Here is a 72,089-nt window from a genome sequence, read left to right as displayed (position 1 = left end):
TTAGCGGCAAACAGCCGGCAGTCACTTAGCTGAACACGAAGTGACAGAATTCCCGAAGCAACCCCAGGCACCGAAGCCACTTAGAATCCACCATTCTCGGTGGCCCGGAGCATGCATTGCCTCACTGGCTGAGGAGTCCATTCTTGGCGGCCCCGGAATGTGCATTGCCGCACGGCTCAGGTGACGGTCCAGCCCCGAGTAGATGTAAGCTAGAGCTTTTCTGCTGCTGGTTTGGATGAAAATCAGGTGCCCTAATCAAGGAGCCCTGTAGAACACTGGGAAAAAGAAATTAATTGAAAAGAGAAGTCAAGGGATCGGACCGTGACAGCCACAGGCCTCAGCATTGGCTTCCGTGCAACCTTCCCATGACCCTCAAATCTTTGTCCATTCAAAAATTTATCTTTCACCGCTTTAAATACAGTAACTCCAGTATTTATGCTTCCAGTTAATTATTGCCTTTGCTATGTGTACTGAACTTGGCTTGTATGAATGAGTTGCTATGTTTTTCTACTTCAAGTGGTTGTATTAAATATTTAATTACAGTGAGGACATTCCAAGATGACAAACATATGTATGTTCATTTTATCTTCGCTCTCTTGCACCCTTCTTGATGAGAGGAAAGTCAAATATTCTTCCTTCTTTAACCACTGGAATTTTCAATTTCATCTCATCCACTACATCTCCGTGTAACATTTATAACTTCCAACTTTGTCTGAGGTGGAGGAGTGGGAAGATTCTTTACCTTGGGCCAAACTATCTGAGACCATAAGACCGTAAGACATAGGAGCAGAATTAGGCTATTCAGCCCATCAAGTCTGCTCTCATATTCTATTATAACCCACTTAATTTCTCTCTCAACCCCATTCTCCTGCCTTCTTCCCATATCCTTTAATGCCCTTACTAATCCAGAACCTATCAACCTCTGCTTTAAGTATACCCATGGACTTGGCCTTGACAGCAATTTGCGTCAATTAATTCCACAAATTCACCACCCTCTGGCCAAATAAATTCCTCACCTCTGTTCTAAGGGAGCATCCTTCTATACTGAAGCTGTGCCTTCTGGTCTCTCCTGCACCACTGAAACATAATTTCTATATCCAATCTATGTAGGCCTTTCAAAATTTAGTAGGTTCCAATGAGAACACCCCTTATTCTCCTAAACACCACTGAGCATAGGCTCAGAGCCTTCAAATGCTCCTCACACATTAACCCTTTCACTCCCAGGATTATTCTTGCGGACATCCTCTGAACCCTCTCCAATACCAGCACATCCTCTGGCCCAAAGCTGCCCACAATACTCCAAATGTGGTCTGACCAATGTCTTACACAGCCTCAGCATTACATCCTTTCTTTTATATTCTAGACCTTCTCAAAATGAACTCTAACATTGTTTTTGTCTTCCTTACTATCGGCTCAACCTGCAAGTTAACCCCTAGGGAATCCTGTACAAGGACTCCGAAGTTCCTTTGCACTTCTGATTGAAAAACATCAGTGTGGTGGAGGAATTTGGTGAGTTCACTTGCATTCAGTGGCCACTTTTTTCGGTACACCTGTACACCTGCTTATTAATGGCTAATCAACCAATCATGTGGCAGCAACTCAATGAAGAAAAACTTGCAGACATGGTCAAGTGGTTCAGTTGTTCAGACCAAACATCAAAATGGCGAAGAAATGTGATCTAAGTGACTTTGACCGTGGAATGACTGTTGCTGCCAGACGAGAAGTCTCCAGTGTTTATACAGAATGGCGCAATACTCAAAAATCACTAACTGAGCAGCAGTCCTGAGGTCAGAGGAGAATGGCCAGACTGGTTGAAAACTGACAGGAAGATGGCAGCAACTCAAATAACCACACATTTCAACAGTGGTGTGCAGAAGAACGTCTCTGAATGCCCAACAAATCAAAACATGAAGTGGATGGGCTACAGCAGCAGAAGACCACAAACATACACTCAGTGACCACTTTATTAGGTACAGGAGGTAACTAATAAAGTGGCCATTAAGCGGATATAAAGCAACCTCCCTATTACAGCCTCAGCAAACCTCTATCACACAGAGAGAGCCAAGAGCCCACTGGAATGAATTGCTCCAAGATTTTGGGTGTTTGGTTCTGAACTCCATCTGTCCCAAAGGATGGGAGTTGAGCTAATGATAGAACTACTAAAAATACAAACCGTTCTTCAGCTCCAGCTTTTGCAATGGATTTGCTTCACTTTTCTTTCAACTTTAATTAAAGCAGACACTGGCCATTAACACTCGCAAAGGGTCTCAAAGGAGTTAGAAAAGGGAGTGAATTACAGGGATGGAGAGACGCCAGGCAACAGTTTGATAAATAAATAAAGTGGCCTGCATTGTTTTTACAGTGAAGTTGTATCTGAGCCTCAACCCAGCGGGATAAAGGGACACTTGTGCAGTTAGTGTGTCCTTACCTGCTCCTATGTGGCTCGAGGACATTTGACGCATCAATACCTTGGATAAATAATGGTTTTTAAATTTGTGCATCTCTATGTAAGTGCATAGATGAGTATATATTTATGCATGCGTATGTCTATTTAAAGATCAGTGCATGGCAGTGAAGCAATAGTGACACAAAGAAGGCCTAGGTCACAAGTGAAGCAGTTCAAACACGTTACTATTTGATTCTAGCTCTCCAGTCCTTCCTTCCGTCTTTCTCTCCTTCTTTGCTTCTTTCTTTCCTACCTTCTTTCTCTCATCCACCTATCCCTTCTTCTGTTTTTCTTTATTCCTTCCTTTCTTTCCTTCTTTCTTTCTTTCAATTTTTCCCTTTCTTTCTTCGCTTTTCTTTCCTTCCTTTGTTCCTTTCTTTCTTTCATCCTTTCCTCTTTCATTTCTTTCTTTCCTTCTTTCCTTATATCTTTTCTTCTTTCCTTCCTTCATTGCTTTATATTTCATTCATTCTTCCCATCTTTCTTTCTTTCTCCTTTTGTTCTTTCTTCCTTCTTTTCTTTCTTTCCTTCTATCTTTCTATCTTTTCTTTTGTCTTTATTTATTTCATTCTTTCCTTTTTTCATTCATACTTCTATCTTCCTTTCATTCTTTCATCTTTCTTTCTTCCTTTCTTTCTTTTTCTTCCCTTCTTCCTTTCCTTCTTTCTTTCTTCTTTGTTTCTTCCTTTTTCCTTTCTTTCTCCTTTCCTTGTTTCTTTCTTTCTTCCTTTCTTTCTGTTTTACTTCCTTCCTTTCTTTTTTCCATCCTTTCATTCTTTCTTCCTTTCCTTCGTTCTTTGCTCTTTTCTTTTTTCTTCTTCCTTTCTTCCTTTCCTTCTTCATTTCTTTTTTTCTCTTCTTTCTTCCTTTCTTTCTTTCTTTATCTTTCTTTATCTTTCTTTCTTTCCCAGTCATCTGAAAGTACTAACTGCTGGAGAAATTCAGTGGGTCAGGCACCATCTGTGGAGGCAGAGGGATAAAGATAAAGAGTCTTATTTGTCCTATGTATATCAAAACATTGAAACGTACAGTGAAGTGAGTTGTCTATGTTGAGGGTGTGCTGGGGGAAGCCCACAAGTGCTGCCATATTTCCGGGCAATTGAGGAATGTATCCTCCAATCCATGATAAACTAAAGGTCCTCTTGGAGGAGTGTGATACAGCTGCAGAGAAACTTTAGAAAAATACAAACTCAGCTACACTACAATCACTGGGAATTCACTGGACAATTACACACATGTCAATGATTATATGAAATTATAAGCAAGTGTGGTAAAATTAAAGTACAAGAAAAATACAAGGAAAAAGGGGGTCAGATAGGTAATTTTGTGGACACAGTCCAGAGACCCGGATGGTAGTTTGCCTCACTGGTGCCAGGGTCCGGGATATTTCGGATCGTGTCCAAGATATCCTGAAGTGAGAGGGTGAGGAGCCAGAGGTCGTGGTACATATAGGTACCAATGACGTAGGTAGGAAAAGGGAAGAGGTCCTGAAAGGAGAATATAGGGAGTTAGGAAGAGAGTTGAGAAAAAGGACTGCAAAGGTAATAATCTCAGGATTACTGCCTGTGCCACGCGACGGTGAGAGTAGGAATGCAATGAGGTGGAGGATAAACGCGTGGCTGAGGGATTGGAGCAGGGGGCAGGGATTCAAGTTTTTGGATCATTGGGACCTCTTTTGCTGCAGGTGTGTCCTGTACAAAAAGGATGGGTTACACTTGAATACTAGGGGGACCAATATCCTGGCGGGGAGATTTGCGAGGGCTACTGAGGTGACTTTAAACTAGAATGGTTGGGGGGTGGGAATCAAATTAAAGAGACTAGGAGAGAAGAGGTTAGTTCACAACAGGGGGATGGGAAGAAGTGCAGAGAGACAGAGGGGTGTAAAATGAAGGTAGAAGCAAAAAGTAGTAAGGTGAAAAGTAAAACTGTCAAATCCAGGGCAAAAATCAAAAAGGGCCACATTTCAACATAATTGTATAAGGGCTAAGAGTGTTGTAAAAGCAAGCCTGAAGGCTTTGTGTGTCAATGCAAGGAGCATTCATAACAAGGTGGATGAATTAAAAGTGCAGATTGTTATTAATGAATATGATATAGTTGGGATCACAGAGACATGGTTCCAGGGTGACCAAGGATGGGAGCTCAACATTCAGGGATATTCAATATTCAGGAGGGAGAGACATGAAAGAAAAGGAGGTGGGGTAGCATTGCTGGTTAGAGAGGAGATTAACGCAATAGAAAGGAAGGATATTAGCCGGGAGGATGTGGAATCAATATGGATAGAGCTGCATAACCCTAAGGGGCAGAAAACGCTGGTGGGAGTTGTGTACAGGCCACCTAATGGTAGTAGTGAGGTTGGGGATGGAATTAAACAGGAAATTAGAAATGTGTGCAATAAAGGAACAGCAGTTATAATGGGTGACTTCAATCTACATATAGATTGGGTGAACCAAATTGGTAAGGGTGCTGAGGAAGAGGATTTCTTGGAATGTATGCGGGATGGTTTTTTGAACCAACGTGTCGAGGAACCAACTAAAGAGCAGGCTATTCTAGACTGGGTATTGAGCAATGAAGAAGGGTTAATTAGCAATCTTGTTGTGAGAGGCCCCTTGGGTAAGACTGATCATAATATGGTGGAATTCTTCATTAAGATGGATAGTGACATAGTTAATTCAGAAACAAAGTTTCTGAACTTAAAGAAGGGTAACTTTGAAGGTATGAGACATGAATTAGCTAAGTTAGAATGGCAAATGACACTTAAAGGGTTGACGTTGGATGTGCAATGACAAGCATTTGAAGATCGTATGGATGAACTACAACAATTGTTCATCCCAGTTTGGCAAAAGAATAAGTCAGGGAAGGTAGTGCACCCATGGCTGACAAGGGAAATTAGGGATAGTATCAATTCCAAAGAAGAAGCATACAAATTAGCCAGAAAAAGTAACCCACCTGAGGACTGGGAGAAATTCAGAGTCCAGCAGAGGAGGACAAAGGACTTAATTAGGAAAGGGAAAAAAGATTATGAGAGAAAACTGGCAGGGAACATAAAAACTGACTGTAAAAGCTTTTATAGATATGTGAAAAGAAAAAGATTGGTTAAGACAAATGTAGGGCCCCTACAGACAGAAACAGGTGAATTGATTATGGGGAACAAGGACATGGCAGACCAATTGAATAACTACTTTGGTTCTGTCTTCACTAAGCAGGACATAAATAATCTTCCAGAAATAGTAGGGGACAGAGGGTCTAGTGAGATGGAGGAACTGAGGGAAATACATGTAGGTAGGGAAGTGGTGTTAGGTAAATTAAAGGGATTAAAGGCAGATAAATCCCCACAGCCAGATGGTCTGCATCCCAGAGTGCTTAAAGAAGTAGTCCAAGAAATAGTGGATGCATTAGTGATAATTTTCCAAAACTCTTTAGATTCTGGACTAGTTCCTGAGGATTGGAGGGTGGCTAATGTAACCCCGCTTTTTAAAAAAGGAGGGAGAGAGAAACCAGGGAATTATAGACCGGTTACATCGGTAGTGGGGAAAATGCTAGAGTCAGTTATCAAAGATGTGATAACAGCACATTTGGAAAGCGGTGAAATCATCGGACAAAGTCAGCATGGATTTGTGAAAGGAAAATCATGTCTGACGAATCTCATAGAATTTTTTGAGGATCTAACTAGTAGAGTGGATAGGGGAGAACCAGTGGACATGGTATATTTGGATTTTCAAAAGGCTTTTGACAAGGTCCCACACAGGAGTGTGCAAACTTAAAGCACACGGTATTGGGGGTAAAGTATTGATGTGGATAGAGAATTGGTTGGCAGACAGGAAGCAAAGAGTGGGAATAAATGGAACCTTTTCAGAATGGCAGGCAGTGACTAGTGGGGTACTGGAAGGCTCAGTGCTCGGACCCCAGTTGTTTACTATATATATTAATGACTTAGATGAGGGAATTAAATGCAGCATCTCCAAGTTTGCGGATGACATGAAGCTGGGCGGAGGATGCTAAGAGGATGCAGGGTGACTTGGATAGGTTAGGTGAGTGGGCAAATTCATGGCAGATGCAATTTAATGTGGATAAATGTGAAGTTATCCACTTTGGTGGCAAAAACAAGAAAACAGATTATTATCTGAATGGTGGCCAATTAGGAAAAGGGGAGGTGCAATGAGACCTGGGTGTCATTATACACCAGTCATTGAAAGTGGGCATGCAGGTACAGCAGGCAGTGAAAAAGGTGAATGGTATGCTGGCATTCATAGCAAGAGGATTCGAGTACAGGAGCAGGGAGGTACTACTGCAGTTGTACAAGGCCTTGGTGAGACCACATCTGGAGTATTGTGTGCAGTTTTGGTCCCCTAATCTGAGGAAAGACATTCTTGCCATAGAGGGAGTACAAAGAAGGGTCACCAGATTGATTCCTGGGTTGTCAGGACTTTCATATGAGGAAAGACTGGATCGATTAGGCAAATACTCGTTGGAATTTAGAAGAATGAGGGGGGATCTTATTGAAACGTATAAAATCCTAAAGGGATTGGACAGGCTAGATGCAGGAAGATTGTTCCCGATGTTGGGGAAGTCCAGAACGAGGGGTCACAGTTTGAGGATAAAGGGGAAGCCTTTTAACACCGAGATTAGGAAAAACTTCACACAGAGGGTGGTGAATCCGTGGAATTCTCTGCCACAGGAAACAGTTGAGGCCAGTTCATTGGCTATATTTAAGAGGGAGTTAGATATGGTCCTTGTGGCTAAAGGGATCAGGGGGTATGGAGGGAAGGCAGGTACAGGTTTCTGAGTTGGATGATCAGCCATGATCATACTGAATGGCGGTGCAGGCTTGAAGGGCCGAATGGCCTATTCCTGCACCTATTTTCTATGTTTCTATGTTTCTAAGAAGATCCCTCCCCCTCCACTCTTCTATTCTCCACCCTGGCTTCTTAGTTCTTCTCACCTGCATATCTCCTCCCCCTGGGTACCGTCCTCCTTCCCTTTCTCCTATGGTCCACTCTCCTCTCCTATCAGACTCATTCCTCTCCAGCCCTTTATCTTTTGTACCTGCCTGGCTTCACCTATCACCTTCTAGCTATCCTCCTTTCCCTCACCCCCGCCCACAACTTTTTCTTCCTCCTTCCTTTCTAGTCCTGATGAAGGGCCTGAAGCTTCGACTATTTATTTATAAACATGACAAAGTCTGCAAATGTTGGAAATCCAAAGCAGCACACATAAAATGTTGGAAGAGCTCAGCAGGTCAGGCAACATGTATGGAAATGAACAAACAGTTGATGTTTCGAGCTGAGATATTTCTTCAGGAATGAGAAGGAAGGGGGAATATGCCAGAATGAAAAGACTCATATAGTGGGAACAGAATCTTTGGAACGTAGAGTGTGCAAGGAACATAAGGCACCAATTCACCCTAATCCTACTCTAAATGATTTTGTTCTCCCCACATTCCCGACAATTCTCCCAGATTCCAGCAGTCACTTATACCCTGGGCATAGTTGGAGGCCTCCACTCGTCAGGGACAATCATCAATACTGCATCTGAGCTGCCTAGCTATGCAAGCCAGGCCAGTACAATATGGAGAGGAAGCTGTTGCCCATGTAGCAAGGTCCACCTCTCCATATAACTGATGAATTCAAATAAATGACAGAGACCAGTACAATTTGCTACCAGCAATATCGCAGGAGTTGCCAGTCAGCATTGAACTCAACACAGGACAGCCTTAGAGACTGCAGCTCTGGATTTTTCCCTTGGGGTTCACTCCTGAAGCCTTCCCCATGAGTGGGTATACCCGCAAGGCAGCAGAGCTTCAGATTAGAGTTTTCCTTCTCCTGGGTGAGCAGCGAACCACGGCTGCCCAAAGCGACTGGTTTTTAGGCACCAATAATGCATGTTTGCCCTTTCTCTGTATTAAGAATTTGCTGTGGTGTGTTTTGTCAGGCCATGATATGCAATCAAAAACAGCAACATTTAATAATTATAAAAATAAAGAATTATATAAAAATGAATTTAGAAGTTAAACAATGGAATAAAAATGCAAAAATACATGAATACCATTGTGTAGTTACAAGGTAAAAGCTTTATAAAAAGTGGTTTGATGGGTTTTCAGTGCAGCACGCTGACTAAGATTATGGATGTGGAGATGGTGGCTAACTAGAGTGCTCCATCTCATAATTCCTCACAGGCTGGGCTCAAAAAACAGTGAAGGGATATTTGCAGGACTTTTTGACTGGAAAATGAAATAAATAAAATCAAGGTTCTTACAAAAATAATGGAATAAATTGAATCAATTGCAGGAAGTCTATTTGATACAAAGCACAGCTCACCAGATAGGCTGCAAGAGTTAAGATTTTGTCCTGATGAAGGATCTCAGCCCGAAACATCGAATATTTACTTTTTTCCATAAATGCTGCTTGACCTGCTGAGTTCCTCCAGCATTTTATGTGCGCTGTTTTGGATTGCAACATCTGCAGACTTTCTCATGTTTGAGATTCTGTGCTATTTAATCATCTCCAAACAACAGCTCAAGTTCACGTTTTTTTTTGTCATTGACATACATACACAGAGTCTAAATGGCATTTAGATTTTTTACAGCAACGTGCAGTATATGACAAACATAACCTACTCCTTACTAGCTCTTACTAGCTCTTCCTTCAGTAGTCCTGAAGAAGGGTCTCAGCACGAAACGTCGACTGTATCTCTTCCTAGAGATGCTGCCTGGCCTGCCGCGTTCACCAGCAACTTTGATGTATGTTGCTACTCCTTACTTACTGCCTGTTACTCCACTGGCATTTAGAACAGCAATGAAGGTCCTCCATCTCTGTCTGTCCATGACCATCTTCTCTATTGTGCTCCAGGTGTGGTTCAGAGTCCTCATTTCTGCCTCTATGGTATGGCGCCAAGTTGCCTTTGGTCTCCTATGTTTCCTCCACCATTCAGGGGTCCAGTGAAATGCCGTCTTGATGATGGAGTTGGCCTCACTTCTCATCACGTGCCCAATCTATCTCCAACGTTTCCTCATGATGATTGTGGCCATGTCCTCTTGATGACACGAAATGAGAATGGTGTGGTTGGAGATCCTTCTTGGCCAGAAGATAGAGAGGATCGTCCAGAGACTCAATGATGTGGAATGATGATTGCTTGGCAAGGTCACTCTCTGTCATGCACCAGCATTCTGACCTGTACAAGACAGTGGACAAAACTCACCTCTGGTACCTCTTAGTGTGGACACTGTACTTGATTGATCCCCATGTGCTGCACATTGATCTGAAGACATTTCTAGCTTTGCTGAGTCTCCACTGGATGTTGCCTTTGGTCCCATCATCCTGTCAAATGATACTGCCCTGGTAGGTGAATCTGCTGGTGCTGAGTAAGTTGACATCAATATGCCTTGACAGGAGGAAGAGACTACATTGAGGGTCATGCTCTCAGTCTTTCCCTGGCTGACTCTGAGTCCAATCGGTCCATCAAAGGTAAACAGGCAAGAGAAAATCTGCAGATTCTGGAAATCCAAGCAACACACACAAAATGCTGGAGGAGCTCAGCAGACCAGGCAGTCTCTAGGGAAAAGAGTACAGTCAACCTTTCGGACCGAGACCCTTCAGTAGGTCACAAAGTTACACAGGCGCAGAGTATTCTCTTGCATGAGCTGTTGTGTATGTGATAGAAATGCAAGGTCATTGATAAAGTCAGGATCTTCCAAAGTAGAGAATAGAGTCCACATAAGGCCTCTCTGCTTATGTTTTATTGTTTGCCTCATAACCCAGTCAATCACTAGATTAAACAATATTGTTGACATCACGCGGACTTGCCTGACTCCTGTTTGGTCTTCGAAACTCAAGCTGCTGTTCCCACAGAAATTCGGGATGAGCTGGACAATATTGGAAGGGATCCCATATGATCAGCGAATACGGCAGAGGCTCTCCCTGTGGATGTTATCAAAAGCCTTTTCAAAGTCCACGAAATTTACATACAGTTGTCTCTGCCACTCTTTGATGTTATGCAGTGTGAAGATCCAGTTGACACAGCCCCTTTTCTTCCTGAAGCCAGCTTGTTCCTTCCTCAAGCACACATCATCAGCATCTATAATCCGTTGGACATTGACTTTGGTGAGAATCTCGCTGGGCACTGACAAAAATGTGATGCCTCGCCAGTTGTTGCAATCGCTTAGTGCTCCTTTCTTGGAAATCCTAACAATGACTCCCTCTGTCTGGTCCTTGGATACTTGTTTCTGTTCCCATATTATAGTAAACAGTGTTCCAGGATGGCTGCTGCAAATTTTTGGTTCAGCTTTGAACAGTACGGCGTTCAAATTGACATGTCCTGGAGCTTTGCTGTTCTTTACTGATTTATTTGCAGCAATAATCTCTGCTTTCTTGGGTGGATCTGTGTTGATATTGAGATCCCCTGCTGCCTGTTGTATGTCAGAAGTTTCTTCCGGTGGTGATTTATTCAGAAATTCTCTGTCCATTGTGTTTCTTGCTCTTTCTCAATTGTCAAAAACAAATCATTCTTATGTCTTCCAGAACCACTGGAGATTTCTGCATACCAGTTTTGAAATCTTGTATATATTTTCCTGGTCACTGTGACTGGCTGCTTCTTCAGTCTGCACCGCAAAGTCTTCCGTGTAAACTTTGTTATCCTTTTTTACAAGGCTTTTCACTTTCTTGTTAGCTAGTTGAACTTACACCTTACGTTGTGTTGACTTTGCATCTAGCACTTCCTTCTTAGTTTTCCGTCTTTCTTCTAAGTCTGTCCATATTTCCTGCTGTATCTATTCTTTGTTTTTCATTCCAGCTCTGTATCTTAGACAAGCCTTACATGCTGCAAGGATCATCTCCACATACCATTGATCATCAAAAGGTCAGTCTTATTCTTGTTGTGTCCATTGAGTGGGCACCATGTCAGTTTGTGAATTTCAAGGTGTGGAAAGAGACCAGATTGTTCATGACACAGAATTCTACCAGTCTTTCACCCCTGTTATTCATCCATGCATGCCCATGACTCCAGTGTAGTGTGAGTTGTTATTTGCCATTTTAGTGTTTAGATCTCCCATGACGACGATTATGTCATGGCGTGGTGTTAACTCTGCCTCCGATAGCCGCTGTTCATCGAAGATGTCTTTTTCTTCAATGTCACTATCGTTAGTTGGAGCATAGCTCTGAGTCACAGTCATGTTCACTTGTTTCCCTTTCAGCCTGACCCTCATCAGTCTACTGTGGAATGGTTTCCGCTCCAACAAGCACTTTCAATGCCTTTCTTCAAAATGACTGCTACACCATCATGATGCTGACCATCCTCGCTTCCTGAGCGTAAAACTGTTTCACCTGATGCTGCTTGCAGTCTGCCAGACCCTGCCATCTGCTTTCACTGATACCCTGTAGACAGAGGTGGCAACGTATTTATGCAGTTATTTGTTCTGGCTTACCAGTGTTGTACATGGTTGGTACGTTTCAGAAACCAATTTATTTATGTATTTATTTATCTATTGAGATACAGTGCAGAACAGGCCCTTCTGGCCCTTTGAGCTGTGCCACCCAGCACACCCAGATTTAACCCTATCCTAACCACAGGATAACTTACAATGAACGAACCTACCAACTGGTACGTCTTTGGACTGTGGGAGGAAACAGGAGCACCTGGAGGAAACCCCACGGGGTGGGAATTGAACCCAGGTTGCTGGTGCTGTAAAGCACTGCGCTACTGCACCGGCCTCATTTTGGTCTTCGTCTTGGGGGTGTTCAGGGCTTCCTGCGTTGTGTCAAAAGTTTTCTTGTGGTTTTCACTATTGTTATCCATGCATTTTTAGTCTACTATCTACCCTTTGACCTGTTTAACATGGGCGACCCTACCAAGCATAAGGCCCTGACTCCAGCCAAGAGTGCTCTTCAAACCATGACAAGGTTGTGGTCCTCCCGAAGCTCATAACTTACACCTGCATAAAAATAAACAACAGAATAAACATAATGACACAAATACAAAACCGAGGGAGAGAACAAGAAACATAGCCTAAGGTTGCGTTATGGTCTCTGAGGTTGCTTTATGGCCGTGGGGAAGAAGCTCTTGTTGCACCTTGAGGTTTGGGTCTTCAGGCTCCTCACCTCCTTCCCAATTGTGCATGTTCTTGGTGGTGGGGGAGTCGTATCGGTGATGGACTTAGCTGAGTGAGTCTACCACTCTGTCACCTCTTATGTTCCTGTGCATTGGAGTTTCCGTACCAGGCTGTGACGCACCAAATCAGAATGCTCTCCACTGTACACTCATAGTCTTCCACCACATGCCAAATGTCCTTAAACGTCTAAGAAAGTCAGGACGCTGGCTAACTTCATATTGAAACCATGCTGACAATCGCATATCTCATTCCATTTTATAGCACACAGACCCTTCCACATTCTCCATTGATACCAGCAAGCAATAAAATGTCAGCCTGTAACACTGTCCTGACGGAGGACCTCGACCCGAAACGTCAACTGTACCTCTTCCTAGAGATACTGCTTGGCCTGCTGCGTGCACCATCAACTTTTATGTGTGTAGCCTGTAATACTAATTCTGTTTCTCCCTCCGCGGAGGCTGTATGATCAATCTGCTGAATGACCTGATGTGCTGAGTGCTTCATTTCAGATTTTCTGGAGTCCTTCAAATAACATAGAGTGGTCCTGATTTTAATATGCCTCATTTACTTCGTGTGTGTCTGCACGTGGCCAAGTGGTTAAGGCATTGGTCTAGTGATCTGAAGGTCGCTAGTTCGAGCCTCAGCTGAGGCAGCATGTTGTGTCCTTGAGCAAGGCACTTAACCACACATTGCTCTGCGATGACACCAGTGCCAAGCTGTATTGGCCCTAGTGCCCTTCCCTTGGACAACATCAGTGGTGTGGAGAGGGGAGACTTGCAGCATGGGCAACTGCTGGTCTTCCATAAAACCTTGCTCAGGCCTGCACCCTGGAAACCTTCCAAGGTGCAAATCCATGATTTCACAAGACTAACAGATGCCTATTCTATTCTATTACTTCTTGTCTACTGTTTTGTGAAATGTCCCAGCTTGCTTGTCTTGTTAAACCTAATACTAAGCCAAATGGTACAAGAGATTCCAGTACCCTTGGGCTAGGGAGGGAAAGCACTGGCTAGACTCCCATCCATGACTGATATCCAATGAGAATGGACTCCTGGGGAGAACAAGACAGGGTTTGGCTTGGCTGTGTTGTAATTCACAGTCTAGTAAACTTTTAATTATTTTCAGTAAAGCTCACAAGTGAAAAGTGGACCACACAGACGTCGTGTGCCTTGTACAATGGTTCCATCAAAAGAGAAACGAGAAATAAAAGATATCTGTGAGTTACGTACATGTCAAGCATGCTCTGAGCAGTCCATTTTGGAGAGCGCATGATGTAAAAGTTGCCCATCAGAAGCAAGTATTGCTAGATCGGCATTTAGTGCCTAATGTGAGTTGCAGTGCCATTCATAGAGCTGGGTCACTACAGAGAGTCAGAGAGAGTCAACTACATTTAAGGCTGCAATTATAGAGATGTTCAGCATAAAAACGTGCCCTTCACACAACCTCATCCATGCTGATGGTAATGCCTAACTACTCTAATCCCATTTGGCTGTATTAGGCCTGTGTCTCTCTCTACTCCTTTCCAATCCAATTACCTGTCCAAATCAGTCAAGTTTATTGTCATTTAACTATATACATGTATATATCATATATAACCATATAATGTATATAGAAATGAGAGAATGTTTCTTCAAACCAGGGTATTAAACAGTAGTACACATGACACACATAACACATGACAGTTTATTAGATTAGATTAGATTATGAGGACACGCAGTCCCCTTTTATTGTCATTTAGTAATGCATGCATTAAGAAATGATACAATGTTCCTCCAGAATGATATCACAGAAACACAAGACAAACCAAGATTAAAAAACACTGACAAAAACCACATAATTATAACATATAGTTACAACAGTGCAAAGCAATACCATAATTTGATAGAAGAACAGACCATGGGCACAGTAAAAAAAGTCTCAAAGTCTCTCGAAAGACCCATCATTTCACGCAGACAGTAGAAGGGAGAAACTCTCCCTGCCGTGAGCTTCCAGCGCTGCAAACTTGCCGATGCAGTACCCTGGAAACACCCGACCACAGCCGACTCTTGAGTCTGTCCAAAAACTGCGAGCCTCCGACCAGCTCTCCTACACCGAGCACCGAGCACCATCTCTGCTGAGCACTTCGACCCTGGCCCCGGCAACAGGCAATAGGCAAAGCTGAGGATTTGGGGCCTTCCCCTCCGGAGACTGTCGATCACACAGTAGCAGTGGCAGCAAAGCTGGCATTTCAGAAGTTTCTCCAGATGTTCCTCCGTGCTTCTCATGCCTGTCTCCATCAAATCAGGATTGTGCACGGCCCTTATTTAACAAATACGATATCATTTCAGAGCGGCCGCGAAATGTAAGTAAGGATAAAATCTACAGATGAATCACACATAAATAACCAACTAAAGTTCATTAATATTAAATATTGTGAGATATGGAACAGGTTAACCAATGTCACTTTGAATATGATATGGCAGGGAGTTCAGAGGCCTAATGACCATGGTCAAAAGCCAAAGAAAATGCTGGATGGATGGGTGGGATCTTTAATAATACGAAGGGCCCTGTGTGCACAATGCTCCTGATAAATGTCCCCAATGGATGATCATAGGGTCTCTATGATCCTTTCAGCTGTTCTTGTAGTTCTTTATAGGGACTTCTGGTCTGATGCTTAACTGCGACCATACCAGATGGAGATGCAATTTGTCAGGATGCTTGCAAAGGTGCTCCTGTAAAACACAGTGAAGATAGGGGGTGGGTGGGGGAGAGACTTGCTTGCCTTTTAAATAATAATTAAATGTACATACATCTAGACCATAGAACATAGAATGTTGCAGTAAAGTACAGGTCCTGACCTGTTAATCTACTCCAAGAGCATTCTAACCCTTCCCTTCTACAAAGCCCTCCATTTTTCTTTCATCTGTGTGCTAATCTATGAGTTTCCTAAACGCCTCTAATGTATCTGCTCTACCACCAGCTCTAGCAAGTTGTTCCACTCATTCACCACTCTCTGTGTAAAGAACTTATCTCTGACAGCTCCCCTATATTTTCCTGCAATCATTTATGCCCCCTTGTATTGGGCATGCCACAGTGGAAAAAAAAGGTTTCTGGCCATCCATTGTATGCCTCATATTAACCTATACAATTTATCAAGTCTCCTCTCATCCTCCTTTACTTCAAAGAGAAAAGCTGTAGCTCACTCAACCTATCTTCATAACACATGCCCATCAGGAGCGCTGCATACGCAGGGCCCTGAGTATCATTAAGGATCCCAGTCAACCCTCCAGCATCCTCTTTGACTTTCTACCAGGTGGGAGACTACGATGCATAAAAACAACAATGGTCAGGATGGGAAACAGTTTCTTACCCCACTCACAGTGGCATCCTGTTAAGTCTCTTCTCTACCTTCTTTAGAGTTTCCACGTTCTCCTAAAATGAGGTGACCAGAGCTGAACACAACATTCCAAGTAATTAATATTGTAATGTCTTTGTATCTGCTTCCATCATCTCCTCTGGAGCCTTGTTCTAGATTTTCTCCATCTTTCAGCTCACCTTTAAATTTCTCCTGACTCATCCTAAATTCATGTCCTCCAGTTCAAGACTCCCTGCCTTTGGGGAAAAAAAACATTCTATATCTATCCTATTTATGGCAGTCATAATTTTAGAAACCACTTTAAGTCACCCTTCACCCCTTCGAAAGAGAATAGGATCAGCCTCCTATAACTAAAGCTCTCCATTCCGAGTAACATATCGGTGAATTTCTTCTGCGCTGTCTCTATTGTTATCACATACTCCTCTGGTGTGTACGAAGTACGCTGAATATGCTAAATATGGTCTAAAAGGGGTTTTATACAACCACAACATGACACCCAGACTCATAATCTCCTTGGATACCTCTTCAAAAAACGTATTCATACAAACAGGCAGTTTGTGCGAGGCAGTCTAACTGTAAAGGGCAGAGCTGAGTATGATCATCTCTAATACCCAGTACTAGTTAGATGTACTAATGTAGAGTTTCAACCCAAACCGATGACAATTGGCTGCCAGTAATCTTTCTGCAAGGGTTGGTGTTGGGACTCCTTTTTTTTGTGTAATGATTTGGATGACTGAATTGACGGCTTTCTGGCCAAGTTTGCAGACAATACGAAGATAGCTGGAGGGGTAGGTAGTGTTGAGAAAGCAGGAAGTCTGCAGAAAGACTTAGAGAGATTAGGAGAATGAGCAAAGAAGTTGCTGATAGAATACAGTGTAGGGAAGTGTATGAACATGCACTTTGGTAGAAGGAATAAAGGCATAAACAAATTTCTAAATAGGGAACTAATTCAGAAATCAGTCCTGCAGAATCCCCTGAAGGTAAGCTTGCAGACTGAATCAGTAGCAAGGAAGGCAAATGCAATATTATTGACATTCAACTCTTGCTGCTGTCTGTAAGGTGACTATATTTTCTCTGTGATCACATGGGTTTCCTCTCAGTGCTCTAGTTTCCTCCCACAATCCAAAGGATTATTAAGGTTTGACATGCTATGTTGACTCCTGAAGCATGGCAACATTGACAATCTACCCCCAGCACATCCTTGACACAAGCAATGCATTTCACTGTGAGGTTCAGCGTATATGTGACAAATAAAGATAATTTAATAGAGTCACTGAGTAATAGAAAAGTACAGCACAGAAGCAAGCTCTTCAGCCCATCTAGTACATGCTGAACCATTTAAGCTGCCTAGTCCCATTGATTTGCATCCGAATCATAGCCTTTCATACCCCTCCCATCCATCAACTTCTCTTAAATGTTGAAACCAAGCTCTTGTGCATCACTTGCGTTGGCAGCTCGTTCCACATTCTCACAGCTCTCTGAATATAGACCTAAATATTCAATAATCTAATTACTTATCCTTCAGATCTGCCTTGAATTTCTCCCCTCTTATGTTAACCTGTGACCTCTAATGTTGTTGGCAAGAACAAAATTTTGTTCTAATCCCTGTCTCTAGCACTGGGTCACTTCTCAGGACCAAAACAGAATCAACTATGTTGCCAAGATTTTCGAGTTGAAGAAAGACTAGTCCAACAGTTATTCTTCTGTTAAGATTAATCATGAAACATTTTAGAAAGTAATTCCTTAGTTAATGAAGTGAATATTCCTATGGACTAAGTGGTTAAGGCATTGGACTAGCGATCTGAAGGTCGTGAGTTCGAGCCCCAGCCAAGGCAGTGTGTTGTGTCCTTGAGCAAGGCACTTAATCACACATTGCTCTGCGACGACACTGGTGCCAAGCTGTATGGGTCCTAATGCCCTTCCCTTGGACAACATTGGTGTCATGGAGAGGGGAGACTTGCAGCATGGGCAACTGCTGGTCTTCCATAAAACCTTGCCCAGGCCTGCACCCTGGAGAGTGAAGACTTTCCAGGCGCAGATCCATGGTCTCGCAAGTCTAACGGATGCCTAAAATAAATAAATAAATTCTTACAGAATTTGAAAATTTCTCTGTTTTAAAGATCCAGTCCACTTTTAATAACTTAAAGTTCAAAGTATATTTATTATCAAAATGCATACTGTATATGTCACCATATACTACCCTGAGATTAATTTTCTTGTGAGCATTGCAACAGAACTAAGAAATAAAATAGAATCAATTACCTTGGATGCTGTGAGAGTAGAGCTTGTATATTCTGTCTGTGACCATGTGAGTTTCCTTCAGTTGTGGGATAACAGGTTAATTGACTGCACCAAATTTCCTCTTGTGTGTAGGTTTGTGGCAGAATCTGTTGATCAGTATGCGGGGAGATGAAAAGGGGATTAGTATAAATGGGAGATAGATGGTCAGTTTGAATTCAGTGGGCCAAAGGGCCTGATTCTGAATCTGAATCTATAACTCTAACATTATGGGCTCATGTGATCTAAGCAACACACACAAAAAGTGCTGGTGAACGCAGCAGGCCAGGCAGCATCTCTAGGAAGAGGTACAGTCGACGTGTCGGGCCGAGACCCTTCGTCAGGACTAACTGAAGGAAGAGGTAGTAAGAGATTTGAAAGTGGGAGGGGGAGGGGGAGATCTGAAATGATAGGAGAAGACAGGAGGGGAGGGGTGGAACCAAGAGCTGGAGAAGGGAGAGGATCATGGGACGGGAAGCCTGGGGAGAAAGAGAAGTGGGGAGGGAAGCCCAGAGTGTGGAGAGCAGGCAAGGAGTTATAGTGAGAGGGACAGAGGGAGAAAAAAGAGAGAGAGAAAAAAAGGGGGAAAAATATATAAAATAAATAAATAAGGGATGGGGTGTGAAGGGGAGGAGGGCCATTAACGGAAGTTAGAGAAGTCAATATTCATGCCATCAGGTTGGACCTGCTGTGTTCACCAGCATTTTTTGTGTGTGTTGCTTGAATTTCCAGCATCTGCAGATTTCCTCATGTCATGTGATCTAAATTCAGATTCAGATTTCAAATTTATTTATCACATTGGAACATACAGTGAAATTCATGCAACGCACACAAAATTCTGAAGGAAAATACAGGCAACGGTTTGGGCCGAAACCCTTCAGCAGAGCTGGAGAGATAAAGCCGACGAGTAGATTTGAAAGGTGGGGGAGTGGAGACAGAAATGCCAGGTGACAAGTGAAACTTGAAGGGGGAGGGATGAAGCAAAGACCTAGCAAGTTGATTGATGAAAGAGACAGAAGGCCATGGAAGAAAGAAAAAAGGGAGGGGAGGGAGGTGATGGACAGGCAACGAGATAACATGGGAGAGGAACAAGGGAATGGGAAATGGTGGGGAGCAGCATTACTGGAAGTTTGAGAAATCGATGTTCATACCATCAGGTTGGAGGCTACCCAAACGGACTATAAGGTGTTGTTCCTCCAACCTAAGTGTGGCCTTATTCTGACAGTGCAGGAGGCCATGGATGGACATATTGAAATGGGAATGGGAAGTGGAATTAAAATAGGTGGCCACTGGGAGATCCGCTTGTTCTGGCAGATGGAGCGTAGATGCTCGTTGAAGCGGTCTCCTAATCTACAGTGATCTCACCGATATACAAGAGGCCACACCGGGAGCACTGAACACAGTGTATGACCCCAACAGACTCACAGGTGAAGTGTTGCCTCACCTGGAAGGACTGTTTGGGGCCCTGAATGGTAGTGAGGGAGGAGGTGTAGAGGCAGGTGTAGCACTTGTTCTGCTTGCAAGAGTAAGTGCCAAAAACAAGTCGTTTGCATCAACAACCATCACATTAGGCCCACTGAGTCCAAGCTGACCATCGACCATCCATTTACACCAATCTATTTTATTCTTCTCACATTCCCATCAACAGTCTCCTGATACCGTCACTCACTATATCCTGTACAGGGAGCCATAGAACGTTGGGCTCCGAGGTTACCAGAGCACCCGTATTTGTTAATTGTTGTCTTATCTAGAGTCATTAAGCCCTTGTGCTTTCTGTGTAATCTTGTCAAGTCTATTTTGACTGGCACAGGTTTTCCGTGTACCATGATTATTTAAAATGGACTCCCGATTGGAGGTTATCGTGGGGCTCTTGTGTTGAGAATGATTCATCTTGGGGTTTTGCTAGGTCAACCCAATGATCTTCTGTTAGAATTCCTATGTATAAACTCTTGTTTCTGTCTCTACATGGAAGTCTGTTGTTCCTCCACACCTGAGTTCAGTCATTGCCGTCGTTCACCGTGACACACTTACACAAGAAGGGAAATTTACTGCAGCCAATTAACTTGAGGATGTTCTGGGGGCATCCTGCAATTGTCACCATCCATTCTATCGCCAACATAGCATGCACACTACGCTCAGTAGAACAACACAGAACACAATGAGCAACAAAACAGCAAAACAAGCCTCTTTCCTCCACGCCACCCCCCACTCACACACATGGAGAATTCTCCAACTCTAGGACAAATCTAGAATGCTAAACCAGTTACATAACCTCTCAGCTATTTTATCCTGCACTTCTTAACCACATTTAATAAACACAAGAAGCATGTTGTGAAATAATTACAGTTTTCTTACATTCAATTTGTCCTATCCACATGAGAAAGGAACATTTCTCAATATAACTGTGGTCAACTAACAGGCTCTTTCTTAAGAACATTAGGTAATGAGGCATCACTTGTACTGTTATTTTTCCTGAAGATAATGCAGTTACAAGAGTTATGGATTCACTTTACTTTCTCGGATGGGTTGTTGGGGAGGCCCAGTCCATCACGGGAACCAACCTTCCCTCCAATGACTACGTCTGCACTTCCCACTGCCTCAGCAAAGCAGCCAGCAGAACTGAGAGTCCCTTGCACCTCAGTCACTCTCTCTTCCCCAACATCCCCTCTCCCTCACCACCCCCCTCACAAGATACAAAATGACACATTCAGAATGCTGCTGGAGGAACTCACCAGGTCAGACTGCATCTATGGAAATGAATGAACATTATTTCTCTCCACAGATGCTGCCTGACCTGCTGAGTTCCTCCAGATTTTGTGCGTGTTGCTCTGGATTTCCAGCATTTGTAGAATCTCTTGCGTTGAGACAGTACAAAAACTTGTGAGCACTTATAACTAGGCTCAAGGACGACTTCTATCATGATCTTCAATGTATCCTTATCCTCTAAAAGATGAGCTCCTGATCTCTCAATCACTTTCTGGACTTTGCATTTTATTATTTGTGTTTCGAGGTACAGCTCAGGAACAGGCTCTTCTGGCCTAATGAGCCTGCGCTGCCCAATTACACCCACTTGACCTTTAACCCTCATCTTCAAAGTGTGGGAGGTAACCAGAGCACCAAGAGGAAACCTATCTGGTCATGGGGAGAAGCTCCTTACAGGCAGCGGTAGAGATTGAACACCGATTGCTGACGCTGTAAAGTGTTGTGATAACTACTACACTATCTTGCCTCAGGTAAACTCCTTGTTCTGACAAAATGACAGCAATTTACCTTTAAATATTAGAAGATTCAAGATTCAAGATTGTTTAATGTCATCTCTTGTACACAAATGCAAAAGAGACTGAAATAATTGTAACAACCCACACAAAGGGCTGGAGGAACTCAACAGGACAGGCAGCATCTAGGAAAACAGTACAGTCAACTTTTTGGGCTGAAACCCTTCAGCAGGACTGCACTTTGTGTGTGTTGCTCAGATTTCCAGCATCTGCAGATTTTCTCTTGTTTGTGATTGAAATAATTGTTACTTTAGATCTGATGCAGCACAATAAAACATGAACAATAAAGAACGCAATAATTAACCTCCAGGTTGAGTCAGTAGTGAAGAAGGCGAATGCAATGTTGGCATTCATTTCTAGAGGAATAGAGTATAGGAGCAGGGATGTGATGTTGAGGCTCTATAAGGCGCTGGTAAGACCTCACCTGGAGTACTGTGGGCAGTTTTGGTCTTCTTATTTAAGAAAGGATGTGCTGACGTTGGAGAGGGTACAGAGAAGATTCATTAGAATGATTCCGGGAATGAGAGGGTTAACATATGAGGAACGTTTGTCTGCTCTTGGACTGTATTCCTTGGAGTTTAGAAGAATGAGGGGGAACCTCATAGAAACATTTTGAATGTTGAAAGGCATAGACAGAGTGGATGTGGCAAAGTTGTTTCCCATGTTGGGGGAGTCTGGTACAAGAGGGCATGACTTAAGGATTGAAGGGCGCCCATTCAGAACAGAGATGAGAAGAAATTTTCTTAGCCAGAGGGTGGTGAATCTGTGGAATTTGTTGCCATGGGCGGCAGTGGAGGCCAAGTCATTGGGTGTATTTAAGGCAGAGATTGATGGGTATCTGAGTAGCCAGGGCATCAAAGGTTATGGTGAAAAGGCGGAGGAGTGGGACTAAATGGGAGAATGGATCAGCTCATGATAAAATGGCGGAGCAGACTCGATAGGCAGAATAGCTGACTTCTGCTCCTTTGTCTTATGGTCTTAATAACAAAAAATCTCAATAACTATAAATATATAAGATACCTTCTATAGGCTGTACATAAGGAGACTGACAGAAAATAGTACAGCAGTGCTGCAGCTAGTGGGGGTGTTGATCAGTCTTATTATTTGAGGAGGTAACTGTTTTTGAGTTTGGTGGTCCTGGCATGGATGTTACGTAGCATCCTCCTGATGGAAGTGGGACAAACTATCCACAAGCACAAGGACATGAGGAAATAATAATTAAATTAAACAATTTTCACGACATACAGTATGCGAGTGATGATAAACTTGATTCTGATATGGGTCTCTATCATGGACTGAGAATGGGAAGGTGGCAGGGAGAGGGGAGTCATGGTTAGGAAAAGGAGAAGGGAGAGTGGAGACAATGGGAAGCACCACAGGGACATTCTGTAATGATCAATAAACCAGTTGTTTGGAATCAAATAACCTTGCCTGGTGTCTCACTGCTGGGTGTGTCTGCACCCGCACCACCCCTTGCCCCTAGCACTTTGTCTCTGCCATCTGACACATACCCCTCCCGCAGCACTCCACCCTCCCCATTCCCAACATCCTTTACTCCCACCAGACTTACAAACTTGCTCTCTTCTCCGTATTTACAAATACAGTACCATGTGAAAGTCTCAGGCACCCTAGCTATATACAATATATGTGCCTAAGGCTTGCCAAAGATTTGAGAGATTCACTACCTTCCATGGAAAGAATTTTTTATGGCCCTTGATTTTAGACGGCAAACTCCTTATTTGCTAACTACGTCCCTTTATGAGATTCTCCCACTATTTTAACCTTGAGCGGAGATAAACAGATTTGTAGGAGTATTGCCAAACTGACAATGGCGAATTTGAACTTGCTTTAGCTAATGCAGTGAAAAGGACCAGGACCCTATTATTTAAACCAATAAATTCAGAAGTTGGAGTGAGGGAAAATATCTGCTGCACTTCCTATTCTGGTGTACAAGCAACTTGAGTTTTATATTAATAGTGTCATGGAGTCATACAGAATGGATATAGGCCCCTTGGCCCAAATGGTCCATGCTGACCAAGAGTCCCATCTGAGCTAGTTAGTTCCATTTGCTTGTGTCCCTCAAAACCTTTCTGATCACATACTGTCCAAGCACCTTCCAAATATTGTTAACATACCTGCCTCAACACTTGCCCTGGCAACTCATTCCATGCACCGACCTCAGGGAGAAAAATTACCCCTCAGGTTCCTATTACAATTTTGTCCTCCCACCTTCAGTCTATGTCCACTGGTTCTTCAACCTCCCTAAAAAAGACTGTGCAAATTCACCTGTCTATGACTCTCAGAATCAGAATCAGGTTTATTATCATTGTTATATGAGTAAGAGTGGGCACATGGCCAAGTGGTTAAGGCATTGGGTGAGTTCGAGCCCCAGCCGAGGCAGCGTGTTGTGTCCTTGAGCAAGGCACTTAATCACACATTGCTCTGCAACGACACCTGTGCCAAGCTGTATGGGTCCTAATGCCCTTCCCTTGGACAACATTGGTGTCGTGGAGAGGGGAGACTTGCAGCATGGGCAACTGCTGGTCTTCCATACAACCTCACCCAGGCCTGTGCCCTGGAGAGTGAAGACTTTCCAGGCGCAGATCCATGGTCTCGCAAGACTGACGGATGCCTTAAATTATATGAGTAACTTAGTGATTAGCACAACGCTTTACAGTGTCAGCAATCCGGGCTCATTTCCTGAGGCTGTCTGAAAGAAGTTAGTATGTTCTCCCTGAGAATGCGTGAGATTCCTTCAGGTGCTCCGGTTTCCTCCCACAGTCAAAGGCATACCAGTTGGTAGGTTAATTGGTCATTGTAAGTTGTCCCGTGATTAGGCTATGGTTAAATCGGAGATTGCTAGGTGGTGTAGCTTCAAGGGCTGGAAGGGCCTACTCCATTGCTATATCTCAATAAATAAATAAAGGTAAATAAATACACTATGAAATTTGTTATTTTGTGGCAGTGGCACAGTGCAATCTATAAAATATAAAGTACGATAAGAAGTATATGTAAAAATATAAATACATAGTGCAAAAAGAGAGCAAAAATAGTGAGGTAGTGTTCCTGGGTTTATTGTCCATTCAGAAATCTGATAGTGGAGGTGGAAAAGCTGTTCCTTCAATGTTGAGTGTGTGTCTTTGGGCTCCTGTACCACCTCCCTGATGGTAGCAATGATAAGAAGGATGTCCTGGGTGGTGGGGCTCCTTAATGATGGATGTCACCATATGAGGCGTCACCTTTTGAAAAAGTCCTCAGTGCTGGGAGGCTGGTGTCCATGATGACGCTGGATGAATCTACAACCCTCTGCAGATTTTGCTGATCCTGTGCAGTGGCCCTGGTTGTATCACAGCCTGGTATGGCAGGGCCAATGCAGAGGATTGTAAGAACCTGCAGAGGGTAGTAGACTCAGTCTGCTCATCTCAGGCACAATCATTAAATATATATGAACTTCCCCACCATCAATGATTTCTTACGCCAGTGGTGCCTCAAGAAACCGGCATCCAACACTAAGGATCTTCATCATCCAGATCATGCCTGCTTCTCATTACTAGCATCAGGGAGGAAGTACAAAAGCCTGAAAACCCACACTCAATGATTCAGGAACTGTCATCAGATTTCTGAATGTTCCATGAGCCTACAGCTGCCTCATCAATTTTTTTGCACTATTTGTTTATTTTACAATTTAATGTAATGTTATGTCTTTGTACTGTTACAAAACAAAAAAAAAATTCAAATCACCCAGGAAACCTCTCAAGCTTGAATAAAATCCAGAATGGTGAGAATACTTAGCAGGTCAGGCAGCATCTGTGGAGGGAGAAACCGAAATCGGTAGTTCAAGTCAATGATTCATCATCTGAAGTGGACAAGTGGGAAAATAAGCTTGTTGAAGTTGGAGAGAAGGGTGGAGAGGTTGGAGGGAAGGCTATGAGTCATGAAGAGCAAATTTGTTCAGATAATATGGGATGACCCTTCATTATCATGCACTTTGGTAATAGAGATAAATGTGCAGACTATTTTCTAAATGGGAAGAAAATCCAAAAATCTGAGATGCTAAGGGCCTTGGGAGTCCTTGTGCAGAACACCCTAAAGCTTAACTTACAGGTAGGGTTGGCGGTCAGGAAGCCAAATGCAATGTTAGCATTCATTTCAAGAGGTCTAGAATACAAGAGTAGGGATGCAAGGCTTTATAAGGCACTGGTGAGGCCTCACCTTGAGTATTGTGAACAGTTTTGGGCTCCTCATCTAAGAAAAGATGTGCTGGCATTGGAAAGGGTTCAAAGAAGGTTCACAAGGATGATTCCAGGAATAAAAAGGTTAGAATATGAGGAATGTTTGATGGCTCTGGGTCTGTACTTGCTGGAATTTAGAAGGATGAAATGGGATCTCGTTGAAACCTTTTGAACATTGAAAGGCATAGACAGAGTAGATGTGGAAAAGGTGTTTATCCATGATGAGGGAGTCTAGGCCGAGAAGGCACAGCCTCAGGATAGAGGGGCATCCAGTTCAGACAGAGCTGCTCAAAAATTTCTTTAGCCAAAGGGTGGTGAATTTGTGGATGCCAGTTTGTTGAGTGTATTTAAGACAGAGTTTGATAGGTTCTTGATTGACACAACAACAAAGGTTACAGGGAGTGGGGCTGAGGAGGGTTAAAAAGGATCAGCCATGATTGAATGGTGGAGCTGACTTGATGGGGCAAATGGCCTAATCCTGCTTCTCTCTGTTATGGTCTTATCATCAAGGCAGTCATCAGATTAAGATGAAGAAAGTTCTCAGCCCAAAACGTCATCTGTTTATTCCTCTCCGTAGATGCTGCCTGACGTACAGAGTTCCTCTGGCATTTTGTGTGTGTCATTTTGATCACTGCCCAACAAACATTCCAACTGGATCAGGTATTGGCTGACCTTCAGTCATAACATCATTGGCTTATTACGATGGTGACATTCAGTTGGCTAATTTCTTCCAGGAATTCATGAATGGTCTAGGTTATGTTTATAAGAAATTACAACTTGGTGGTCAAACTTTGAAAATGCCAATCTCTGCCAGGAATAAGTTTAAAATTTGGGTAGGGAATTATCCTTTCCCAATCCTCTGATTATTTTGTCCACTTATTTCAAATCGGTAGCTAGCTGTTGAATATTCAGTACAGGTGGAAGTTCTCAGCTGGACAACACATGAGCTCCAGTTGTAGCCCCACCTTACCTCAGGGCTTGGAATTACCCTATCCATACTGTTCATAATTTTGTGTACCTCTATCAAATCTCCTCTCAATCTTCTATGTTCCAAGGAAAAAAGTCCTAACCGATTCAATCTTTCCTTTTAACTCAGGTCCTCCAGTCCTGGCAACATCCTTGTAAATTTTCTCTGTATTCTTTCAACCTTGTTTACTTATCTCTTCCAGGTAGGTGACCAAAACCTACCTACAGGAAAGATGCTCTGCGGTTCGCATCTGAGGACTCACTTTTGCTCTAAATGCTATTTGCTTACTTTTATTGTCTGTACAATTTGTTTTTATTCTCTCCCTGCACATTGGATGTTTGTCAGTCTTTTTTTAATGAGTTCTCAAGGTTGTATAATGTATACATACTTTGATAATAAATGTACTTTGAACTTAAGTAATGTAGGATTAGTGTATATGGTTATTTTTATATTATAGAGACACAGCACAATAACAAGCCTTTCCAGACCAGAGTTCCCACACTGCCCAATTACTCCCATGTGACCAATTAACCTGCTAACCCGCATGTTCTTGGAATGTGGGAAGAAACTGAAGCACCTGGAGAAAACCCTCTCGGTCACAGGGAAAATGTACAAACTCCTTACAGTCTCCGGCAGAATTGAACCTGGGTCGCAGTGTACTAACCACTAGGCTACCATACTGAAATCACTGTTGACGATCAGTGTGGATCAGTGTGAGCCAAAGGGCCTTTTTCCCAGCAACTTAATCCCATGATTTTTCGATAATTTGATGGCATTAAATTTAGTTTGATGCCTTGTGTATTGGAAGATATGGTTGAAGGGAATTTCAGAATTGTTGCTCCAGAAACTAAACAACTCAGAATTAAACTCACAAACATTGGCAAAATAATTCTGGAGAAAATAATTGAACTAGAAAACTATTCCTGTGAGTAATGGCTTGTGGGAAGCAGCCAGCAAGTTCTTTAGTTGATGACAAATGTTATGGGATGTCATAGATGTGTCAATGTAGTTTTGCCCATGCTCTTAGGTGTTGTTGGCACACATACTCATGATACCTCTACAGAAGCTCAGAGTTGACCAATTTCTGCCCTTTGAGCATTTGATATTTCACTCAGCCTTCCAGGATGCTCATTCAGTGGGACTTGCAAGTTCCCATTTGACAACTTCCTTTCGAAAAACGGCCAACACTAACAAGCAAGTAATTAATGTCATTTCTCTGAGTTCTGCACTTTGTCAAAACAGAGGTAATAGTGTTGCAAGTGCATGTATACATCTTTTATGTTTGTTTTTAAGGCCAATGCTGATCTTAAGTGTTGGAAGAGCAAAAGTCATGGGAGCAGAATTTGGCCATTCAGCCCATTGAGTTTGCTCAGGTCTCATTTATTTTCCCTCTCAGCACCATTCTCCTGCCTTCTCCCCATCATCTTTGAAGCTCTTACTAATTAAATAGCTATAAACCTTAGCTTTAAATATACCCAATGACTTGGCCTCCACAGCTGTCTGTGGCAATGAAATCCAGAGATGCCCAAACTCTGGCTAAAGTAATTCCTCCTCATCTAAAGAGGATACCAAAAGTTTCTTCAGATACAAAAAGTGGTAAAGAAAGGCGAGAGTAGATACTGGACTTCAGGAAATTGATGCTGGAGAGTTAATAATGGAGGAAACGAAAACTATGGAAAATGCCAGCAGTATGCCGGAGGTTCAAGAGCGTCAAGGGGCAGAAGTGTGCATAGTCGCCATTCCCAGGGAGAAGGTGTTTTAGAAACTGAAAGGTCTATGGTAGGTAAGTCAGCTGGACCAGATGGACTACACCCCAGGGTTCTGAAGGAGGTAGCTGAAGAGATTGTGGAGGCATTAGTAATGATCTTTCAGGAATCAATTGACTGCAGCATGGTTCCAGAGGACTGGAAAATTGTAAATTCCACTCCACTCTTCAAGAAAAGAGAAAAGAAGAAGAAAAGAAATTATAGGCCAGTTAGTCTGATCTCAGTGGTTGGGAAGATATTGAAGTTGATTGTTAAGGATGGGGGTCTCAGGGTACTTGGAGGCTCATGATAAAAGAGGCTGTAGTCAGCATGGTTTCCTTAAGGGAAAAACTTGCCTTACAAATCTGTCGGAATTCCTTGAATAAACAACAAGCAAGATAGCCAATGGAGAATCAATGGATGTTGTGTACTTGGATTTTCAGAAGGTCTTTGACAAGGTGCCACACATGAGGCCGCTTAACAAGTTGAGAGCCAATGGAATCATAGGGAAGATTATATAGGCATCCGTTAGTCTCATGAGACCATGGATTTGCGCCTTGGAAGGTTTTCCAGTGCGCAGGCCTGGGCAAAGTTGTATGAAAGACCGGCAGTTGCCCATGCTGCAAGTCTCCCCTCGCCACACCACCGATGTTGTCCAAGGAAAGGGCATTAGGACCCATACAGCTTGGCACCGGTGTTGTTGTAGAGCAATGTGTGGTTAAGTGCCTTGCTCAATGACACTACACGCTGCCTCAGCCAAGGCTTGAAATAGCGACCTTCAGATCACTAGACGAACGCCTTAACCACTTAGCCACGTGCCAACACTAGGGAAGATACTACCATGGATAGAGCATTGGCTGATTGGCAAGAGGCAAAGAGTGAGAATAAAGGGAGTCTTTTTTGGTTGATTGCTGGCGACTAGTTATGTAAAATGGGGGTCTGTGTTGGGACAGCTTCTTATTACATTATATGTCAATGACTTGAATGCTTTGTTGCTAGCTTTGCGGATGATACAAAGATAGGTGGAGGGGCAGGTAGTCTTGAGGAAGCAGAGAGGAGAGAGAAGGACTTAGACAGATTAGGAGAATGGTCAAAGGAGAATCGGATGAAATATAGAGTCAGAAGGTGTATGGCTATGCTCTTTGGTAGAAGAAATAAAAGGGTAGACTATTTTTTAAATGGAGAGAAAACTCAAAAATCTGAGGTGCAAAGGGACTTAAGAGCCTTGTGTAGTATTCCCTAAAAGTCAACTTGCACGTTGAGTCCATGGTGAGGAAGGCAAATGTGATGTTAGCATTCGTTTCAAGAGGAATATAATATAAAAGAAAGGATGTAATGTTGAGACTTTAGGAAGCACTGGTAAGGCCTCACTTGGAGTATTGTGAGCAGTTTTGGACCCTTATCTAAGAAGGGATGTGCTGATATTAGAGAGGGTTCAAAGGAGGCTCACAAAAGTGATTCAACAAAACCATCCATGAAAACAGAGGAGTGCCCCAAAGAATGAACGACAGTTAAATGTTAGAACCCCAAAGTCCCTCCCAGCTCTCCTCCCTCCCACACGTAAGTGGCAGCAAGCAACAATCCCCACTCACCCCACTGGCAAAAAAACATTGGCACCCGCCACCGATCACTCAGATGTGAACAAAGCAACAGTAAAGACACAGACCTGCAGTACCCCAAAGACTACATTGTTCACCCGGCATTCGATATACTACAGGCTCTCACTCTCTCCCTAATAAGGGAGAAAGCGATGTCTCAGTTTCACAGCGAGAGGGGAGACATAACAAACAACTCGCTGGTTTACGATGTTAAAACTCCGTTGCGTCACTTTTTCTGAGCTCTGTGCTCAAAGATCTCAGGTCTCTGAGCACACAGCTGTAGATCTTCCAACACGCTGATGACACATGGGTCTCATGCCGTGACACCAACCTTTAATCCATCTGTCTCCAGAGCCCTGAGATTCTAGGCCTCCAAAGGCGAGCCGAACTCTCAGGCTGAGCCTTTTGTGAACAGCCAGCTGTGAAATCCTTAAAGTGGGTCTCATTCCTGCAAAGAACCATATTCAGTCTGTAACTCCAGGTCAGGGTCTTCAGAAGAACCTTGTAAGAGAAAAATAGGGATATTAAAGATGGAAATAGAGCTGTTTCCGAAGAGGCAAGCAAAGGAGTTGCCATTAGGCACCATTAACCTCCTCAGTGCCTAATGGTTCTGACCTGTATTCACTAGAATTCAGAAGTATGAAGGGTGACCTCATTGAAACCTATCAAATGTTGGAAGGTCTTGACAGAGTAGATGTGGAGATGATGTTTCCTATGCTGGGTGAGTCTAATACCTTAGGACGCAGTGTCAGAATAGAGGGGGATCCTTTTAGATAGGAGATGAAGAGGAATTTCTTTAGCCAGAGAGTGATAAATCTGAGGAGAGTGATAGATTTTTGATTGGGCAGGACCTGAAGGGATACGGAGAGAAGAGAGGAGACTGGGACTGAGAGGGAAAACGGATCAGTCATGATGGTAGAGTATGCTCAATGGACTAAATAGCCTAATTCTGCTCCTTTCTCTTATGGTCCTTCTATTCTGAGCCTATGCTCTCTGGTCCTATATTCCATACTAAAGGAAACACCCTCTGCATGTGCATTCTATCTTAGCATTTCAGTATTCGATAGGTTTCAAAGAGAATATTCATCATTCTCCTAAATTCCTGCTAGTACATGCCCAGTACCATCAAATGGTCCTCATATATTAACACTTCCATTCCCAAGATGATTCTCGTGCATCTCCTCTGGACTCTCTCTAATGCTAGCACATTCTTTCTTCTATAAGGGGCCCAAAACTGCACATAATGCTCCAAGAACAGTCTGATCAATGCCTTAGAAAGCCTCAGCCACTTCTTACAAGGTTGTTTCTGCTTTAAAAAGAAATACTTCTGTTTACATAATGCTTTTCACAACCTGAAGAAACTATAAATATGCTTTACAGCCAATAAAATCTTTCAGAAGTTTAGCAGTTGTTATCATGCAGCAAATCAACAAAAAATAAACATTTGCCTCTCAGTGTGAACATCTGGCTTAGAAACTCAAAGGAATAATATGGTGCTCATCTTAAATTATATTGATGGGAACAAACCCATCTGGCGTGGGAATTAAGGGGAGGCTCAATTTAAAAAGTGTACTGATTGCAACACAGACTTTACAGGTCTTTAGATGATATCCATGATTAATGTGATGGATGACTGTCAGGGGAAACTTAACGTAAAAAATGCAATCGGATACAATTCGGGAAACATAATAAAGAAGAACATTTAGAGAAGCAGGGGATATTGTTGATGCAGAGTTTCAGATTTATTTTAAAGCAAGCAAAACTATTTCAAAATGAATTTTTAAGCAGCAGTTCTTTAAGGAGAGACAATGCAAAATCTATTAAATTATTATTTATACAATTTGAAAATAAAGTCCAGTTTTGAGCATGTTTGGGCAATCTCAGCTTTAATGAAATGCATACCATGGGTCTGTATAATGGGGTGTTTATCGATTTGATTGGTGGTGAGAACAAAAATTTATGCTATCATGTTGGGGAAGGTAATAGGGCCACCTAAAAAGCACAGAGGAGATTAATTAAAAGCACACACGAGGAATTCTGCAGATGCTGGAAATTCAAGCTACACACATCAAAGTTGCTGGTGAACGCAGCAGGCCAGGCAGCATCTCTAGGAAGAGGTACAGTCGATGCTTCGGGCCGAGACCCTTCGTCAGGACTAACTGAAGGAAGAGCTAGTAAGTAGTAAGAGATTTGAAAGTAGGAGGGGGAGGGGGAGATATGAAATGATAGGAGAAGACAGGAGGGGGAGGGATGGAGCCAAGAGCTGGACAGGTGATATGAGAGGATCATGGGACCGGAGGCCCAGGGAGAAGGAAAAGGGGTGGGGGGGAACCCAGAGGATGGGCAAGGGGTATAGTCAGAGGGACAGAGGGAGAAAAAGGAGAGAGAGAGAGAAAGAATGTGTGTATATAACTAAATAACGGATCGGGTACGAGGGGGAGGTAGGGCATTAGCGGAAGTTAGAGATGTCAATGTTCATGCCATCAGGTTGGAGGCTACCCAGACGGAATATAAGGTTTTTTTTCTCCAACCTGAGTGTGGCTTCATCTTTACAGTAGAGGAGGCCGTGGATAGACATATCAGAATGGGAATGGGATGTGGAATTAAAATGTGTGGCCATTGGGAGATCCTGGGAGACACTTCACCTGTGAGTCGGCTGGAGTGATGTACTGCGTCCGGTGCTCCCGATGTGGCCTTCTATATATTGGCGAGACCCGACGCAGACTGGGAGATCATTTTGCTGAACACCTACGCTCTGTCCGTCAGAGAAAGCAGGATCTCCCAGTGGCCACACATTTTAATTCCACGTCCCATTCCCATTCTGATATGTCTATCCACGGCCTCCTCTACTGTAAAGATGAAGCCACACTCAGGTTGGAGGAACAACACCTTATATTCCTTCTGGGTAGCCTCCAACCTGATGGCATGAACATTGACTTCTCTAACTTCCGCTAATGCCCCACCTTCCCCTCATACCCCATCCGTTATTTATTTATACACACACATTCTTTCTCTCCTTTTTCTCCCTCTGTCCCTCTCACTATACCCCTTGTCCATCCTCTGTTTCCCCCTCTCCCCCTTTTCTTTCTCTCTAGGCCTCCTGTCCCATGGTCCTCTCATATCCCTTTTGCCAATCACCTGTCCAGCTCTTGGCTCCAACCCTCCCCCTCCTGTCTTCTCCTATCATTCTGGATCTCCCCCTCCCCCTCCAACTTTCAAATCTCTTACTAGCTCTTCCTTCAGTTAGTCCTGACGAAGGGTCTCGGTCTGAACCGTCGACTGTACCTCTTCCTAGAGATGCTGCCTGGCCTGCTGCATTCACCAGCAACTTTGATGTGTGTTGCTTAATTAAAAGCACACCAGGTTTGAGAGATTTTCATTTAGAGGAGGGGATAGAGAAAGGGGTGCTTTCCTCCTTAGAGGAAAAAAATAAGGGCAAATGTATCAAAAATGTTGATATCAAACATAAAAAATCTGCTTGAACTTTTTAAACTCATTCCATTCAATAATGTCTAGAGCCATAGAAGAAACAGGCCCTTTGGCCCATCATGTTCATGCTGACCTTCAGGCATCCATCTATACTAATCATCTACACTGTGCTAAAGTCTTAGGCACAGATATATAACCAGGATGGCGAAGACTTTTGCACAGTCAATATGGAGTGGAGAGCGAGCTTTTAAATCTGATGAGACAAAGGGTGTTGGAAATGACGAGGGTGGAGCACATTGGGAGGGGTGTGGGACAGGTAGCAGAGAATGAGTGCTAGGGTGGGGTATAGTGTGGATATAGAGATACCCAGCCCTGAGACACAAGGCAAGGTCATTTCATTCCAAACAATTAGTTTATTGATCATTACAGAATATCTCTCTGGTGTTTCCTGCTCCCTCCCCTCTCCCTCGCCCTTCTCCCAACCACGATTCCCCTCCCCCTGCCCCCTTCCCACTCTCAGTCCACAATAGAGACGCCTATCAGAAACAGGTTTATCATCACTCACATATGTCATGAAGTTTGTTTTTGTTTGCAGCAGCTGTACAATGAAATAGATAAAATTACTACAGTACTTAGTCTATGGACTTCTGTCCACTGGAATTCAAGAGTGTATCTGGATAAAAGAATTGCAACATTTTGAGTAAGAACGTGGACAGGAGGGATAAGGAGGGCTAAGGTCTAGATGGCCTAGGCAGAATAACAGTTCGGCACAGACTAGATGGGTTGAAAGGTCTCCTTCTTGGTGTAGTGCTCCCTGAATCTAAATCAGGGATTCCCAACCTAGGGTCAATGGATCGTTCAGTTAATGGTAGGGTCATATAAAAATGGTTGAGAACGTTTGCTCTAAGTTTTAGATAAGGGGCCTCTACAACCACCACCCACTCAGGCAGTGTGTTTGAGATTCCAACTACTAAAAATTCTTTCTCTAAATCTCCTATCTCTTGATCGCTTATTTTTGTTCACCTCTGCTCTGTGGAGACATTTATTTCTATCATACTCCTGGTTTGAGGTGGCACTATTGAAGGCAGGTGACAACTTACTGGCCATTCATAAAGCAAGAAATACAACTAAGTACTTTATTAATAACACTTTTTCTGTAAAATAAATTATGTTAAATGGTCACCGCAAAGAATGAAGAGGTGAGCGAAGGCATGGCTAATTCGAGGGTCAAGGCATGTTCGAGGAGAAGTGGCTGGAGTGAGGTCGATCTAAGCACTGAGCCAATTTGCAAAGGTTGGGTATTGGTTGGCCCGTGGCAATGAGGTCCAGGCCTACAGCATATTGATGTGACAGGGCCCAGGTCCGAGTGTGAGGGATGATCCAGTGTTTGGTTGGTTTAAATGCTGGGCTGGATAGATTGAAAAGGTAGGGTGTCAGGACTGGAGGGGAGGGTCAGGCCGGTTCTGCATGGGTGCTACATAGCCTTCTCTCTGATGGGGGGGTGGGACACACAGCCCATGAGCAGGGTGGGTGGAATCTTTCATGATGTTACTGACACCTTTCTGAATATATGTCCTTGATGGTGAATACCCTGCTGCCGGGGATGCATCAGGCAGATTTGTAGAACTTTTCTGTGCGCTACTGTGCAGTTTCTGTACTACACAGTGACACAGCATGTTAGGATGCTCTCTACTGTGCTCCTGTAGAAAGTTGTGAGCATAGGTGTGCATAGTCCATCTCTCTTCAGCCTCCTCAGATAGAGCCATTGGTGAGCTATCCTGACTGTGTAGGATGTGTTCTGGGACCTTGAGAGGTTGTGTAAGATGTGCGCTCCCAGGAGCTTGGAACTGCTCACAGCTTCCACAGCTGTGCCGACGCTGTAAAGAGGAGTGTGAATGGTGAGTTGTATATCTCTCACAGATGTTTGTAGGGCTAGGTACTGTCCAGACGCCAAGTGAAAGTGAATAATTCTAAGCTTTAATTGGTCCTGATGAAGGGTCTTGGACCAAAACATTGGCTGTACTCTTTTCCATAGATGCTGCCTGGCCTGCTGAGTTCCTCCAGCATTTTTTGTGTGTGTTGCTTTGGATTTCCAGCATCTGCAGGTTTTCTCTTGTTTACAATTGGTAACTGAATGACTTGGGTGGCGGGGTGGAGGCATGTCTCACCAAAGGGGGTGTGAGGCGCTCCTTCCCTTTGCTAGCCTGCAGGTCAGCCTCCGGTAAGGTGTAGTGCCTGCTTAGCACCACCCCATGATCAGGGTCTCGTGAAGCCATGGGAGCAGGCGGTGTATGGTTGATTGAGCAGCTAGTGCATATCACGTCCTGGTTGTGCGCCAGCCAGGACGCAATTTCCACGGTTGATCCAACCAACGGATGGCCTCGTGCATAAACAAAGACTGACTAACAACCAGTGTGCAAAAGTAGACAAACTCTGCAAAAAAAAAAATTCAATACTGAGCCACAAGTTGTGCAGTCCCAATGTGAGACTGTAGGTTGTAGATTCAGTTCAGAGTTGAAGTTATCCACGCTGGTTCAGGAGCCTAATGTCTTTAGGGAAATGACCTTTCCCTAACCTTGTGGTGTGGGATTAAGGCTTCTGTACCTCCTCCACAACAGTAGTGCGTAGCCTGGAGAGTGATGATGGATGCTGCTTTCTTGCAGCTCTGCTCCATGTAAATGTGTTCATAGAAGGGGAGATAGACTTGTATCCACTATTTTTTGTAGGATTTTCCATTCCTGGGTATTGGTGTTTCCATACCAGGCCATGATGCAACCGACTTTCCTATAGCAGGGTGACCAATATATCACCACTAAATCATCTGTGCATGATGCAGATTCAAATTCAGATTTATTTATCACGTGTACAATACTTTGAAACATACAGTGAAATGTGTAGTTTGCGTTGCCAACCAACATACCCAAGGATGTGCTGGAGGCAGCCTGTCAGTGTCACCACACATTCTGGTGCCAACATAGCATGGCCACCATGCTTGGCAGAACAACATAAAACAGAATACAACAGGCAACAAAACAGCAGCAGCAAAACACACCCTTTTCCTTCTCATACACAGAAAGTCCTCCAACCCCAGGGCTCCAGGGCTCCAGCCTCCAGTTTCCAGGCTTTGACTTCCACACTTCCAATCAAATTTGGGCTTCATTCTTTGATATCAATCTCAGGGCTAGCTGATGACAGGACAGTGAATTTCAGGTTCAAACTCTGGACTTGCTGACTCACCTGCTGCGCGCGCGGTCGTTCGGAATTGATATTGTATCTGTGAAGTAGGACGCCGTGCACAATCCTGATTTGATAGAGACAGGCATGAAGAAGCACGGAGGAACATCTGGAGTAACTTTTGAAATGCTTGCAGTGCTGCCGCTGCTACTGCGCGATCGAGAATCTCCGGAGGGAACGCCCCAAATCTTCAGCCTTGCATATCCCCTGTTGCCGGGGCTGGGGTCGAAACGCTCGGTAGAGATGGTGCTCGGTGCGTCGTTGTCGGGGAGCTGGTCGGAGGCTTGGAGTTTTTGGACAGACTCGAATTCAGTCTATGGTCGGATGCTTCCAGGATGCTGCATCGGCAAGTTTGCGGCGCTGGAGGTTCACCGTCTGCGTGAGGTGATGGGACTTTTGAGAGACTCTGTGATTTTACCGTGCCCATGGTCTGTTCTTTTCAAATTACGGTATTGCTTTGCACTGTTTTAACTATATGTTATAATTATGTGGTTTTTGTCAGTTTTTCAGTCTTGGTTTGTCTTGTGTTTCTGTGATATCATTCTGGAAAAACATTGTATCATTTCTTCATGCATGCATTACTAAATGACATTAAAAGAGGACTGCGTGTCCTCATAATCTAATTTTGCTTTCTGCTCACAGAAATAAGATACAGGAGTTGTCTTTCTGAATATTTCTGCATCTTTCCTGTGCCATGAAAACAGACAAGGTGGTTTTTATTTTGTTTGTTTGGTTGTTGTTGTTATTGTTATTGTTTGTGTTGTTCTGCCAAGCGTTATGGGAATGCTATGTTGACACCAGAATGTGTGGTGACCCCCAAGTACATACTTCGTTTGTGTTGGTTATTAACGCAAACAACACTTTACACTGTATGTTTCGATGTATGTTCAAAGTTCATTTATTATCATTTTCTTGTAGGCACTCACAATAAATACAAAGAAACACAATAGAATCAATGAAAGACCACATGTAACAGTACAGACAAACAACCAATGTGCAAAAAGAAAGCAAATACAAAAAGATTAAAAAAAAGAATTAAGAAATAAATATTGAGAACATAAAATGAAGAATCCTTGAAAGTGAGTCCATAGGCTGTGGGGACATTTCAGTGTTGGGGTAAGCGAAATTATCCCCTCTGATTCAGGAACCGGCTGGTTGAATGGTAGTAACTATTCTGGAACATGGTGGTGGGGGTCCTGAGGCTCCTGAACCTCTTTTCTGATGGCAGCAGCGAGAAGAGAGCATGTCATGATTGTTGGATGTCTCTGATGCTGAATGATGGATTATGCGTGTTAAATAAATCAGAATCTGAATGGTAACCCAGGAGTGGAGAGAGGGTCCTGTTTCCATAATAAAACAAGAATAACTTAGAAACAAGAAAGCCCACACAAATGCTGGGAATCTAGAAGTGTAAATAGAAAGCTGGACATACTACAACCAGAGACTGGAATGGGGAAGTCATTTAGAACTCTGGGTGTGACCATCTGTCAGATCTCACCCCTGATATAGGTTCTATCCCAGAATACTGGGTGGTAATTGGACTTTTGTACACTCCCAGCTGTTGATTTATATGCTTTCTATTTTTATTGAAAGGTTGTGTGGTTTGTTCGACACAGGAAGGTTAGAAAGCCCCACATTAAGGAGAAGGATTGGCTTTAAGTTATAGTGTGTGAACGAAAAATGCCTCCCAGTAATTGGCACTGCTGACCTGAGAGGCTAAAGATCAAACTGTAAATCAGCCGAGGAGGATGAGAGGTGACTTGATAGAGATGTACAAGGTGATTAGAGGCCTAGATCGAATGGAAAGCCAACTTTTTCCCAGGGCGGAAAGGGCTAAAATGAGGTGGGCATAATTTTAATGTGATTGGAGGAAAATGTAGTTGGGGGGGGAGATATCAGAGGTAGGTTTGTGACATAGAGAGTGATAGATGTGTGGAACGCACTGCCAGGGTGGTGGTAGAAACAGATGCAATAGGGACATTTAAGAAACTCCTAGATAGGCACATGGATGAAAGAAAAATAGAGAGCTACGTAGGAGGGAAGGGTTAGATTGATCTTAGAGTAAGTTAAAAGGTTGGCACAACATCGTGGGGTCTAGTGCCCATACCATGCTGTACTGTTCTGTGTTCTATGTTCTAAATCAGGGACTCAACGTTTCCAGCTCTGGGCTCACACACTCTCTGATTGTGCCCTTACTGGGGTATCATGGTCGCATGGCAATTAGTGCAGCGCCTGACAGCACTGGCGATTGGAGTTTATTTCCCGCCCCAGTCATTCCCCGTATGTCCTCCCTGTGACTGTGTGGGTGTCCCCTGGTTTCCTCCCACTGTGGCGCCAGAGGTGTGGCGACACTACGGGCTGCCACCGGCGTTATCCTTGGACTTTGTTGGTGTTGACACAAAAAGACACATTTCACTGCAAGTTTCAATGTACATGTGACAAACACAGCTAATCTTTAGAAAAATAAAACTCCATCTTTCTTTGCAGCTTCTGGCTGAGTATGACCTCTCTTTAAGAACAATGGAACATCTCCAAAATTGTATTAATTTATGATAAACTCATAAATTTCATAACTTTTATGATGCTTTTGTTTTTAACGGATGAAAAATAGATATGACCTTATGCTAATTATTTTACCTTAAGATGCCTGAGAAATTATGGTGCCTCTGGGAATTCAGCTTAATTTGACATTCAAAGACACTCATTAATTTTCCATCTGCTGCAGACCCTGGTCCATCCCTGAACTGGTCTGGGTTTGAACTCAAGTCACACTGACCCGAGACAGTGAAAGTCAGACGTAAATCTCGAGGTGCACATCAGCTTTATTCTGGGCTCCATGTCTAATCCTGAGCCCGCAATAACATCTATCCACTGAGCCCATAAAAGAAGAAAGCTCGGGAAAAGGCTGCCGTCTCTAATAACACTTGCACTGAACCAATTATCAGTTACAATTTAATGCTGTTTGGCTATTCTGTTTGACATTCTTCTGCAAAAGCAGCTGGAAACTCATGAAGGATGCTACTTCTTGGAATCTATTTCAAAGTTCGAAGTTCAAAGCAGATTTATTATTAAAGACATAGGAGCAGAATTAGGCTTTTCAGCCCATCAAATCTGCTCTGCTATTCCATCATGGCTGATTTATTATCCCTCTCGATCCCATTATCCTGTCTCTCCCGATAACCTTTGATGCGGGATGAAGTCCTGAAGGGTGAGTTTCGGGAACTAGGCTGAAGGCTGAAGAACAGGACCTCAAGGGTGGCGTTCTCAGGATTGCTGACAGTGCTAGGTGACAGAGATGGTAAGAATTGGAGGAGATGGCAGTTGAATGTGTGGCTGAGGAGTTGGTGCAGGGAGCAGGGTTTTAGATTTTTAGATCATTGGGATCTCTTCTGGGGAAGGTGGGACCTGTACAGATTGGATGGGTTGCACCTGAATCCGAGGAGGAGCAATATCCTTGCAGATAGGTTTGCTGGCATGGTTTGGGAGGGTTTAAACTAATTTGCAAGGGGGACGGGACCTGGAGCGATAGAGCAGTGAAAGAAGTGCATGGAGTAAAGCCAAATCTAACATACAGAGAGGCTTTGAGGAAAGAGAAGCAGAATAAACGGTGTAAAGACAGTAAGGTAGAAGGGCTGAAGTGTGTGTATCTCAATGCAAGAAGCATCAGGAACAAAGGTGATGAACTGAGAGCTTGGATACATACATGGAATTATGATGTAGTGGCCATTACAGAGACTTGGCTGGCACCAGGGCAGGAATGGATTCTCAATATTCCTGAATTTCAGTGCTTTAAGAGGGATAGAGAGGGCGGAAAAAAGGGAAGGGGGAGGCATTACTGGTCAGGAATACTATTACAGCTACAGAAAGGGTGGGTAATGTAGCAGGATCCTCTTTTGAGTCAGTATGGGTGGAAGTCAGGAACAGGAAGGGAGCAGTTACTCTATTGGTGGTATTCTGTAGGCCCCCTGGTAGCAGCAGAGATACAGAGGAGCAGATTGGGAGGCAGATTTTGGAAAGGTGCAAAAATAACAGGTTTGTTATCATGGGTGACTTTAACTTCCCTAATATTGATTGGCACCTGATTAGTTCCAGGGGTTTAGATGGGGCAGAATTTGTTAAGTGTGTCCAGGATGGATTCCTGTCACAGTATGTGGACAGGCCGACCAGGGGGAATGCCATATTAGATCTCGTACTAGGTAATGAACCGGGTCAGGTCATAGATCTCTCAGTGGGTGAGCATCTGGGGGACAGTGACCACCGATCACTGGCCTTTAGCATTATCATGGAAAAGGATAGAATCAGAGAAGACAGGAAAATTTTTAATTGGGGAAGGGCAAATTCTGAGGCTATAAGGCTAGAACTTACGGGTGTGATTTGGGATGATATTTTTGCAGGGAAATTTACTATAGACATGTGGTCAATGTTTAGAGATCTCTTGCAGGATGTTAGGGATAAATTTGTCCCGGTGAGAAAGATAAAGAATGGTAGGGTGAAGGAACCATGGGTGACAAGTGAGGTGGAAAATCTAGTCAGGTGGAAGAAGGCAGCATACATGAGGTTTAGGAAGCAAGGATCAGATGGGTCTATTGAGGAATATAGGGAAGCAAGAAAGGAGCTTAAGAAGGGGCTGAGAAGAGCAAGAAGGGGGCATGAGAAGGCCTTGGTGAGTAGGGTAAAGGAAAACCCCAAGGCATTCTTCAATTATGTGAAGAAAAAAAGAATGACAGGAGTGAGGGTAGGACCGATTAGAGATAAAGGTGGGAAGATGTGCCTGGAGGCTGTGGAAGTGAGCGAGGTCCTCAATGAATACTTCTCTTCGGTACTCACCAATGAGAGGAAACTTGATGATGGTGTGGACGATATCAGTGAGGTTGATGTTCTGGAGCATATTGATATTAAGGGAGAGGAGGTGTTGGCGTTGTTAAAATACATTGGGACTGATAAGTCCCTGGGGCCTGACGGAATATTCCCCAGGCTGCTCCACGAGGTGAGGGAAGAGATTGCTGAGCCTCTGGCTAGGATCTTCATGTCCTCGTTGTCCACAGGAATGGTACCGGAGGATTGGAGGGAGGCAAGTGTTGTCCCCTTGTTCAAAAAAGGTAGTAGGGATAGTCCGGGTAATTATAGACCAGTGAGCTTTACGTCTGTGGTGAGAAAGCTGTTGGAAAAGATTCTTAAAGATAGGATCTATGGGCATTTAGAGAATCATGGTCTGATCAGGGATAGTCAGCATGGCTTTGTGAAGGGCAGATCGTGTCTAACAAGCCTGATAGAGTTCTTTGAGGAGGTGACCAGGCATGTAGATGAGGATAGTGCAGTGGATGTGACCTATATAGATTTTAGTAAGGCATTTGACAAGGTTCCACACGGTAGGCTTATTCAGAAAGTCAGAAAGGAAGGGATCCAGGGAAGTTTGGCCAGGTGGATTCAGAATTGGCTTGCCTGCAGAAGGCAGAGTGTCGTGGTGGAGGGAGTACATTCAGATTGGAGGATTGGGACTAGTGGTGTCCCACAAGGATCTGTTCTGGGACCTCTACTTTTCATGATTTTTATTAGTGACCTGGATGTGGGGGTAGAAGGGTGGGTTGGCAAGTTTGCAGATGACACAAAGGTTGGTGGTGTTGTAGATAGTGTAGAGGATTGTCGAAGATTGCAGAGAGACATTGATAGGATGTAGAGGTGGGCTGAGAAGTGGCAGATGGAGTTCAACCCGGAGAAGTGTGAGGTGGTATGCTTTGGAAGGACAAACTCCAAGGCAGAGTACAAAGTAAATGACAGGATACTTGGTAGTGTGGAGGAGCAGAGGGATCTAGGGGTACATGTCCACGGATCCCTGAAAGTTGCCTCACAGGTGGATAGGGTAGTTAAGAAAGCTTATGGGGTGTTTGCTTTCATAAGTCGAGGGATAAAGATTAAGATTCATGATGTAATGATGCAGCTCTATAAAACTCTGGTTAGGCCACACTTGGAGTACTGTGTCCAGTTCTGGTCGCCTCATTATAGGAAGGATGTGGAAGCATTGGAAAGGGTACAGAGGAGATTTACCGGGATGCTGCCTGGTTTAGAGAGTATGGATTATGATCAGAGATTAAGGGAGCTAGGGCTTTACTCTTTGGAGAGAAGGAGGATGAGAGGAGACATGATAGAGGTGTACAAGATAATAAGAGGAATAGATAGAGTGGATAGCCAGCGCCTCTTCCCCAGGGCACCACTGCTCAATACAAGAGGACATGGCTTTAAGGTAAGGGGTGGGAAGTTCAAGGGGATATTAGAGGAAGATTTTTTGACTCAGAGAGTGGTTGGTGCGTGGAATGCACTGCCTGAGTCAGTGGTGGAGGCAGATACACTAGTGAAATTTAAGGGTCTACTAGACAGGTATATAGAGGAATTTAAGGTGGGGGGTTATATGGGAGGCAGGGTTTGAGGGTCGGCAGAACATTGTGGGCCAAAAGGCCTGTACTGTGCTGTACTATTCTATGTTCTATGTTCTATGCCCTGACAAATCAAGAACCTATCAGCCTCCACAGCCATCTGTGGCAATGAATTCCACAGATTCACCATCCTCTGACTAAAGAAATTCTTCCTTATATCTGTTCTAATGGGACATCCTTCTATTCTATTCTGAGTCTGTGTCCTCTGGTCCTAGACTCACCCACTATAGGAAACATCCTCTCCACATCCACTCCATCCAGGCCTTTCAAAATTCAATAGGTTTCTATGAGATCCTTCCTCATTCTTCTAAACTCCAGTGAGTACAGGCCCAGAGCCATCAAACACTCCTTATATATTAACCCTTACATTTCCAGAATAATTTTCAGGAATCTCCTTTCTTAGATAAAGGGCCCAAAACTTCTCATGATGCTCCAAGTGCAGTTTGACCAATGCCTTATAAGGCCTCATCATTATATCCTTGCTCTTATATTCTAATTCTCTTGAAATGAATGCTCACATTGCATTTTCCTTCCTTACCACTGACTCAACCTGCAAATTAACTTTTAGACAATCCTACAAGTCCTTTTGTAGCTCTGATTTTTGAATTTTCTTCCAAATTAGAAAATAGGCTATGCCTTTATTCCTTTTACCAAAATGCATGTCCATACACTTCCCTACACTCTATTCCATCCGCCAATTCTCCAAACCTGTAAGTGCTTCTGCTGACATCCTTCTTGCCCAACACTACTTATTTTTGTATTTCCTGCAAACTTGGCCACAAAGGCATCAATTACATCAGTGAAATTGTTGACATATAATGTGAAAAGAAGCGGTCCCAATACTGACTCCCATGGAACACCATGAGTCACCAGATGCCAACCAGAAATGCCATCATATACTACCCTTCACTTTCTTGCAGGCATTCACAATAGAACAAAGAAATACAATAAGATCAATGAATAGTTACACATAAGGTCTTTGAAACAACCAATGTGTAAAAGGCAACAAACTGTGCAAATAAATAAATGAAATAAATAATGCTGAGAACATGAGTTTAGTGTCCCTGAAAGTGAGTCCTCTCCTTTGTTCCAATTTGAGGTAAGTGAAGTCATCCACACTGCATTTCCTGTTTCTGGTTTTTGGCCCAATCTATGGTTATGAAGGACCAATTATATCAATGCTTGGTGACTGAAATCCTCATGTGGGTTATGAGGAGGATGAAGAGAGTGTTTGGGAAGGTGTTTCAGATTCAGATTCAGATCTATTTATCACAAGTACATTAAAGCATACAGTGAAATGTGCCATTTGCGTTGACAACCAACACCCTCACCAATGTGCTGGGGGCAGCCTGTAAGTGTTGGCACACATTCTGGAACCAACACAGCACGCCCACCATGTTCTACAGAAGAACACAAGCAATGGCAACAACAACAACAGCAAAGCAAGCCCCTTTCCCACGTACTCACACAGACAGACAGGCCCCCAGCCCCAGGACGGGTGACGCCTGCCTTCCTGTCCTTGGCCCTGGACTCTCAACCCCACGGGCATCCGGTCTCCAACCTCCAGCCCTGGCCTGGACATGCAGATTTGTAGTCATCAGGCATCTGACTACCGTAGGACTTATCAATCATGTAATTTTGATCTTTGGGCCTTCACTTCCAGATTTGTACTTCCAGTCTAGACTTTGACCTTCGGGCCTTGACTTTTGTACTTGTGTATCATGGGACTTTAACTTTTGGGCCTTAAATTCTGGACTCACCGATCTTGGGGCTGTAACCTTCGGGCCTCAGCTTCTGGACTCGTCGAACACAGGACTTTGACCATCAGGCCTCTGCGATGAGCACTGCAGGTTGTGGTTTGCAGATCAATGGGCCGAGGAACAGGTAACAAAAATTAATCTGAAGTTAAGTTTTTTCATCCAGATTGGACGTTATTGACAAATGACCTCCTCTGGCACTGGGATTCCAGAACTTTGAAGGCTTCGGTCAGGGTGTGATCATTGGTTGGAAATCTAAACATAGGGACAGAAGGGAGTATAGATGATGGAATCTGCTGGAAGTATCATAACCAGTTGCATTGTGGTCTAGGTTACAAACGTAAGAAGCTGCTGAGTGACGTGGACTCTGCCCAATACATCCTGGGCACATCCCTCCCCACCATCGGTAATAGCTACAGGAGGTGCTGTCTCAAGCACATTGAGAGAGAAACGGATCGGCCATGATGAAACAGTGGAGCAGATTCAATGGCCAAGTGCTGCTGCCTAATTCTGCTGCTGTATCTTATGGCCAAGAAGGCAATATCCATCATCACCTGGGCTACACCATCTTCTCACAGCTACTGTCAGCAGGAGGTGCAGAAGCTATAAGTCCCTCACCACCAGAGTCAAGAACAGCTACTTCCCTTCAACCATTAGGTTCTTAAGCCAACCAGCAAAACCTTAATTCCTAACTCAGTATTGTAACACTAGGACCACTTTTCGCTATAATAGACTTTGTTTTTCTTGTTCTAATTGTGTTCTTCCTTGTAAAACATAATTTATGTTTCATTTATTTTCTTATGAATACTCCTATAAATACTCCATGTGCCTGTGATGCTGCTGCAAGTAAGTTTTTCATTGCAACTGTACACACCTGCACTTGTGGTTATAACAATAAACTCGACTTTAATTTTTTGACTTTGGAGTGAAAAACAATCTGTTGGAGGATCTCAGCAAGTTGAACAGCATTTGTAGGGAGAGATGAATTGATGTTTTGGATTGATATCTGAAACGTCCACTACACCTTACCTCCTGTGGATTATGCTCAACCTGCTGGGTTTGTCCCACAATTTGCTTTGAAGCCAGTTATTCGAGATTCATGGGTGTTAGGACCTGAACTGGAAATTCTAACCACCAATCTCTAACATGTACCATAGTTTATTGACAGCGCATTGAGTAGGAGGCATTTCACTATAAATAGACCATTATGATACCTCTCGTCAGGATTATGAAAGGTTAGCATTAGAATCTAAATTAGGTTTATTATCACAGATATACTGTACGTCACAAACTTTGTTGTTTTGTGGCAGCAGTACATTCCAATGCATAAAAAGCTGTTACAACAAGAAATATATAAAAAAATAAATACGTAGTGCAAAAAGGCAGCAAAATAGTGAGGTAGTGTTCATGGGCTCATGGACCATCAGAATCCTAATGGCAGAGGGGTAGACTCTGATCCTAAAATGTTGAACCCACCTTGTGCGGTTTTTCATTAATTCTATTGTGATTCTTTGTATTTACTGTGAATAACCACATGAAAATGAAAATCAGTGTTGTATATGGTGACGTGTATCTACTTTGATAATAAATTTACTTCGAACTTTGAGTGTGTATCTTCAGACTCCTGGATAGTGAGGGTCCTTAATGATCAGCACTCTATCTCAGTGAATCAACACAGGTATAAGATCAGTTAATTCTGATCAGTTCTGGTTTTCTCATGATAGGAAGGATGTGAAAGCTTTGGAGAGGGTGCACTGGTTTACCAGCATGCTGTCTTGATTTGAGGCCATGCGCTACAGGGAAAAGTTGATCAGTCTTGAGTTGTCTTGTGATTTACATTCGGATGTTGTGTTTTTGGGCTGATATGGTGACCTGGTGCTTTACTGTCTCTGAGGGTGTTCCATGAGGCTTCGAGTGAAGTGTACAGCCTCAAGGCCAAGAAGCCTGGAGATGGGACACCAGCCCATGACTGATTCCAATGCTTCTCTCCAACTGAGGCATCGAGCAAGGTTGAAGTCGATGAAGACAGAAGTGGAGGATGGGCAAATGTTCAGTTTCATCTGCCTGCATCCCATTCAAGTTCTATTCAAAAGGTTCAAAGGAACATCTAAACAAGCCTGATGCATTTTGGAAACAAGTCCTGTGGACTGATGAAGTTAAAATAGAAATTTATGGCCGCAATGAGCAAAAGTATGATTGGAGAAAAAAGGGTGCAGAATTTCATGAAAAGAACACCTCTCCAACTGTTAAGCATGGGGGTGGATCGATCATGCTTTGGGCTTGTGTTGTAGCCAGTGGCACGGGGAACATTTCACTGGTAGAGGGAAGAATGAATTCAATTAAATACCAGCAAATTCTGGAAGCAAACTTCACACTGTCTGTAAAAAAGCCAAAGATGAAAAGAGGATGGCTTCTACAACAGGATAATGATCCTAAACACACCTCAAAATCCACAATGGACCACCTCAAGAGGTGCAAGCTGAAGGCCTTGCCATGGCCCTCACAGTCCCCTGATCATCGAGAATCTGTGGATAGACCTCAAAAGAGCAGTGCATACAAGACGGCCCAAGATCTCACAGAACTAGAAGCCTTTTGCAAGGAAGAATGGGAGAAAATCCCCTAAACAAGAATTGAAAGACTCTTAGCTGGCTGCAGAAAGTGTTTACAAGTTGTGATACTGCCAAAGGAGGTTTTACTAAGTCGGGTGCCTAAGTAGGGTACATGCAGGGTGCCCAAACTTTTGCTTCGAGCCCTTTTCCTTTTTTGTTATTTTGAAACTGTAAAAGATGGAAATAAGAAGTTTCCTTGCTTAAAATATTAAAGAAATGTGTCATCTTTAACTTTATGCCTTTTGGAAATCAGTTTGTCTTTTACTCGTTATTCACAGTAACAGACATTTTGACCAGGGGTGCCCAAACTTCTGCATGCCACTGTATAGGCTAAGAAATGGCAAATGGAGTTTAACCCAGATAAATGTGAGGCGTTTCACCTTGGATGGGCAAGTGCAAGGACACAGTACACTGTTAAGGGCAAGATCCTTAATAGTGTTGCTGAACAGAGAGATCTTGGGATCCAAGTTCATTGCTCGTTGGAAGTGGCTACATCCAATTGAGTCATGAATTCTTTAAGAAGACATATGGAATGCTTGTTTTTATTAGTCAAACCATTGAGTTCAGAAGTCAGGAAGTTATGTTGCAACTGTATAAAACTCTGGTTAGGCTACAGCTGGAGTATTGCACACAGTTCCGGTGTCCCCACTATAGAAAGGACGTTGAGGTTTTGGAGAGGGTTCAGGAGAGGTTTACCAGGATGCTGCTTGGTTTAGAAGGCATATGCTATCACAATAGGTTGGATAAACATGAGTTGTTTTCTCTGGAGTGCTGGAGGCTGAGGGGAGACTGATAGAGGTTTACAGGATCTGTTTCCCAGTGCTGGAATGTCTAATTCCAGAGGGGATATATTGAAGGTGAGAGGAGGATGTGAGGGATAATTCTTTTCCACTCAGAGAGTGGTGGATGCTTGGAATGTGCTGTCTGTTATGGTGGTAGAGACAAATACATTAAAGGCTTTTAAGAGAAATTTGGATAGGCACATGGATTTAAGGAAGATGGAAGGATATGGACATGGTGTAGATAGGATAGATTAGTGTTTGCGTGTTTTTGATTTGCTTTTCAGTAGGTTCAGCATGATATTGCCGGCCGAATGGCTTGTTCCTGTACTGTTCTACACTCTATGTTCTATGTACGCCTTTGGAATGTGGGAGGAAACCAGAGCACCCAGATGAAACCCACATGGTCACAGGGAGAACACACAAACTCCTTATAGACAGTGGCACTGCACGTCATTATGCCACGCTGCTGAGCTGCCCCAGGTGACTCACCTAAATGACTCTCCAAAATAGCTCTCCAAAGTTCACCTCCAAAACCAATATAGCCAAACACACGCATGCAGAAACGCGCACACAAACACAAACACACACACACACACACACACACACACGTGCGAGGAGACTCAAACATATTTGCTTACTTTTATTATTCGCACGACTTGTCTTTTTTTCTCTCTGCACATTGGATATTTGACGGTCTCTTCTTCTGGGTTCTTTTGGATTTCTTTGTTTTGTAGGTGCCTGTAAGGAGACAAATCTCAAGGTATGAAAATATACAGTACATTGATAATAAATATACTTTGAACTTTGTACTTTGTACTTCATACTTAACAGATGCACAAACACACACATACACACAGATTCACACAACAGCATGTATACATAAACACACAGACATACATACACATATGCATGCATGCACAGACCCATACACAGAGTCACATGCGCGTGCGCACGCGCACGCGCGCGCGCGCACACACACACACACACACACACACACACACATACACACAAAACACTGAAAATTAGTTTGCTGCCATCAATATAGAGCAGAGGCTTATTTGCCGTGACAGACCAAACTGCTTGACAGAGAGAGTCCGGAAATGGGAAAATTAAGCCAACATAAAAAACGCTCTTACTTTCAAAGGTAAAACTTTAGCAAATCACTTTCCCCTGGGATCTGTGGTGAGCAGGATGCATTCCATGGAAAAACGGCAGTCCCACAGAAGTAGATCAGGTCATTCAGAGCAATAGGAAGCCTTTGAAATATGACTCAGAGAATCAGATATCACTGATCGCCCTGTCTGTTTAGAAATGGCTTTAATTGAGCAATTAAGGGAAGATCATGGCTGGGTGAGACAGACCATGGTAGTTTATCCTCCTGAGCTATTGCCTCTGGACTATCACCTCTCCTTGCGCTAGGGATCCACAAACCAATGAGCCGTGGGCTTGAGCAAACATTCGCTGTGCATTTTCAAAGTTCAAGTCTCCACATAGTCGGTGGGTGGTCTCTAATTAAGTCCTTGTGCCACATTCTTGATTCATTTAAGTAATGATCAGTGGTTAAATCATAAGTCCTGGCATTTCACCAGCTGGTAGAGTTTTGGGAATGGCATCACGCTGAACGACAGAGGCTGGCCCTCCCTGTAGTTCTGTCATCCGTTGCTACACTGAGCAAAATATCTCCGCTTCTCGTGAAAAAGTGTTTTCTCGTGTGGGAGCAATATTCGTGTTTAATTGCAAATCTGCGCCACCAAAAGAGTAAACAAAAATGACAGAAAAGTGGATTAATTATGGTTTGTGGGATCACTTTGGTTTATGGAACGGAAGCTTGCGAATGCTAGAAGAAACTATGTTCCAAACAGAAACCATTTTCATCTTGTTAATTTTCCAGATGTGATTCAAAATAATTTCAGAATCAATAACAATTCATTCCAATGAATAGAAATCCACTTTCTTCAGATAAAAAGACTTTTGATCTCCTGAAGTAAAAGGTAAAAAAAATCTTTTCCCTTCCCTCTTCTTCCATTCCCACTCTGGCATCTTACCTCTTCTCCTCATCTGCCTATCAAAGTTCAAAGTTCAAAGTTAAATTTATTATCAGAGTACATACGGGACACCACAGACAACCTGAAATTCTTTTTCCTGCGGGCATACTCAGCAAACCTATAGAACAGTAACTGTAAACGGGATCAATGAACAACAGTTGTGCAGAATATGCAAATATAAATAAATAGCAATAAGCAAGGACAGCATGAAATAACAAGATAAAATAGTCCTTAAAGTGGTTGAAGGAGCACCAGAAATAGAATGAATGTAATTATCATTTTTTGTTCAAGAGCCTGATGGTTGAGTGGTAGTAACTCCTCTTGAATCTGGTGGAGTGAGTCCTGAGGCACTTGTACCTTCTACCTGATGGCAGCAGTGGGAAAAGAGCATGGCCCAGGTGGTGAGGATCTTTGATGATGGATGCTGCTTTTTTATGGCAACATTTCGTGTAGATGTTCTCGACGGCTGGGAAGGCTTTACCCCTGATGTACTGGGTCAAACTCACTACTTTTTATAGGATTTTCACTTAAAGGCGTGGCTGAGAAGGCTTTACCCCTGATGTACTGGGTCAAACTCACTATTTTTTTATAGGATTTTCACTTAAAGGCATTGATGTTCCTATACCACCTCATAATATTCCCCCCGGTGTCTCTCCTCCTTCCCTTTTTCCCATGGTCCTCTCTCCTCTCCTATCAGATCCTTTCTTCTCCAGCCCTTTGTCTTTCCCACCCACCATCATCTTGTAGTTGTCCTTCTTCCCTCCCCTCCTTTTCATTCTGAAGTCTTTCTTCTTCCTTTCCGGCCCTGAAGAAAGGTCTCAGCCTGAAACATCGACTGTTTATTCATTTCCATAGATGCTGCCTGACCTGCGGAGTTCCTCCAGCATTTTGTGTGTGTTGTTCTGGATTTCCAGCATTTGCAGAATCTCTTGTGTTCAAAGTTCAAAGTAAATTTATTTTTAAAGTGCATATATATCACCATACACAACTCTGAGATTAATTTTCTTGTGGGCACAGTCAGTAAATCCAAAAACCATAATAGAATCAATGAAAGACCACACCCAACAGGACGGACAAAGAACCAATGTGGAAAAGACAACAATCTATGCAAATATAAAAGAAAAAATAATAATAAATAAATAAGCACTAAATGATGAGAATATGAGATGAAGATTCCTTGAAAGTATGTTCATGGATTATGGTCCTGAAGAAGGGACTTGTTAAGGATCCGGCCTGAACACTGCGTCGAAGGGCCTCTGCTGGTAGTTCTGGATAACAACAGTCTTTAATTTCTGTTTTCTTTCACCTGCCCATGTAGGTTCTGGCCCAACCCCTTTCCTTTTTTGGACTTCCTCCAATTACCTGCTTGTCTCCTCATTTGCACCCAGCTGTTTCTAATTTTCACTCATTACCCTGTCCATTTAACCCCCGTCTTGACTAGATCAGCAGCTAGGTTTCTTATAAGGAAACTGGATGTGATTCAGGCTCAGGCTTTGAGAGTGTGTAGTGGGGCTTTTAAAATGTCACCAGTGTCAGCCCTACAGGTAGAAATGGGAATAATGCCTTTGGAACTAAGAAGGATGCAACTGATGGCAAACTACTGGGCTAACTTGCAGGGGCACAATGATTCTCACCCTACTAAAGGAGTGTTGTAGGAGTGCTGGGAAAATGGGAGGTTTCAGAGGGATACCTTTAGTCGGGTAGAGAATGATATTGTGAAAGAATGTGGAGTATTTGATCTGAGGATAAGTCCTTCAGTAGTTTATCTGGTTGTAGCTCTATGGAAGCTTGTATGGCCTGACATAGACTGGCATTTGTTAGAGGTAAAAAGGAAAGAAAGATATAAAACAGATATATAAATGCATTTAACTGTCATGTGATGGAAAAGTATAGTGATTATACTCCCATTTATACAGATGGTGCGAAGGAGCCTGCAACAGGAGTGACAGGGTTTGGGCTGGTCATACAGCAAAAGAAATTGGAATCAGCAGAAGAACATCTAATAAGTTAGGGGTGTTTACAGTGGAGATGCTGGCAGTGTTGGTTGCGTTGCAATGGGTGCAGAAAGCCAGACAAGTCAAAGCATTGATATGTTCAGATTCATCCTCCGTTCTAGCAAGTTTAAGGTCTTTTCACATAAACAGTCGGCAAGATGTACTTTATGAAGTCCTTCAGTTAGTTACAAGGATTGCAAATCAGGGAGGTCAGGTAAAATTTCTATGGATTCCAGCACATGTAGGGGTGAAGGGGAATGAGAGGGTGGATAAGTTGGCAAAGAGGGTGTTAAAGAAAGAAAATGTGGAAATGCACATTAGTATCAGTAAAGCAGAGGTTAAGTGTGTAATCTGGGAAAAAGTCAACTGAATGTGGCAAGAAAGATGGGACAGGGAGGGGAAAGGGAGGCATTTATATCAAATACAAAAGAGTGTTGCAGTTACTAGGGTAGGTAGTGGATCAGAAGAGAGGAAACTGTGGACTAGGTTAAGGCTGCGGCACTGTGCATTAAACAAAACATTGAAAATGATAGGGAAACACCAGACAGGATTGTGTGAGGAATGTCAGGAAGAGGAGTCAGTAGAACATGTAGTTCTGAGTTGCAGGAAGTATGGGATACAGAGAGAGATGATGAGAAATAAATTAAGGGAGTTGGGGATGCAGGAATTCACATTAAAAGGGTTGCTGGGCATGGGTGAGAGAGCACAAGTCTGGGTATTTTTAGCATTTTTAAGGGGTACAGGGGTTTTTTATAGAATATGACGAATAAACAGGAATAGGATACTAGGATGGTCAAAGATGGGAAGGTGAAGTGTAGGGGTGTGTGTGATTGGGTGAAGGGATTTAGAATGTATGTCTAGTGCACATTCTGGAGCAGAGGGTGGCGGTAATGCACCATTAAGCTGGATGCCAACCGCCGTAAAACAAGATACAGACAGCATTCTCTGCTAGTTCATCCCAGTTCTGACCTGTGTTGTTCTAGCCCGTCATTGCGACTTCTGCCAACTGGTTTTGCCTGATTCTGTGTTTGGATTTTGCCTGTTCCTGGACCTGATTTTTGCCTGTGTGCTCTGGATTGTCTGCCCTCGCCCGACTGCCTTTCCTGGTAAGACCTCTGCTTGTCATTTTGGATCCATGCCTGCCTTCTGTTTTTGAAAGACCATTGCCTTTGTGCTCCTTAATAAACCCTGGTGAAGAAGTATTCGTTGGTCTGCACTTGAGTCCTGCTGAAACCCAATAGAACCTGACAGGTCTTGGCTGAAAGCATTGTTTGTTTACTCTTTTCCATAGATGCTGTCTGACCTGCTGAGTTCTTCCAGCATTTTGTGTGTGTTTCTTTGGATTTTCAGCAACTGCAGATTTTCTCGTGTTTGTGGGAACTGTTCAGTGAAGGGGCAAATGAAGTTGAGTGAAGTTATCCCCATTAGTTCAAAAGCCTGATATCTGAGGGTTAGTAACTGTTCCTGAACCTGGTGGTATGGGTCCTGAGGCTCTTGTACCATCTTCCTGATGGCAGCAGTGAGAAGAGATCACCTCCTGTCTGGTGGGGGTCTCCGATAATGGATGCTACTTTCCTGCGACAGCGCTCTATATAGATGTGCTTGGTGGTGGAGAGGGCTTTACCCATGCTGGATGGATGGGTCTCTTGACCAATGATGTGGCAAAGCAATTAAATCCCAAGATGTAACTGTTCTGTGTTAAATTGTGGGGTTATATATTAATACAGTGATTTATAATCTTTATATGCTTACTTTAATTTGATGTGGAATATTTCTTTACACTGGTTCATCATTCAGTGCTTTATCAATATGGTATCCTAAGGTGTTGTTAGTAGATTAAGACATTGCTTAAAGACATGTTTTTTAATCAATAGTAATAATCAGGTTCCTTAAGGTTGTTATAGTGGGATGTGGCAATGGTGATAAGCTCCCGCTACCTATTAAACGCTTCCAATGGTGTGACCTTCAAATAACCTCTGACAAGCAAGTCCAGCTCCTGGCCGTCTCGTGTGGCTTAGCTACTAAGCCTGGTGGAACCATTTCTACTGACAGGAGAAAGGGCAAAGGCGGGTTACTGGCACCCTAAAACCAATCACTTCTGGCAGGTGGGACTCGCCAGCCATGGTTGGCAGCTCACCTAGGAGAAGGAAAATTCTGATCTCAAATCTCCACTGCTTTGCGGTGATACCTTCCCATGGGAAGGCTTGCAGAGTAAACCCCAAGTGAAAAATCCAAAGGCAGAGTCCCTCAGGCAATCCTATGTTGAGTTCAATGTTGATTGACAACTCCTGTGATGACAGCGGTGCCAAACTGTATCAGTCTTTCTCATTCCTTTGGGTTCATCAGATGTGTGGAGTTGGGGAGCCTGTTACATGGGCAACAGCTTGCTCTCCATATCCTACTGCCCAGGCTTGTGTATCTAGACAGCTAGGACAACACCGTCTATGGTCAACCCTGACCGTCAAAGGCCTCATCAGTAATTATCAGCATTCAGAGGTTTCCCTTTTCTACTCATAAAATGTTGGTCAAGGTCACAGTAATTTTATTATCAAAGTACATATGTCATATAGATATTGCCTTAGACCAGAAGACCATAAGACACAGGAGCAGAATTAGGCCATTCAGCCCATTGAATTTGCTCCACCATTCCATCATGGCTGATCCTGGATCCCACTCAACCCCATATGCCTGCCTTTTCTTCATATCCTTTGATGCCCTCACCAATTGGGAAACAATCAACTTCCAATTTAAATATATCCATCGACTTGAACTCTACCGCAGTCTGTGGCACAGCATTCCATGGATTCACTACTCCCTGGCTAAAAAAATTCCTCCTTAACTCTGTTCTAAAAGGTTGCCCTTCATTTTTGAGCCTGTGCCCTCTAGTTCTAGTTCTGGTTCTGGACACTCCCACCATAGGAAGTATCCTCTCCACATCCACCCTATCTAGATCTTACAGCATTCAGTGGTTTCAATCTGATTTCCATCCCCACCTCCCCCCCCCCCACTTCTAAATTCCAGTGAGTACAGGCCCAAAGCTGCTAAACGTTCATCATATGTTAATCCCTTCATTCCCAGAATCATCCTGGTAAACCTGCTCTGGACTCTCTCCAATGACAACACCTACTTTTCGAGATAAAGGGACCAAAATTTTTGTTAATACTTCAAGTCTCCAGGTGCGGCCTGACTAGTGTCTTAGAAAGATTCAGCATTATTTCCTTGCTTTTATAGTCTATTCTCCTTGAAATAAATGCCAGCATTGCATTTACCTTCCTTAACACAGAACATTACTACCTTGACCTTTCTCTTGCATTTATTTACAGAAAGATAAAGAAAAACAGAATATGAAAGTTGAAGTTTAATTGTCATTCAACATGTATACAGCTAAATGAAACAGTGTTCCTCTGAAGCTAGGGAGCAAAACACAGTACACACAGTCCCACTCAGCAGACGGCACATAGCACATATAGTTATGTTAGCAGAATAACATACAGTAACCAAAAAATATAGCCCAAGTACCTGAGGGTGATGACATGTAGATTGATAGTGCACAGATGTTGTTCTGGAGCCATGTTTCTGCAACAGCAAGACTGACAAGGGTGAAAAAGAAGAAAAATTGTACAAATATAAAAATAAAAAATAATTAAAAAATTAAAATATAGTGCTTCCCATTGTGATGGAATGTGGTCCATGAGCAATGTCATGGTCTGGTGTTAGCCCAGCTCCTGAGGTGCCATCCCGTGGCCCTGACACCCTCGCCCTCCTCACAATGTGTTGCCGCAACATCCTGCCCTCGGCAGCCGAGTCCCTGCTCTCAGCTGAAAATTAACAATCGGATGTCTGCGGGCCCCCTGTCTGCCTTAATCAGGAAGTGGAAGCTGTTTGTGACCTTTCATTGATTTGGGCTCAGAAAGTGAAGGTGACAGCTGGGTTTCCATTTTCATTAGGAAGCAGCAGCCGTTCCACGAGACCACCATTCCGTGCCATTGATTTTAATCAGACAGCAGGGAATGTTTATGTGACCCTCGATCTTCTTGCCTTTGGAGTGTCCTGGCAGCTCCTGAATGTTCTATCCATACGAATGGGTCCTTCCCATTCCTGAAACGGCTGCCGGATGCTTCCTTTGTTTTGTCGGTGGTGTAAGCTGGAATCCCACACGCCTGTTTGCTGTCAGACAGCTTGACCCGAGGGTCAGTGTTAGACTTGCTTAGACGGTTCAATAATATAACACTGGGACTGTTGACAGATAACAGCTTGCCAGCTATTAATGAGGTTTTCCGATGAGTGTATGTACTATATGCAGCATCTTCCACAGCTGTTGGACATCCCAAAGCACTTTGCAGTCAAAAGGGGTACTATTTTTTTAAAGGATTATTAATATCAAAGTCAAAGTTAAGATTATTGTCATCTGCACAATTACATGTATGGCCCAGTCCATCACTGGACAAGCCCTCCCCACCATTTAGAAGGAGCATCCATCATCAAGGAGCCCACTATCTAGACCGTGCTCTCTCCTCGCTGCTGCCATCGGGAAGGAAGTACAGGAGCCTTGAGTCACACACCACCAGATTTGGGAACAGTTATTACCCTTCAACCATCAGGCTCTTGTATCAGCATAGATAACTTCACTCACCTCAGCGTTGAACTGATTCCACAAACTACAGGCTCACTTTCAAGGATTCTGCAACTCATGCTCTCAGTATTATTTATTGCTTATTATTATCATTATTTTTGTATTTGCATAATTTGGTGTTTGCACATTGGTTATTTGTCCGTCTTTGTGTGTAGTTCTTCTGTATTTCTTTGTATCTACCATGAATGCCTGCAAGTAAATGAATCTCAGGGTAGTGTATGGTGACATATTCTGTATGTACCTTAATAATAAATTACTTTGAACTTATGAACTTTGAGACAGAATGAAAATCTTACCTACTGCAGCATCACGGGTATATAACATCATAGAAGTCGCATTTACAAGGAAAAACTTAAATTAAACAAAATATAAGCACTTAGAATAAAAAAAAAGTCCTTTTTAATGCAAAGTGATCCAAGTCTTCATAGTTCTGACAAACTGTAGTGATTAGGGTTGTTCCTATTTTTTTTCAAGAACCAAAGGGCTGAAGGAAAGTTACTATTTTACTTTGCTCTTGGAAAGTGGGGAAAAGCTTTGGAAGGGTCTTGGACCGAAACGCCGACCATTTATTTCTCCCCACAGATGCTGCCTGACCTGCTGAGTTCCACCAGCATTCTACGTGTGTTACTCTTGATTTCCAGCATCTGCAGAATCTCCTGTTTTTTGGTACAGGTAGTTATTAGTGGAGTACTTTATACATTATACTTTATTGTTGCCAAACAATTGGTACTGGAATGTACAATCGTCACAGCGATATTTGATTCTGCATTTCACACTCCCTGGATTACAAATATTAAATATTATAAATATTAAAATAGTTAAAATTAGTAAATATTAAAAATTTAAATTATAAATCATAAATAGAAAATAGAAAAATGGGAAGTAAGGTAGTGCAAAAAAAACCGAGAGGCAGGTCTGGATATTTGGAGGGTACGGCCCAGATCCAGGTCAGGATCCATTCAGCAGTCTTATCACAGTTAGAAAGAAGCTGTTCCCAAATCTGGCCGTACAAGTCTTCAAGCTCCTGAACCTTCTCCCGGAGGGAAGAGGGGCGAAAAGTCTGTTGGCTGGGTGGATCATGACCTTGATTATCCTGGCAGCACTGCTCCGACAGTGTGGGTGGTGTGAAGTGAGTCCAAGGACGGAAGATTGGTTTGTGTGATGTGCTGCGCCGTGTTCACGATCTTCTGCAGCTTCCCTCGGTCTTGGAAAGGACAACTTCCATACCAATGATGGAAATTATTTGATGAAAAGTATGGCCAACAATGGAAATTAATTATTTGGCAATACAGTGCAGAATAGGCCCTTCTGGCCCTTTGAGCTGCGCTTCCCCAGCAACTCCTGACAACCCTGATTTAACCCAAAACTAATCACGGGAGAATTTACAATGGCTAGTTAACCTACCTGCTGTATCTTTAGTCCGTGGGAGGAAACTGGACTGGCGAGGGAGAACATACAGATGACACCAGAACTGAACTCACTCCCTGAACTGTAATAGTGTTATGCTAGCTGTTGTATCCTCAGAAATGTGGAGGAAGACTTACATTTCCATGTTATTTTACAACCATGAAACACTTCAGAAATGTTTTCTTATAGCACATTTGACCCATCAAGTCTACATGAGCTTCGATAACAATCTAGTTCATCCACTAATTTGATCTGTATCCATTTTTCTCTACGTGCTCTTCAATTCCACCACTCACCCACAGTAAAGGTAATTACACACTAACCAATCAGCCTAACAGTCTGCATGTGTCAGGAGTGTGGGAGGAAACTAGAACACCTGTGGAAACTCATGCAGTCAAAGGGAGAACTTGCAAACTCCACACAGGCAGAGCCAGAGGTCAAGATGGAACCTACAGTATGTCACTAGAACTGTGGGGAAATATTTCTACCAGCTGCGGGAATGCGCAAATGCAAAAGCAATTGCTATTGTAATGCAGACGGCAAAGTAGCACACTGCAATATACCTTATACAGATTATAGATGTTATTTTTGCCTAGTAGATCTGGGCAGTTGCAAGAATAAGGTCTCTCCTTGAACTCATCTCCACACACCTGGTTCTATTGAAGTCTGGTTCTCCAGAGCTTCTAAGAGTGAACATCACAAGTAGCTTGTCCTGATATATCTATGTGGATGCCATGGTCCCATAGTCAAGAAAGCTCACCGAAGTCTCTACTTTCTCAGGATGCTAAAGAAATGCAGTGTGCCCTGTCGACCCTTACCAAGATTCACTGATGCACCATAGAAAGCATTCCATCTGGATGCATCACTACTCTGCCAGTTCAACTCTTTCCTGACAGGACAACTCCTCCATATTTGGGATTATCCTTCTAAATCTTCTTTACATTAGCAAATTGGTTTGTGAATTTGAGGTGAACTTCTATCACCCATAGAGTGGTGAGGAGCTGAGTTACACTGCCTAAGACAGTCAGGCAGGGATTCCCTGGATACACTGGCAGGTTCCCTGAGGAAACTGGCCAAAACATCTGGCTGAACGCCTCATTACCAGAACTCCCTAAACTCACTTGACTGTCAGAGATGGGGATCCTCACAGTTCTAATCTTTCAATACAGACAGGGTGTCATCCTCAATCCATACTGCCCTCGGGATGGCCGCAGTGGGGAAGAGTCAATCAGCCACTGCTTTGCAGGCTGCGGTGTTCCTAAGAGTATGGGGGTATGGGGAAGGAGGTAAGGGTTTATGTCCCAGCAGCTCTCTGATCTATGGGCTGTTCCCAAGGACGCGCACAAAGACTAGCATCGAGTTCTGCTGGAAAGTCATCAGCTCAATGAAGGACGCCATTTCGTGTATTTAAAACCCGGCTTTCAAGCATAGTGAGATATCTATAAGGGAACGTACATTCCAAGCTGTAGGTATATACCCAACATGCTCTTTACGAAAACCTTACTCCTCATGTCCCCTTCAATCTTCCCCCTCTCAACTTAAGGGGCAGCACAGTAGATGGTGATTAGCTGTGTTAGCAATCTGGTTTCAGTCCCACTGCTGGCTCTAAGGATTATGTACATTTTCCTTGTGACCACATGGTTTCCTCCGGGTGATCTGGTTTCCACCCACACCCCAAAGGTGTAAGGGTAAATAGATTCATTGGTCATATGCGTGGTGTGGGCTTGTTGGGCTGGAAGAGCCCGTCACTGAGCTGTATTGCTAAATAAAAATAATTAAATAAACTATGTAGTTTATGTTTAGACTCTCCTACACTGGGATAAAGACTGACCATTCACCTTATCAATGGCCTTCATGGACTTATACACCTCTATAACGTCTCCCCTCAGCCTCCTGTGCTCCAGATGGAGCACTCTCCATATGTAACACCTCTATAAAGTTTCCCCTCAGCCTCCTACACTCCTGATATAACACTCTCCGCTTGTTCAATTTCCCTTTATAACTTAAGCTGCTCAGTCTCAGTAGCATCGCTTTCATCTCCTCCCCTTCTGTGTCTTGGGTAAGCACACCACTAACTGAGACATCTGATTAAAATATGTCAAGAAACCGCGGACACAAACATACAGTTAGACGGGCAGTGCGTGCTCCCCAGAAACACTATGCAGTTTGGTACAAAAGGAGAGTTTAGGGCCTGACAGGGCTCCTGAGTTAAACCACACACTGGTAGAGCAGGGGAGCATTGCAGAGTTGGCACAGAGCCTAGTGGAACAAAGGTGTGAGATCGTGTATGGTCCTTTTGACTTTGAAAAGTCAGCACTCTGCCTGACAGAACTTTCAAACTATTTCAGCAATTCAGATATACCCAGAGTCTGATTAGGCACCAAGCTAAGTTGGAAACATTAAGAAAGAGTTCAGTTTGAAATCACTTGTACTCAGATAATATATAAAATGCCTCCAAGAGATATAATTTGAGTTGCACCAGGCATGTTGATTTCTATCAAAATCTGCCAAAAAAATAGTTGTTCAAGTTTCTTTTCCTTGATATTTGAAGTGGCCGTTGAAGTACTGGGTAACAGATTAGTATCTACACACCCAGTGGAATCTAGTTACATGGTCACAGCATCACTCCTCTCCACCAGTCCATCAGCAACCGTAACGTTAACAACCTTTATTAGAGCACCGAACATAGAACGCTACAGCAAAATACAGGCTCTTTGTCCCATGATGTTATACCAACTTACAACCTACTTCAAGATGAGTCTAATCCTTCCTTCCCACATGGCCCTCCATGCAATACATGTTAGAAGCCAATAGGTGAAGCCAGTGAGTAGGGGAGGGGGGACAAAGGAACTCAGCAGGTCAGGCAGCATCTATGGAAAGGGATATATGACTTTAGTGCCTGTTTTTCTTTCTGTGTATTATGAAGTTTAGAAACTATTTGCACTTACACGGCATAATGCAGTGAGACTATCTCAAAGAGTTTCCAAGACAGTCTTAAATCTTGAATCAACACTGTTTAATGTTACTCTGGATCCAATACAGTAAAAAAACATATGTTTGTAATAAGATAGAGCACAATAATAGAAAAAAAAATTAATATAAATTGGTTGTTTGCCCTTAAAGTGACACTAGGCACAGGAGTGTGTAGTGGGTGGAGGTGTTGATCGTCTTTACTGCTTGAAGTCTGTTTGTCCTGATGTGGATGTTATGGAGCGTTCTCCCTTACGGGAGTGAGAAGACAATCCATGTGCAGGGTGGGTTGGATCCTTCATGATATTGATGGCCTTTGAATGGCACCCTTCTGTATATATGTCCTTGCCGGTGGGTAGACTGGTTCTAATGATGCATTGGGCAGTTTTAATTTGCCTTTGTAGAGCTCTTCTGTGTGTTGCAGAGCAATTTCTCTCCCACGCAGTGAATCAGCATGTTAGGATGCTCTCTGCTGTGCATCTGTAGAAGGTCATGTGTATTGAGGTGCATTACAGAAGTCAGAATTAAATTTGATGCCATGCTAATGGAAACGATAGGAGAGAGGAATGTCTAAAAGGAGGAGAGAGAGGTTGGAGGAATTTGGAGATTAGTGTCCAGGAAGCCACTAATGGTAAGGTGGAAGGAAATCATGGGCCTGGAAGAGGCCAAAATTAGCTTGAGTTCTTGCCTGTCTCCATCTGTAATATCCATCAACCCACTAGAAAAAAGTGATTAACATTGTGACCCTCCCACGTGCTGCAAGCAATAAAAAAACACATGTGCCAGTCAGAAACACCACTGCCACGTGGCTTCAATGAGGAAGGTACAGCTTTCACAAAGGAATGATAATTGTCAGTCCCACATTGAGACAGCCCCACTATTACTGGCTCAGTCTTGTCATGTTCTTTCCAGTTCCTTACAATCCTCTCTCAAAAAACTTAAACTTAAAAAAGAAGCCAAAGTTTCCCCTTTAAATCTGCCTCCTTAAAGCTGTGCTCTCTAGTTTTGAGGCTCTGCAATCCCAGAGATACAGACCAGAATTAAACTATTCAACCCATGGATTCTGCTCTTCCATTCCATCATGGCTGATTTATTTTCCCTTTCAAACCTATTGTCCTGCCATCTTCTCATAACTTCTTATGCCTTTACTAATCAAGAACCTATCAACCTTTGCTTTAAATACAGTATACCCAATGACTCGGCCTCCACTGCCGTCTGTGGCAATGACTTCCTCAAATTTGCCACTGTCTGGCTAAAGAAATTCCTCCTCATCTCTGCTCTAAAGGGACTCTCTTGTATTTTGAGGCTGTTTCCTCTGGTCCTAGACTTCCACACTGCAGGAAACATCCTCTTTATATCCACTCTATCTAGACCTTTCAACATTCAATTGGTTCAATGAGATCCCACCACCCTCACTCCCATTCTTCTAAACTCCAATGAATACACAACCAGAGCCATCAAACACTCTTCATATGTCAACCCTTTAATTCCTGAGACCATTCTTGTGAACTTCCTCGGGACCCTTACCATGTTTCCATGTTAAGGGGCACTAGGGTTAAGATGTCGTGGTCTGCCCAGCGTGTGTTACTTTAAACTGTAAAGAAGCAGAAGTCTTGCACCCTATTTTCATAATGCAGAGAGCAGTTGTAGAACTTTTGCTGATGATAAAATCTGCGGGAGCGGAAGCCTTTGGCAATCTCTCTTTCCTGTGCTTTTTCACCCCCTTATTTTAACATATTGCTACACTGCTGGCTTCGAGTCATGGTCAACAAGTCATACAGCATGGAATCAGACCTTTTGGCCCAACTTGGTCAAGTTCAAGTTTTATTGTCATTCAACAGTACACGTGTATACAGCTGATTGAAACATCATTCTTCTGGGGCCATGGTGTGAAGCACAGTACATACAGTCACACAGCACATCTAGACACAAAGGTGCATAAAGTCACAAAATTATATTAGCACAAGCCCCTGAGTGGCATGGCCTGAGTGCATGGGATGTTGTTCCAGAGCCATGTTTCTGCAAGAACAAGTATGCAGCAGTTTCTCATCTCATTTGTTTTCCAGGAAGCAAACACTGGAATGCCATTAGCCCTTCAGACCTATGCAGCTAACTGTAGATCGTTGGGCTCCAAGTTTTCTCGAGCACTTGCATTCGTTAATTGTTGTCTTAATTAGAGTCATTAAGTTTTTGAGCTCTCTTGTCAAGTTTACTTTGACTGGCATGGGTTTTCTGTATTCCATAATTAGTTAAAGTGGACTTTCGATTAGCCACTTACCGCAGGGTCCTTGTTTTGAGAATGATTCATCTAGTGCTGTCCCTCATTTGAGCCACCGATGTTCTATTGGAATTATATTGTATAAACTTTTCATTTCACTCTATACATGGAAGTCTGCAGTTCCTCCGCACCTGGGTTCAGTTGTTCCAGCATGCACTATGACACTGGAGAACATCACTGGTGGTGGTAGAGGCCAGGTGTGGTGAGAGGTGGTCCAGTCTGGATTGAGCCCAGACTTTCCTTCAGGTGTACAAGCTCTGGTGAGTTAATGGGTAGGTAGAGAGGCAGAGAAAGAGGGAGAGTTCCCTTAAGAGAGTCATCTCTTTGGAATTCTCTACACTAATGCTCTGTCTGGGCGGTAGGGTGGAGATATGTCTCTACCAAAGGAGTGTAAGACACTCCTTCCCTCCACTAGCCTGCAGCGTGTAGCACCTGCTTAGCCCCTTGGTCAGAGTTATGTGAAGCCATGGGAGCAGGTGCTGGATGGTTGTATGAGCAGCTGATGCAGATCTCAAGTCCTGGTTATGTGAACACTGACACCAGGCAAACAATCTCTGAAGAGTATCGATAATGGCTGGAGTCACATATATTGTAAAGACCCTATCCAGAAGAAGGCAATGACAAACTTCTTCTGTAGAAAAATTTGCCAAGAACAATCATGGTCAAGTCCATGATCGCCCATGTCATATGATATGGCACATAATAATTATGGTGATGAATGCTCTGTCATTAGGTGTACTACAGACTGCTATTTCTGAACTCAAGGAGGGTGGCAAATGAATATTATAGGGAACTGGTTCTGATGAAGGAGCAAGGCTATAGACACTTATCCTCTTCAGCAGAGGAAAGGGCAGAGCAGTAGCACAGCGGTGAGCGTAAACACTATTACAGCACCAACAACCCAGGTTCGGCTCTGCCGCTGTCTGGAAGGAGTTCGGATGTTCTTCCCATGACCATGTGGGTTTCCTCTGGGTGCTCCTGCAACCCAAAGACATATTGGCAAATAGGTTAATTGGTCACGTGGGTGCAATTGGGTGGTGTGGGCCCCTTGGGCTGGAAACGCCTGTTACTGTGCTGTATCTCCAAATAAAATAGCTAAGTAAGTAACTAGAAATGAATGCTCCATTCTGACTACAGAGGTGTACGGTTTGACAGTGGTACACAAGATCATGATTCCCTCAGGTAAGACGTTCTCTATACTCCTCCTTCCAATCAGGGCTAAGATTCAAAAGCCTGAAAAGCATTTACCACCAGGCTCAAGGACTGTTAAAAGGTTATTGAACAGATCTCTTGTATGAAAAAGTAGACTTTTGATCTCACACTCTACTCAGAATCTGGCGGGTCATGGCTTTGCATCTTATTGTCTGCCTGCACTGCACCTTCTCTGTATCAGCTTTTCCCTTCTACTATCTCAATGTACAGACATGTATGGATCATGGCACACAGTTTTCACAGTACATTGGTACATGTGACAACAATAGAGCAATTTACTGGTTACCAAGTATAGAGAAGGTGGATGTTTCGAAGACTGGGAGGAGCTAAAGATGGCGCCAATGGTTTTTGCAGACATCTCCCAGTTCATCGAAAAAACAGCTGATTCTTCTTCTCATGTTTGTCTTTTCTTTTCAAGGTGGTTGGGATTCTGTCGGTGTCCGTGATTCACAGTTCAAACTGTGGTTCTTCGCAGGCAGTGGGTTTTCAGAAATGGCTGTGCAGGCTGGTCTTCAGCAACACCCAGGAGGATGAGCCGCCTTGGGGAGCGGCCCCGGGGATAACATGGTTCCTCGCTGATTTCACCGACCGAAGCGTCGTGGGAGACTAAAACATCGAGACAGCAGGCGGTGTGTGCTGCTGATGGAGGAAGGCCCCTGTACTCATGCAACCCACCCCTCTCTCTTTTGATGGGGGGAGGGAGAGAGAGCTTGTCGGTTCTCGAGTTGAGGGCTTGGAGAAGTGACACGGAAGATTATAACATTGGAACGGTGAGTGGCTGGTATCCACTCCCGTTGTTGCAGCAGTGATCTCTCTCTCCCTCGATGGAGAGAGCCCGTCTGAGATACTTTGGGATACTGTATCCTCCCAGGACGGGGAAGAAGATGGCGGCGTGATGGCCACTTCCGTGATGAATATCTGTTATCTGTCAAGTAGGGGACTGTGCACAATCCTGATTTGATGGAGACAGGCGTGAGAGCACAGGAACATCTGGGAAAACTTCTGAAATGCCTGCTTCGCTGCTGCTACTGTGTGATAACCGGAATTTCTGGATCTGAAGGCCCCAAGATCCTCGGCTTTGCGTATTTCAGCGGCTGGGGAGAGGTCAGAGGCGCTCGGCAGAGGATGGTGCTCTGGAGGCTGTATCAGACAGGCTGGTTGGAAGCTCGAAGTTTTCGGATACATGGACTCAGTGTTGGCTGCTTCCAAGGTATTGGCAAGTTGACGGTGCCTGGAGGTTTATGGCAGGGAGTTTCTCCCTTTTGCTGCCCGCTATCGGGGACTCGGGAGTCGATCGACTTGGGACTTTGAGACTTTTTTTGACTGTGCTCATGGTCTGTTCTTCATCAAATTATGGTATTGCTTTGCACTGCTGTAACTATATGTTATAATTATGTGCTTCTGTCAGTGTTGGTCTTTGGACTGTCCTGTTTTCTGTGATATCACTCCAGAGAAACGTATCATTTCCTAATGCATGTATGCATTTCTAAATGACAATAAAAGAGGACTGAGTGTCCTCATGATCGAAAAGTGCTGGGTTATAGACTGTAGTTTTTGATGGACTTTAGATCAAGTTCTCTTTGGGGGCTTTTGCAACTGCTTTCATGGGGGGTGGTTGTGGGAGCTTCTACTTGTGCGTGGGGGAGTGGGAGGGTTAATACTTCTGTTGCTGCTTGTGCAAAGATGGGGAGAGGGGCCTTGAGACTTCATGTTTCTATCATTCATCCTATGAGACTTGTGGATGTCTGAAGAGTAAAAAATTCAGGTTGTATACTATATACATCCTCTGATATTAAATTGAACCATTGAATATTTCAAACTAAAGGCATAAATAAAAGTGGAGTGAGGTACTGGAGTTATTTTGCACAGTGGTAATGAAGATGAACTCTGCCTGCTGTCTGTCGCCTGTGGTACACCTACAGCTGTACTAGCTTGAAAACTCTGATCTTGGAATGTAAGCAGGCTCAGGCCTGAGTATATGGGCAGCACAGTTTACAGAACTAGCCATAAGATCAGGGTTCAAATCCTGCTACTGTCTGTAAGGCAATTGTACGTACATCCTGTGACTAAGTGAGTTTCCTCTGGGTCCTCTGGTTTCCTCTCACAATCCAAAGATGTACGGGTTAGAGTTAGTGAGTTGTAGGCATGGTATGTTGGCATCAGAAATGTGACATTTGTGGGCTGCCCAGCACAATCCTCGCTGATTTAATTTGACCCACAAGTGATGCATTTCACTGTATACACTCGAGACACTGCAATGCTGAAAATCCACACACACAATGCTGGGGGAGCTCAGCAGGTCAGGCAGCATCTATGGAAATGAATAAACAGTCAACGTTCTGTGCCAAGACCCTTCTTCAGACTGGAAATGAAGGGGGATAGCACCAGAATAAAAAGGTGGGGAGGGGAAGGAGGACTAGTTGGAAGGTGATAGGTGAAGCCATGAGAGTGGAGAAGTTAGAGCTGGAGAAGAAAGAATCTGATGAGTGGGGAGTGGACCACAGTAGAAAGGGAAGAAGGAGGGGCACCAGGGGTAGGTGATAGGCAAGTGAGGGGAAGAGGTAAGAAGCCGGAGTGGGCAATAGAATAAGAGGGAAGGGGAGGGGCCAAAAATTAGCAAAAGGAGAAACCAATGTTCATGCCATCAGGTTGGAGGCAACATAAGTGGAAAATGAAATGTTGCTCTTTTACCCTGAGAGTGGCCTCATCTTGGCAGAAGAGGACATGGACTGACATGTCAGAATGGGAATGGGGATATGAATTAAAATGGTTGGCCACCAGGAAATTCTGGTTTTGATGGATGGAGCAGAGATGCTCAACAAAGTGGTCCCCCAATTTATGCCAGATCTGACCAGAAAAGGAGTCTGCATTGGGAGCACTAGACACAAGAGGTGGCCCCAACAGATTTGCAGGTGAAGTGTAGCTCATCTGGATTGTTTGGAGCTCTGAATGGATGTGAGTTGGCAGGTGAAGCATTTCCGTTTCTTGTAGGGATAAGCACTGACGCATCTAAGACCCAACTACTAACCACAGTCACCAATTCCCATGCCCACACTGTACCAGAATATGTCAATCCTGGATCTGCTTCTGCAGCCACTGTATCAATAGACAACCCCTTAGGAGAACATTATACTCGACTGGAGTAATTGCATTGCTTTTATGTCTCTGCCACCACCCCTGACAAGACATTTCAAACACATTGCTCTGTGTTTTTTTAAAAAAAACTTAACACTGACATCCCCCCCGTCTATAGTTACATCTGATTACCTCAATTTATTACAAGGCATATTAACTATTAGCACCCTGGCTATCACTGCGATTTATGACTCTTAGCTTCCTCCTCTGCTTCACAGCACCATTCGTAAATAGGGCTTTCTGTGTTAATCCGGTCCCTCAGGATGTGCTCTGAGTTCGCTAGGCTATGGGTGATCAGTACAGGGCAATGAAAGGTGGGCTATCAGTTCCTCTCACAGCAGCATTTGCATCAAGTCCCCATGGGGTGTGGGGAGTGGTGTGGAATGTGCTGATGTACTTCCTGCATGCTCCCAATATGTTACCAAAGAGAGTTAAACTACAAAGCTCACATTAAATGTCATATCACCGGAAGAAAAATACATTTATGTGGCACCTTTTTTTATTAACAAAATATACTTCATTCAAAAATAATGTACAATAAACCATTCAATGACTTTCAATCCTTTACAGAGATTTTCGCTATATTCTATACATTTCCACACTTTTAGCCACCCACGTGGCACTCTGTTGGTTCACCTTCCCACGCCATTATTGAGGGGAATACTCCCTGCCACCCGACCCCTCCCTCTCCCGTGGGAGAAGAACCCTAAACCGTGGTCCTTCCCCACTGGGCCCTTGCGGTGGCTGCACCGAGTTTCAGTGCGTCCCTCAGCACGTACTCCTGCAGCCGAGAGTGTGCCAGTCGGCAGCATTCTCCCACGGACATCTCCATGTGCTGGGAGATCACCAAGTTTCGGGCCGACCAAAGAGCGTCTTTCACCGAGTTGATGATCTGCCAGCAGCACCGGATGTTGGTCTCCGTGTGCGTCCCCGGCAACAGCCCGTAGATCAGAAAGTCCTCTGTTACGCAGCTGCTGGGGATGAAACGAGACACTAGCCCGTCCATCCTCCTCCACACCCTCTCTGCAAACTATGCAGCACCTATCACATCTCAGGAAATCCTACGGTATTTCAGTGCCAATGGTTTACAAAGTCAAATTATTGTCATACACGGGTGTAGTGCTCTTTGCTGTTGTAACAATTTCTGCAAGCCAATAGAATTCGAAGGTCAACTGAGGGCGTAGCCAATCAGGACTGAGGCAAGTGAACAGGGAAGGGACTATATAAATGCAAGCACTCCCAGAGAGAAACACCAACAATTGAGCACTGAGAGTGTCGCCTCAAATGGTGATGAAATGCCTCTAGGCTATTTGCCAAGCTCAGCAAACAATGCAACATCAAATGTAACAATTATAATTAAACAACCTGAAGTTCCCTATTGTGGGGGAGTCTAAGACAAGAGGGCGGACGCAGACTCAGAGTAGAAGGATGTCCTTCTAGAACAGAGATGAAGCTGAATTCCTTTAGCCAGAGGGTGGGGAATCTGTGGAATTCATTGCGGCAGACAGCTGTGGAGGCCAAGTCATTGGGTATATTTAAAGCCGAGAGATTCTTGATTACTAAGAGTGTCAAAGGTTATGGGGAGAAGGCAGAAGAATGGGGTTGAGAGGGAAAATAAGTCAGCCATGTGGCATTGTGATCTGTATTTCCTCACAACGCACAAGGGTATCACTCAGCTCATCGAATCTCAGAGCAATTGGTATTGGCATTGGTTTATTATCGTCATGGGTTACCAGCTACAGTGAAGAGCTTGTCTTGTGTACTGTTTGTACAGATCAAATCAGTACACAGTTCATTGAGGTAGAACAAGGTAACAATACAGAATAAATGTGAAAGTTACTAAAAGAGTGCAATGAACCTAAACGATAAAATGCAGGATTGTAATGAGATTGTGAGCCACGCAGCCATGTTATTGTACAAGAAGTCCGTTGACAGAGGGATAGAATCTGGCCTTTAGTCTGCTGATAAGTGTTTTCAGGCATTTATATCTTCTACTCGATGGAGCAGGAGAAGAGACAATTTCTGGGGTGCGTGTGATCTTTGATTATGAATAACAGCAATCCCATCCACCCCATTTATTTCCCTGTACACTTATCAAATGCAGTTTCAGATTAATTTATCATCTTACATGTGACAGACGAAGTATCACAACCTCCCACAGACACATGGTCTACTCTCTGAGGCCGATGCGTGAGCATCGTTCAGGAGGGTGAATCCACTAAAAGCATTTGGCCCAGACGGGGTAGCTGGTCAAGTGCGAAAGCCCTGTGCTGATCAACTGGCTGGAGTGTTCACTGAGATCTTTAACCTTTTGCTTCAGGAGTCTGAGGTATTCACCTGCTTCAAGCAGGCTTCACTTAAACCAGTGTCTAAGAAGACCATAAGATATAGGAGCAGAATTAGGCCATTTGGCCCATCGTCTACTCCGCCATTTCATCATGGTTGATCTAATTTTCCTATTTCCTGCCTTCTCTCCATACCCCTTCATGCCCTGACTAATCAAGAATCTATCAACTTCTGCCTTAAATATACATAATGACTTGGCCTCCACATCTGCCTGAAGCAAAGAATTCCACAGATTCACCCTCTTCATTCTAAAAGGACATCCCTCTATTCTGAGGCTGCGTCCTCTGGTTTTAGACTCTCTTACCATAGGAAACATCCTCTCCACATCCGTCGTGATGCAGTGTTTTGAGAGTTTGGTGGTGAAACCTATCAACTCCTGCCTGAGAAGGACTTGGATCTGCTCAATTTGCTTACTGGCACAACAGATCCAGAGCAGATGCCATCTCACTGGCTCTTCACTCAACCCTGGAACATCTGGGCAGCAAAGATGCATATATTAGGATGCTCTTTATCGACTACAGCTCAGCATTCAATACTACCATCCCCTCAAAAATTAATGAATTTCCAGACTTTGGCCTCAGTACCTCCTTGTATAATGTGGTCCTCAGTTACCTCACTTGCACACACCGGTCAGTTCAGATTGGCAACAACATTTCCACAATCTCCATCAGCACAGTTGCACCACTGGGCTGTGTGCTTCGCCTGCTGCTCTGTTCACTTTGTACTGTGTGGCTAAGCACAGCCCCAATGCTCAGTGAAGGGTCTCAGCCCAAAATGTTGACAGCTTACTCTGTTCCATAGATGCTGCCTGGACTGCTGAGTTCCTCTAGCATTTTGTGTGTGCTACTTTGATTTCCAGCATATGCAGATTTTCTCCTGTTTATGCAGAGGAAGAAGTTTTTCCTGAAACATTGAGTGTGGATGTTTGGGCTCCTATACTTCCTCCCTGATGGTAGCAATGAGAAGAGGGCCTTACTGATGGACGCCACCTTTTTGATGCAACTCCTTTTGAAGATGTCCTCGATGGTGGGGAGGCTTGTGCTGGTGATGAAGCTGGCAGTCTACAACCCTCTGCAGCCTCTTAAGATCCTGTGCACTGGAGCTTCCATACCAGGTGGTGGTACAACCAGTCTGAATGCTCTCCACGGTGCTTCTATAGAAATTTGCTAGAGTCTTTGGTGACATACCAGTTCTCCTCAAGTTCCTAATGAAGCATAGCCACTATTGTTCCTCCTTCATGATTGCGTCAATGTGTTGGGTCCAGGGTAGATCTGAGGTGTTGACAACTAGCAAATTGAATCTGCTCACTCTTTCCATGGCTGACCCCTCATTGAAGATTGGTGTGTGATCTAAATTCTATCAACTGATATGGTGTGGGTTTAAGCAATAATTTTTCTTGCTTAAATCTGTGTCATAGTTCTGTATACATATATACATACATATTTATCTGCATTTGGTGTGCTTTGCATGTGTGTGTATTTCTGATGTATATGTACTGTATGTGTGTAATCACATGTTAGGTATGTGTGTGCATGCGTTTACAGCCCTTTGTGTGTATATGTGCATTTGGTAAGTTTTATCATACAGTCCTGGATTAGAATAAAAAAAAGCTCTCAGATTTGAAAAGGTGTATTAGTTCACCATGACTCCTTTTGCCTTCCCATCAGATAACGAATAACCTTTTATATTAAATAACAGGGATCCCAAACTAAACAATACAACATGCCAGCTGTCATAAAGTAAGGATATTGATGATTGATTTTCACTACTAAATATGGTGTTATTAGGTGACAAAAGTTGACACTCCCAGGGTGGGCAAAATAATTAGTGGTT

At 43.5% G+C, this 72,089-nt stretch overlaps 1 long non-coding RNA gene across 2 annotated transcripts; it reads right to left on the bottom strand.

The window, feature by feature from the left end:
* Positions 1-15,021: 15,021 nt before the first annotated feature.
* Positions 15,022-48,964, bottom strand: LOC140199725 (uncharacterized). Of its 2 annotated transcripts, none has more exons than XR_011886475.1 (4): positions 48,875-48,964; positions 30,326-30,495; positions 18,163-18,287; positions 15,022-15,256 (listed from the first exon to the last, which is right to left on the bottom strand). It is a non-coding gene; the product is annotated as an uncharacterized lncRNA (long non-coding RNA). The 2 variants fall into 2 exon arrangements; XR_011886474.1 differs by lacking the exon at positions 15,022-15,256 and adding an exon at positions 15,943-15,976.
* Positions 48,965-72,089: the final 23,125 nt, after the last annotated feature.

The sequence above is a fragment of the Mobula birostris genome, chromosome 6, assembly GCF_030028105.1.
Source record: "Mobula birostris isolate sMobBir1 chromosome 6, sMobBir1.hap1, whole genome shotgun sequence".
In the NCBI taxonomy this organism is placed as follows: Eukaryota; Metazoa; Chordata; class Chondrichthyes; order Myliobatiformes; family Myliobatidae; genus Mobula; species Mobula birostris.
The sequence above is the reverse complement of the archived record's forward strand: the minus strand, read 5'-3'. Positions and strand labels throughout refer to the sequence as shown.